Source organism: Galleria mellonella, unplaced genomic scaffold (genome assembly GCF_026898425.1).
Source record: "Galleria mellonella isolate WM207_F2 unplaced genomic scaffold, CSIRO_AGI_GalMel_v1 utg117, whole genome shotgun sequence".
In the NCBI taxonomy this organism is placed as follows: domain Eukaryota; kingdom Metazoa; phylum Arthropoda; class Insecta; order Lepidoptera; family Pyralidae; genus Galleria; species Galleria mellonella.
The window spans coordinates 4,174,688-4,246,776 of NW_026441980.1; positions in this window are offsets into that span (position 1 = coordinate 4,174,688).

Here is a 72,089-nt window from a genome sequence, read left to right on the forward strand (position 1 = left end):
TAGATGAGAATGAAAACAGGTCAGTTAGCCCATTATGATGAATTCATCGGGAATTAACCATGATAGTTTCCAGGGAGAACCGCGAGGAGGTCGACCTGATTTGGGATTCTCATATTGGGCTGATTTAGGTATGAACAAATACACGAAATTGAGTTCGAAATTTCGGAATTTCATTTCATGGTAGACCCCCTGATCTTTAACATAACGGTGACAATAAATTATTTGATAGATTTTAATAAATAGGATGTTTTGAGATACGCCTTAATTTTGTGAATTTTTAATGATTTTATTTTCAGCTTCAATGATTATCACGATGACAACCTGCTGATATTGGTCACTAGTTTTTCTATCGGTTTCTGTTTTTACTTAAGAATTTAAATGGTAGAGATTGGCATACAACATTAAGCTCGCCATTTGTAAAAAAATATTATGCAATAAATAATTAACAGATTAATAATTAGGGTAGGTAATATGTAGCAATATCTATATATTGTAATTATAATATGTATATATTGGTTCAATAACGAAAATATTAAATATCAATAATCCGATAGACATATAATATCGAAATGCAGTACTCGTTTGAAATGGCAACATTTTTAAGTCAACTTTTGTGATTTGATTGATGTGCCAGTGTGAAATGCTATGAGTAATCCTACACAGTTATCTTCTACGAGATGAGTGGGCATACACTCTCATGACGTGGGTGAACTTCATAATGCGAATTATTTGGGTACTGTGTGACGCATCCCGCATCATTCCTCAATATAGAGCTCTGAAAACCTCTATTGCATTGAATCTATATATAGATTACTTGCTTACCTTTGTATTCGGCAGGGTTGTCGCATTTCCGCTAGTTCTAAACTTAAATATTTTAGCATACGACCTTCTTAATTCACCCGGTCTGCTAATGTAAATAAGATGTAAATGTCTAAAAAATAAATGTTCTTGTCAGATGTATAGACTTTTGGTATTAATGTCATTTATGACCTTGTGCTTATGTTGTTACATTTCTGTGCCCTATTATTTATATTTTATATGGGTATATATAAGTAAATGCATGAATTTAAATGATTTTTTTTTAATATGCTATCATTATTACTTATAGTATAATTTCCCATCTTTAATCTAGTTTTTGAGAAAATTTTTTAATTATTATTGTGTTTTCTTTTATTAATAGTTTATTTTATAATTATTTAAGTGTTTTTCTTAAGAAAATGCCATCTTTTTTAACCCTTTTTACAATAAATATATTAGTAAAATATATATACATTTAAAAAAGTTATCTATCACTCTTTATTTCCCTTAGTTGGGATTTTAATTAAAAATAAATGATGTACCACATATTTATTGTTTATATTATTTGAGTAATCGTAATCTGAAATAACGTGCATCCATTCCGAAACACATGTATGCCACGGACGCCTGAGCGCCATAAAAATACTTGTTGCCAATTACATACGAAACGAGATCAAGTCCAAATGAGAAGAGCCTTGATTTTATTAATCATCATGGAGTGTTAGTCAGCGTGTATTTATATTATTGATTGATATTTCAATGCTTTAGAACTATGCAATTTGTTTTAGTACAGAGTAGTTTTTATCGAGAAAATTTTAAGAAGTGGGTTAATATTTTGTTGTTGTTGTAAAGTCTACATATATTATACATTGGACACATGAAAAAATATTTAATATATTTTATTATGGCGATCTTATCTCAAAGAGTATTTCCTTAGAAAAAAAATTAGAAAATTCAAGTGAAACACCGCAACGTAAAGTACAGGTTAAAATACATAAAGGTACAAAATGCAGCTTTATCGCTATGGCAATCTTTTACAGCCAAGCAAATTAATAATTTTTATATACATGAAATACAAAAACGTGTATTGCACTAAAATATCAAATTTATATTATTTATTACAACAATTATTTGATTATATGCAAAATTTAAGTAGCTTAATTATTATTTTTTGTTATATATATATATATATATATATATATATATATATATATATATATATATATATATATATATATAACAAAAAATAAGATATATAATGAAAACCGTATCCGATTAGCTGCAGTAGTTTTTGCGTGATGCCAGAACTAATATACAGACAGACAGATTGAGAAAATATCTAAAAAAAACTATTGTTTTAGCTTATATTGGTTTTGTACTCTTGATGTCTAAGAAGAATTGATACAAGAGGTAAGATTTCTTCTAATAATTCGACATCGACTCTTTATATATTAGTAAGACATTAAAGCTGCTAATTAATCAATATAAATATTGACACATACGTATCTAAAACAAAAATGAACATAGTCCACTTTTTGTAGACAAAGTCGCAGGCATATTTAGTTACAGTATAAGTAATTTATCTTGAAATATATTTTAATAAATTTAGTTGCACATTCTGTTAGAGTAAATAATTTTATTTGACATAGCAACTTTTTAATTTTTAAATATTTATTCTAATAACCGTTAAAATTTATAAAGGTATATTTATTAAGTTAAACATTTATAAAATTAAATTGTGTAGCACAATAAAAACCTAATTCATTTGCAGCAAAATCAGTTATTTAAAATTAAAAACTAAATTACTGAACCGATTTTGATAAACTTTCTATGGGATTAACCTGTAAGTGTATTCTTTTAGACAGAAAAAGAATTTTGCATATCGGTGCACAACTAACGGAGTTATGAGATAAAAAAATAAACTGAATTGAGAACCTCGTTCTTTTTGAAGTCGGTTGAAAGGGTTTTATTAAATTAAAATAAATATTAAACTTACATAAGTAGAGAAAAATAAATTAGTTTTAGAAATTTAACAGTGAACTTTTACTAGATGCGCAATAATTCGTATTTCTGTGTGTTAATGTCCGACAGATGAGAAATTTTCTCTTCTAAAATTCATACAATGATTTTAGTATTATATTACATTTGACACTAATTGAACAACGAAGTAATTGCGCGTTAAAATAGTTACATTGTGAATTGTGATTACGTTTTAGTAATTTTAACTGACAGACAGACAACTGAGTTCCTGTTACTATAGGAGAGATTAAACTGAAACGGCGTACAGAGTAAACAAAAATAACTACGTGTTACGTGACATACGGATTTTTAAAATTTTTTAACGTCTCGACATTTGAAATGAATTGAAACCAACAATAAGTTATAATGTACTGCCTACTTCACCTTAGATTCTATTTTAGCTTCTTTACTATCTCTATTTTTCATTTATTATAACAAACATATATATTTCAGAGACCTGTCTTAATAAAAAAGAAAAAAATAATGCTTGTTTGTCGTTTTAAGTAGCATAAATAGATTTATTAAATATTTTCTTTGTGAATATTCTTGTAAAAACATGGTGTATTTTTAATAAACAAGTTGTACTTGCTTTTAGATATACAATATACGCATGAGGTATCGCGGTATCACGGACATTAGAGTATATCTATAAGGTCAATGTTTTTCGTGTCTATATATCTCATTCCTTTTTCAGCCATAAAAAACCTAGCCTGGTTTTTTATATGGGTAAAAAAGAAATGAGAACCTGCCTGCGCTGTGTACACGGATATCAATGAGAGATGATAGATGAAGATGAAACAGGTCAATTGGTCCATAGCGACAAATACCTAAAGAATTATACAAGATTATGCGGTTCCTCCAGAAAAGTATCAAGTCGATTTGACAGAGTGCATTACAAACAATGGGGTGGTTGGATCACAATTACTAATAATCCCTTCTCTTCCAAAAGGTGACAGTTACTACTTTCCATTAGGTGGACTGTTAGTTTGTTAGCCGTTCTAGATATCGTAAGAAAATTCTTTGTTTCAGTTTGAAGGGTGGGATATGGCAGTGTTATGTTAAGGTAGGTAGGCACCATACCACAATAGTCGAGTGTGGTAACGTGTGAGGGGTACCATGAATATCACAGAATATTTTATGATTATCCATGGTGCTGTTCACCTCTATAAGAGACGATTATCTCCATTAAGTGAGCCGGAAGCTTTGTGTAACTTAGAAGGGCAGTTCTAAGTTATTTAAAAATATCATTAGCTCCGCAATTAAAAGTTGCCTGGAAAAGATTGCTTTAGCGATAAGACCATCTTTTGTATTTCTGACACGTATGTAATATATATATTACATACATAAATAAGAGTACATAAATAAATACATTTTCAGCAATTGTCAAATGTATTTAAAAGTAGTTTAAATAATCTATATGCCTATATATATCTATTATGTACTATGTAAATATATTTGACATAATATGTAATAGATTTCAAAACGTATAAAGAGAAAGACGTCAGAAATATACATATGTTTAATAGAAAAAACAAACAGGTAGATTACGAATTTCCGTTTACTTAATTTATTGTTTAAAACGCCAGTATCACTAGCAATAGCAACACCTGCATTACACTTTCATTTCACGCTATTTTTGGATTGTTTTCATCGGAACGGTCGTTTCAAGGGCATCCGAAAAAGCAATCAGAATAGCCGGGGCTAAATAGAAATATAAAAATAAATTTATTTTTCACACTCACCTAAATTGTTTACAAAATGTCAAAAATTTATGTTTCTCTTCGAGCCAAAGTGGTAACAAGCATCGTAATTTTTATTGGCTGTGAAGAAATTATATTAAAACAGTACTGAAAGGAATTTGTTTTTATATTGATAAATGAAAACAGCGATGCATGAAGACTTTGCTTGAGTATATTAAGTATTAAGTATCTACAATTTAAGTATAATTTTAGAGTAGGTCTGTCAAATGATTTATATGAATAGATACTTTTATTGATTTAATAATTGTTTGAGTGTATATCATAATCATATCAGCTGTCCATTGCTGAACATAAGCCTTTCCCATAAGTGGTGTTTCGCCAGTAGTTGCTAGGCGGACTGGCAACCGCAGTTAGGCGTTGGTGATGTTTTAAGAGGGACGCTGCTCCTTCCTCGACCATTAAGTTCTCTTAGTCATCTCCTACGACACTTATGGGAAGGGGTGGCCCTTTATAAGCCGAGACCACACGGTGAGTGATTTAAGTACTATCATATAGATAGTAGTTATTAGCCAATATTTTTTTTTTCTATTTATTTGCATGTTACATTTCCATTGACAAATGTGGAGGAATCGAAAGCAGTTTGTTTGAATCGAATTGGAAATAAAACAGTAATAAACCACAATATACACTTGTTTGAAATAATATACACAAAAGTCATACATACGTACGCAAACGCACACACGCAACCACGCACGCACGCACGCACACCCACACGTACACACACATGCATTTACTCATATATAGTTATATTTTTTCATGTGATTGCCTGTTTTTCTGCGAAATGTGTGGAAAAAATAAAATCTTATCTTAAATTCATTCATTAAAAGAAATTTCCAATAATTAATGTAATCCAAAACAACTGAGCAGATGAGATGGAATTTTTAGAGATATACCATAAAAAAGATAAGAATGATAATACTGATGGAATTCAAAGTTCCAAAATAAAATATCAATATGCTTTTAGAATATAGCAAAACGTGTGAAGACCCGCGAGTTATTTTCATATTCAATCTGTGACAAAAATGTGAAGTGTCACATTTAAATCGCTTATTAAATAATAAAAAAAAAAAAAAACTGTTATTCTCGCTAGTGTTGGGGACAGCGCATCGGTGAAGAATTTGGCAAGCCGGCAAGGACGTGTGGACACGAACAAAGTCGGCAAATGAGATGTTTTCAAATTCTAAAGCAAACCAAAAATAGGTGTTATTGCGTTGAACGTTTTAATTTAGAGTTTTCACAGCTAATTCTGGAAGTATGCAGTTTTATGAGCAACAACACTCGACGATTTTCGCTCTACTGGCGAACAAAAGAGGGGTTATTTTAGAGTAAACAGTTTGTCTCCTACATTTGAATAAAGGCATCACGTTAGATGTGTTTCAATTGTTGTTGGAATGCTATAAAAATAGTGATGAATTTTATTAACATAATAAAATAGTGATTAAACGATGTTTGTTCTGGCATTATGCAAAAACTAAATTTAATGCGACTTTCACAGTTTTTTTTTGATGAGTGAAAATGATATGGCAACCCCGCCTGCGCTAACGGGATACGCTGGCGGAGCACCAGTGAAGGGTGATAGATGAGAATGAAAACAGGCCAGTTAGCCCATCATGATGAATTCATCAGGAATTAACCATGATAGTTTCCAGGGAGAACCGCGATGAGGTCGACCTGGTTGGGTATATTGCTAGCAATGGGATTCTCAGTCTCCATTACTAACAATCCCTTCCCCCCGACTTTCACAGTTGTATTCCTAAAGGTCTAAATCTGGTGTATGTTGTTCACTGGAGACTCGCTCTAGTTTCGGTGTATATAAAAGGTGTATGACCATGATTTTTATAATCAGAACCAGTTATGAGACCCAAAGTTATCCTATCTTTCAATCTGGAATCACTCCCAGACATACACAAAATTTTCGGACGGTTTCAGAGATTAACTTGCATGTATGAACAAAGTAACACTTAATTTTTATAAGCTTGGATACCCTGCGTTATGAGATATCAATCAAAAAAATATTTGGAGACAACCGAAGATACTCCGAATCGAGCCAATTTAGAAAAGTTCATTTCTTAAATTGGTTCAACCGATCATAGAACCCGGTACCTCATAACTTAAAGCAATGTCGCTACCGCTGCGCTATGGAGATCGTCCAATCGTTGATCGTCGAAATGTATTAATTTTAAAGGTGAAATCGTGGGGACAGCTAGTATAGAAAATTGCTATTATATAGAAATTAATACATGTATTTTTACAATGACTATATTTCTGTTAATATCTAAGTTTTTATTTTTCAGCAGTTTAAGAATTAATATTATTAATAATAGTACATTTCATCATCATCATTATTTCAGCCATTGAAATAATCATCATTTGTTCAGCTAAACATAGGCCTTCCCTATGAAAGAAATTTTGCCAATAGTTGTCACGCTTGGCAAGCGGGTTGACAACCGAAGCTAGGCTGTTGGTGATATTTTAATAAGGACGCTACAGCCCGTCCCTCGACCATAAAGTTTCCTTAGTCGGTATTCACGGGAAAGGAAGGGGTGGTCTATTCTATAGCGGGACCACATGGCAACAATAGTACATTTAATATATATACATATATAGATAGATAGATAATCTTTATTACCAGTAATATATATATATATAAGTAGGAACCGCCTCAGCTGTTGCTATATATGTTGTACAGCTCCAGCGAGACGAACATATATAGTGCTGATTTTCAGGCGGCCCCTTAACTCCTTTACCTTTAGCATACGTGCAGGTCGCCAATGCCTATTTCTCGGATGGGAGACTCAACACGCTTAACAACAAATACATAAAACATTGTAACCAAAATTAAAAAAAAAAAAACAAACTCTAAATAAATTATTATATATATATTAATAAAATCGTTTTATTTATTTATTTGTTTGTCCTGTCTATCAATGAAGTCATGAATATTAATTCTAGAGAGCTGAAATTTGGAATTTCGTAACGGATTTATTATGAAAGTATTATTTTTTATTTAAAGGATAAACACGACACCACGCGTTTTAAGCCGCGGGTAACAAGATAGATCGATAATTTATTTGCATTACTTACAACACACAAGTTACAACATACATATACAAAAAAAAAGCGAGATAACATAAATGATAAATAAAAATACATAAAGCTAAATACAATTTTCGTTTGTGTGTGCCATAGCAATACAAAATGGCCACAACTCAGTTTATTGCTTCGCCCTCAAAAGAGCAAAGCACTGATATTCTGTTGCGGCCAAAGGGAATAGGGTAACAATAAACAAGTAGTTGTTAATATGTTGAGCAAAATATATGTTTTTCATTTATAAGAAATTAGGCGTTTATAGTATTTTTACCGTCATGTTTCCTCTCATAATTAAATTAATGATTTAAAATGAAATCTTGTGCTCATTCTACAATAAACATAAATAAACTCACTGTTACTCTATCTTGTTCAACGATATAAATCTACAGTCGGTCTAAAAGTGTCGTTTAATTTAGTTTTTGGGGACAAAATGCAGATATTAATGGCTTGATATCAATTTGTGTTCGTAACTACGTAACACTACGCAGAGTTATGCACAGCTAAAACTGTTTTTATTGCCGTCCTAGCACCTATGTAATCCGCAAAAACGCGTTACGTGAATTGGCACAAGTTTTTGGACCATAAACTTGTATTTCTGCTATTTTAATAGCATTTCACATTCTGCCAAAATGTAACGCGTATTAGTTATACACTCGTAGTATTGATTGTTGTAACGTTTTTGTTTTCTATTAGGTCGATTTTTTAAGATAAGTAAGAAATTTAAGTTGAGTATCATCATTATCTCAGCTCTTAGTTCTCCACTGCTGAACATAGGCTTCCACCATAGACTGTCATAAGGAATGATCCTGAGCCACCTGCATCCACTGACTGTCACTCCATCTAGTGAGGGTCGTCCTACACTGCGTTAAATATGATCATCATCATATCAGCCATTAACCGTCCATTACTGAACGTAAACTTCCCCCTTGGGGGGTTTTCACAGTAGCTGCTCCGCTTGGCAGACGGATTGGCAACCGCAGTGAGGCTTTGGACATGTTTTACCTCTTAAAACATGTCCACTGCTGCCCGAGGGATGGGCTGTTAGTCGCCTATTACGACACCCACAGGAAAGGCAGGGGTGGCCTATTCTATGCCCGGACTACACGGCAAGTTTTTTAAGAAAAGGCCTTAAGTATTAAGCTTTTCGGTAAAATTTTGCAAGTTTCAATAAAATACAAGTTGACAGTTCACTTGATGGAAAGTGGTTACCGTCATCTATAAGTATCTTCACATATACATACAGCTGAAAATGCTGGAATACAGCCATGCAAGTATAACTGCTGCTCGGCAGAAATGTTAGTGGTAAAGACATACCAATGTAGCCGCTATTGTTGTCAACTTAATTAAACAGATTAAAGTTTACTTTTATAATTTCAAATTCAATCTGATCCACGTTGTAATTCTTATTCGTCATCGACATATTCTAGACTCTTCGTTTGAAAATTGAATGACATATTAAACATCACTTTGACAAATGCTACTGACAACTTACACAGATACTAAAACCCTACATCCAAGCAGGTGGTCTACCATGAAATGAAATTCCGAATTTTCGGGCTCAATTTGGTGTTTTTGCTCGTACCGAAATCGAGTCAGTAAATGGAGCTTAACATTTCGTTCATCATAAATCCTATCCTAATAGTTCAGAGGAACGATATTTTAACATTTTTAATAATTTTAAACGGCATGTATTAAGTAACTTTAACATCAAATTTCTGTTTCGTTCGTCCCTGAAATTTCGGAAATCATTTCATGGTAGCCTACAGGATACTTTTGAATAAAGGTAAAAATAATACTCTTTAAATAGTGATAACACTTCTTTTAAATAGGTGAAAATGAAATGGTAACCCCGTCTGCGCTAACGGTATACACTGACGAAGCACCAGTAAGAGATGATAGGTGAGGATGAAAACAGGTCAGTTAGCTCATTGTAACCAATTCCACAAGAATCAACCATGTAGAACCGTATGTAGGTTGACCTGATAGGGTATATTACTAACAATGGGGCTATTAGTAACTCCATTACTAACAATCTCTTTCCCCCTGCGTTTTCCTCCTTTCTTTTCTCCTTTCATACATTTATATTTGGTCACATTTGTACATATTAACAAAACTTTTGCTTGAATGCGTTTTTTTTTTAGTTTGGGCTATGGCAGTGAAATTACAGTGAATTATAACACCATAGTCCTCAGGAATGACAACGTCGTGTGATGAGTATCAGATGGTTATCAGTTTCTATCAGGGAGGCTGTCGGTTTGTTTGTCATTCTAAGTATTAATATCTCTATAACCAAAAATAGGTCATTGAGCGAACGAATGGTGGCTGGTGTTTCCTAAGTCGGGGAAAGTGGTGATCGACATCAGAATTATACATTTCCTAATCGTTTCCCATTAAATGGAATTGACTGAAATCCAATATAGTTATGGGCTACATTCTAGATTACCATTACACGGCAATGTGCGCGTGATATCCCTGGTGTTACAGGGTTCCATAGGCTTGGGTGACCTTGTTTACTATCAGACGGGTCGTATGCTTGTTTGTCACCATAGTTGTATAAAAATTTCAGATTTTTCTTCACAATCATGAAGTCCACGAAATATATAAAAAAAAAAAAAACTAATGCGTTTTCTTTTTTATATACGTACTTACTTACATTTTACTACTGTAGCCTGTATAAACAAAGTTGTTAGTTCACAGTTTTATATGAGTGACTACAGACGGTTTCATTTGCAAAGAATAAATAAAGAATAATGTGTTACGTTCGCAATTAAACGGCCGTTATCGTCATAGTGTTGTTTCGGCGAGGCAGGATGCGGCCTACGTCGATACGCTAACAGGCCACCCACTGGGTCACATGATTTGAATGATGCTGTTAAGGATTATGTACACTGATCATCATAATCATCACGTCATCTGTTATCAGAGACTTTTTACAAAAGTCGTTTGCTTGGGCACCTTTGCCCCATTCGTGTTTCTACCGTGAAGCAGTTCTGTTTGCATGGCTGTGTTTCGGTTTGAAGGGTGGGATTTGGCAGTGAATTTAAAAGGTACAGAGGAATAAGTCCTCAGTCCTAAGTCCTCATAAATGGCAATGCATGGGAGGGGGGGGGGGTATCATGGGCGAAACAGTATACTCTATTATGTCCATGGTACTGTCTATATGGTAGGTCTTCCACAACCTGAGTGTTCGCGGAAGGCAGCTCCTCTGAAACCGCACTGTGTGCGACTATCTGGTTCTAAGACGTGAGGATGTTTTTTTGCCGATGGTGAGCGGTTGCTTTTATTTATAATGACTGACAATAATCAAAATCATTTAGTTTAGTTTATATGCCTTAATTAAAAAGCAATTGTCTGTCACTGCATATTTTATTTATCAGGTATAATAAAGAGTTAAATAAATAAATTACCGAGTGTACGGTAATAAACATTGCTAGTGTTTTGTTCCTTGAACAATGTTACACGCTGAGCTTCGACCTTTTTGTATTGCTGCAGATCACACATAATAACACAATTTTATAAATCTTATGTTGTTTTATGTATTATCTATTCTTATGAACATGTTGTGTGTGATTAGTAACAAACAAATAAACGATATATCTATCTATCTATCTATCTATCTAGTGTTGTTGGTGAGTTGTGTTCTAAATTTATTATGTTTAATTAATTCTATCTAGGTGTGTATATCTACGTGATCACTATTGGCGTTGTTTATCGAAGAAATATGTTTCTAGCCCATCTAGCGATTAGGAAAGAATAGCGCTACGTAACATCATTATTTTGTTAATTAACAGTTGATTATCAAAAAATCGTGGGATATTTTTTTACTTGCTAATTTGTAGGTAAACAGTCTGCGGACAGTGTGTAAGTTCACTAACCACATGCCACGTACACCGGGGCTCGCCTACTTGCGAAAAACGAAAAGAATTGGCTGTTGTGTTTACGTATTAAAACAAATTATAAATAGCCGCTGTTTGCCGCGAAAACAGGTGTTGTGTGCGCGTTGTGCGTGTATATAAAGCATGCGATTCTTGTCCATTGTGTGACGAGAATTTGCTTTTAAAATATACTAAGTTGTTTAACGAGAAATTCTCGTCATCTTTTGCCGTATGCCATTGTATAATGTTTATGTAAATACTAATTATAATATAGTTATAAGTTTAAAACTAGTGGCCTTTAATAGCCGGATAATGGCTTTTCGTGCAACATGCTAAGATATGTACAAGTATAGAAAAGAAAAATGTACGTCACTCATTTTAAGGGTACTAGTCTAAAATAGCAAGAAAAAATAATTTGGTTTTTTATTAATAATGGCAAATAAGTATATTCTCGTATATTTTATCGATTCAATAATAAAATATAATAAATTACAAGTAAAATTAAAAACTTAGACTATTGAAATGACTATAGGAAGAATATATTTATTTTATTAACAAATTTTTGTCAATTTTATTATTTTGACAGGAATAATTTAATTTATAACACTATTGTCATTAAAAATATACTTAAATTTATTTAAATTAAAAAATAAATTAAAAATTATATTACATTACATTTATTTTTTATATAAATAAAAAAAATAAATGTAATATAATATTTTTTTAGATTTATTTTATATTCACAAATTAAGATTATTAGATTATATATTGCGTATATAATTTATTAATTGTAATGTTATGTACATGTTTATATTGTTTGTTTTAAATTCATTTTGTAATAAATTAAATAACTTATATATTTAATTTTATTGAATAAAACTTAATTTTTATATAAAAAAAAACATATATAATGAAAACTATTGAATATACCGCCAAATTAACTGAATGTGAAAGCTACTTACCATTTATTTAAATGCATAATATACTACATTCACTGCATATAAATATCGTTTAGATTAGATTGAAAATGAATAAAATATCGTGTCGTATGCAACAGTGTAACCGTACGTTCCACACTAAATTCTTCTCCATTGATGTCTGACGTTCGCGTTTTATTCGCGCGCTCGCAAACACGCCGTTTTCCACCCAATAAAACACTGGGATGAATGAAAACAACGTTTACATCACCAGTGACTAACTACTTAGGTCTCTCGCTAATTCTCGCGCAGCGCATTTATGAGAATTATGATTGACGTGAGATATTCACGGAACCGTCCGTCGTTTAATTGGCCGTAATCTCTGATGGTAGCCGTTTGATGTTTCTTAATTATGTAAACTTGCAACGTTATATCATTCATATATATTACTACTGTAATGTGCATATAATGTTGTTTTATAATTGTGACGCCCATTTTTTTTTTATTATCATCATTATTTCAGCCTTTAACTGTTCACTGCTGAACATAAGCCTTCCCCTTGGACAGTTTTGCTAGTAAGTGCCATGCTTGGCAGGCGGATTGGAAACCGCAGTTAGGCTTTGGAGATGTTTTAAGGAGGAGGAGGAGGAGAGGGACGTTGCTGCCTACGTCACTCGTCGTCGCTCCCCTTAGTCACCTCATATGACAACCACGGGAAAGGTATGATCCCAGCCTAAAATAGGCCACCCCTATTTTATGCTGGGACCATACAGTCACTAGTTCTGCTCGTTTTTAATTTAAAATGTGAAAATAATAATTAAGGGAATAAGGTCGTTCTTGTTGATATTATAAATATGAAAGTGAGTTTGTTTGTTACCTAATAGTGTTTTAATAGCTTAACCAATCACTATGATATTTGGTATTTACAAGGTATTTATGGGATGCAGAAGGATATAGGCTATTCTAGTCAGTAAACATACCCCCGTTACACGTAGGGGGAAAGGAATTGTTAGTAATGGGGTCTAATTGATCCATTACTAACAATACACCCTATCAGATCAACCTCCACGCGGTTCCCCCTGGAAACTATCGTGGTTAATTCTAGTGGAGTTCGTCACGATGGGCTAATTGACCTATTTTTGTCGTCACCTATCCCTCACTGGTGCCCCGTCTGTATATCGATAGTGCAGGCGGGGTCACCATTCTATTATCACCCAATAAATAAAAATTCCTCAGTCACGGGGACGAAGACACCGGTAAAAGCAAGTAGAAAAATTAATTGGAGCTTCGGTTCCGTAAATTGGTCAGATTGAGATTCGAAATCGAAACCTCGTCATGATGATTATAAAGTAGGTACAAAAATTCGTCATATTCATTGATATGTATTTATGTTGATGTAGAGAAGACAAAAGTCTGAAATTGAGCATTTGACATTTTAGAGTTTTATTACCCTAATCAGAGATAATATAATATTACTAGCTGACCCCGCAAACGTTGTTTTACCATTTATTGCGAAATATAAAAATCGTGATTAAAAGACAGAGGTTGATCGTAAAACGGTGAAAATTTAAAGTTGTGTGTATTTATTTTTCAATGCTAAATCATAATAAAATAAAAATGGAAAAATTTGTTAAAAAAATTAAAAAAAAATTATTTGGGAGGGCCACCCTTATCATTGAGGGATATGAGAAATAGATATTGGCCTATTCTCAGACCTACCCAATATGCACACAAAATTTCATAAAAATCGGTAAAGCCGTTTCGGAGGAGTTTGGTAACAAACACCGTGACACGAGAATTTTATATATAAGATACCAGTGCCCTAACGAAATAAAACATTTGTGACATATGCATTACTAGTAATCCGGCTGGTAATGCATATATCAGGGGGGAAGGGATTGTTAGTAATGGGGTCTAATGAACCCATTGCTAGTAGTATACCCTATCAGGTCGACCTCCACGCGGTTCCCCCTGGAAACCATCGTGGTTAATTCTGGTGGAATTCGTCACGATGGGTTAAATGATCTGCTTTCATTCTCATCTATCATCACTCACTGGTGTCTCGCCAGTGTATACCGATAGCGCAGGTGGGGTTACCATTCCATTATCACCTATTAAAAAAATGCATATGTCACCTGTTTTCGCACGGATAGATAGAATTTTCGAAAATAATTTAGCTATAGTCTACGTTACTTTCTGATAATGTAACTGTCTACAGATAGCGAAATAATTTTTTAAATCGGTTGAGTAACGGTAAAATTATCATTAAATACATTTCAAAAGTGTAATAAATATTAGACAGAGCAAAAATTCCGAAAATATTCTTTAAATACTATATACTAGCGACATCTATGAGAAACATTGACAACGATGGTGCCACCGGGTTCTGATTTAAAAAAAAGTCTGTGAGTTCTCAATAGAGAATTCTAGACTAAATTAATAGATGGCGACTCTAACCTATAATTTCGTTGAGGCATTCATGAATGAAACCATGTACATATTCACGTAAGTGTATTTTCAACAAATCACAAAATTAACAAATTCCCTAAATAAAAAAAGTTCTTTGTGCTTCTACGTAAGGATAGAAGGACGAGGCTTCTATCAATTACACAATGTATTATAGAAGGATTTCCTTATACATTTTCATAAAATTTTCACTTTTATATGTTACAATATGGACAAATAAATATATAATATTTCAATGTAAATCAGTGTACCTACCAACAATGCAGTGCTCATATGAGATATCTCATATTACAGATAGTTTTAATTTATCTTACAGAGAAAGAGAACTTTGAAATCATAAAAATAAGGTCTTAATTAATCTTTACAAGTAATAATACCATTTACGAGCTCTTTTTTGACACACTTAGATTTAAACTTCGATTGATTAAATACGTGACTAATTGAAATTCGAAGATAGTTCCAAACCATACTGTAAAATATTTGAATTTCGAATAATTGAAAATAAAATATTTTTAGTAGCCAGAAATATTGATTACTTTATCTATGGCAATGAGTGGGAATCTTTAAGCCCTATTTAATTTATATAGATAGAGTGTCCCTGTATAATACATGAATAGGTTTACCATTATGTATATTTATTACTCAGTATATTGGGGAAATTATATTGAAACGTTAAGTTGAAAAATAAAAACAATATAAAATTCTTACGAATATACTTGAAAGAACAAAATAAACAGAGTATAATGATTTGTACTTATGCTTGTTTTTACTGATTACTTTATTTCCAAGTACAACCTTATTTTCAAATTATCGAAAATAGCTACTATTTTATATATGTGTTAAAGAAAATGGCGACTATTTTTGTAACCAAAGTATCTTAGATAATATAGTGTCTTCGTACAAATGCTTCAAAAAAAGCGGGTCAACTTTTTCATACAACTGTGTACGTGACAGAGGTTACCAGAAAATTATTATAAAAAATATTATTATTTTAATTAAGTTATTATTTAAATAATTAAATACATATACGTCAAGGTACCTTATGTACGTAAGTATATAGAACAGTAATAAAAAAACAAGTCGGCTAATTTGACAATTAGCTCATAAAAAGTTGACCCGTTTTTAAGACTCGAGGCTCTATCTTTATAATTTACTTACCTACAGTCCTCGTAATGTAGATGTATGATTACGTATTAGATATATTACGAGATATATACACAATGAATATAAAAATATACACTTAATACTTCAAATATTATTTCGATGTATGAAACTCATAAAATATTTAAGTAGTATTCAAAAGTCCCAGTTGAACTTTGTAACGAGTTTATTTCATATACAAACGGTTTAAAAACTGTAAATTTAACATTAAATTCTTCTTTGGCCCTCATTTAACGTCATTCCTCAGAGTTTCATTATTGGATTACAAGAGCGGCATTATTCTGGACCAGGATAAATAATGAAAAATAATAAAAAGTAAAATAACAAATATTACTATATTTAATAAGAAAATTGTAAATAAAAATAGATTTTTAAGTATCCTTCACAGTGCAAGCAATTACTGCATTATTTAAGAGTCGACATTACGCTTATATTAAGAAAACTGTAAAATGAATCTATGCAACCACTTTTGTACCTTCTAACACGATAATAATTTTTTTTTATTGAGGATAGTACCTGATAAAAATATTTGTCAGATTCGTCAGTATTCTACGACTATGACGATATAATTATTCATATGCGGTGATCAAGTGCGGAGCGGGTGACAACCATTCGCGGTCCTTGCAACACTAGAGTCATAAGCAATCGCTATATTTAATTGTAATTAAATTGAATATTAAAGAATAACTATCAAAAATTAGTCTTTCAATCATGACAAGACAATTATTAATAATTTATTATTTTATGTAACATTAATAAAAACGAAAAAAAAAATCGCCGCGTTAAAATCGTTTTTACCGCTTCAATGGAACTTTAGAATTTTAATCCGAAGCCTTCCACTTCCCGTAATACGGACGCGATTTTGTACAACGGGAGAGGAAAAATCTGCATAATCGCGCATCCCCGGAGAATTCATTATGTTGTCTGCATAAATAAATATATATTTGGATAACCGGGAACACCTAACAATGGACAATTTATTATTTAGATTCCGCCTTTGGTGCTTTGGATTTTTTATGCAAATCCGTGTGGTTCCATTTTGCGGCCGTGGTGATTAATCGGATTGTTAGTAATTTTTGGTGTTTATCCGATATGAGAACTTCGTGTTAGAATTCTGTAGAAATATTATAATATAATAAGGTAAAATGGACTGTCCCATCCTAAAATATTGGGTGGGACAGATTATAAATGTCTCTTTTTATTTATAAATGTTTTGAGTAATCATTTACAAACATAGATTAAGTAAATTATAACTAACAAAATGAACCTTATGTTGGCTGAATATTTTTTTTTACAACACAGGGGCAAACGAGCATGCGGCTAACCTGATGGTAAGTGACTACCGCCGCCCGTGGTCACCCACAACACCTACGACATTGCAGGTGTGCTGCCGGCCTTTTAAAAAGGAATATGCTCTTTTCTTGAAGGTTATGTTGTCGTATCGGTTCGGAAATAAAATAAATTAATATTATTATTATATGCTATATTATTTATTTTCTATAATTGATAAACATTTATTATTTATTTATTACATAACTTGTCTATATAAAGTATCCTATGTTTTAAGTTATATCATACTTGTAACAAAATCCATTCAATAGTTTTTACGTAAAAGAGTAATATACAAACTTTTCCTTTTATAATAAGTAGTAAAATTATCATATCATCATCATATCAGACGTAAACGGTCCTTGTTCCAACAACGGTTCCTGCTGAACATTGACTCCCCTCCCCCCACAGGCTGTCATAAGGAACGATCCTTAGCCACCTGCATACACTTAATTGCTGCAATGTATCTGAAATTATCACTCACTTTAACCAGAGGGAGACTTTGTACAAAAGTCGATTGCTTGGGTACCTCTGTCCCATTCGTGTTTCTACCGTGAAGCAGTTGTGTTTGCATGGCTGTGTTTCGGTTTGAAGGGTGGGATATAACGTGAATTTACTGGGTACAGAGGAATAACACCTGAGTCCTTAGGATTGGCAATGCATGGGGGGTATCATGGGCGAAAAGTATACTCTGTCATGTCCATGGTACTGCTCATGTCTATAGGCGACGGTTACCACGGGAGGAAAGGTATTGTTAGTAATGAGGTCTAACAGCTCCATTGCTAGCAACATACCCTCATCAGGTCGACCTCCACGCGGTTTTCCCTTGAAACTATCGTGGTTAATTCACTTAGAATTCGTCACGATGGGCTAACTGACTTGCTTTCATCCTCAGCTACCACCCCTCACTGGTGCCCCGCTAGCGTATACCGATAGTTAGCATTACATTATTACCCATTAAAAAAATCTCCATCATTCATAGTGGGGGAGTCTCTTACACAGCGTTTGCCTGTTCGGGGTTGCCATTCAAGAACCTTTCTACCCCATTGGCTGTCGGTTCTTCGAGCTATATGACCAGCCCATTGTCACTTCAGCTTGCTTATCCTTTGGGCTATATCGGTCACTTTGGTTCTTTAGAGGACATCCTCATTTCGCGTTTTATTATGCTTAGAAACTCCGACTACAGCCCTCTATAGCTGGGGAGAAAGGGATTGTTAGTAATGGAGACTGAGAATCCTATTGCTAGCAATATACCCAACCAGGTCGACCTCCTCGCGGTTCTCCCTAGAAACTATCATGATTAATTCCTGATGAATTGATCATGATGGATTTATTGGCCTGTTTTCATTCTCATCTATCACCCTTCACTGGTGCTTCACCAGCGTATCCCGTTAGCGCAGGCGGGGTTACCATACCATTTTCACCCATCAAAAAAAAATGCCCTCTATAGCTCGTTGAGCAACTTGAAGCATCTGCATACGACCAAATGTATAGTAAGATTAAATACTTCGTTTTTTGCTAATTGCAAATTGTTACAGCAATTTACATATGAAAATTGATTGATTGAACATTTCGAAGCAGGTTTTATGATGGATCAACTAAATGTAGGTATTTAGTTTAATAAAAAGGGATAATCATCATTATTCTTCCAGCCGTTAACTGTCCACTGCTGAACATAAGCTTCCCCATAAGGAGAGTTCTGCCAGTAGTTGCCACGCTTGGCAGGCGTGTTGACGATTGGATTTGTGTTGGTGTTTTATGTTTTAAGAGGGACGCTGCTGCCCATCCCTCTACCATTAGATTCTCTTAGTTGTTTTTTCTAATACCTACGAGAAAGGAAGGGAAGAATATGCCATATTCTATCCTGGGACCACATGGCCATATGAAGGGATAATACACCGTATAGTTACATTATATTACAAAAATATTTGTCGGAAAATTAGTTAAAAATTTCCGAAAATACCGTGTAATGTATTTATTATTATTATTATCAAAATGTGTTCGTATCAAAATTAAAACAAAATTTTTCATTGACAATATTTTTTACGTTGTAATATAAAATATTGTATTGTATTTATTAAAATAATATAGTAACATTTAATAATTGAATTATAACAACGTCAACAACAATCAATTGACTATCTATTTATAGTGTTTAGTTAATAACAATATGTATTTGAATAAAATATAATCATATAGTCTAACAATAAGTACAAAATTTTTCATTGATTTTTACATTAGGCTAAACTTGTCAAGTAAGAAACAGGTTTCGTATTACCATATACATGCTTACAGAAGTTAACGTAGGCTTTTTAGAAGTACAGTTAATTGTTTATCTACTAGTTTATATAATAATAATATAGCCTTTATTTAGATCAACTTAGTACTGACATTAAAATAAATCTAAAATTAAAAAAAAAATTAAAACAAAATAACTTATTCTAATAATTGTTTCTTGCTTATTTTTTGAAGATCTGTTTGCCATTTGGCAAAGGCCTCCTCCAACCGTTTCCACTCTCGCCTATCCTGAACCACTCTGTCTCACATTTTTCCAGCCACTTCCCTGATGTCATCATCCCATCTTATGCAGGATCTGCCTCTTTTCCGTTTGGCTTCCCTGGGATACCATATTATATAAAGCAGTAATTTTTATTTAGATTTCATAATAAATGAATTCATAAAGATCTGTGCATGCTGTAGGATGTGTATGGGTAACTATTATGTATATACAAGTATTGACGAATTAAGAATTTTCTGTTGAAAGTCGCAGGAAAAATATTGCGATTTCAAAATAACAGGAAGATGATTTACTAAAGGATCTTTATCTGACATAAGAGACCTTATTTCACTGAAAAGGCAATATGCGCGGAAAGTTATATGTATCGTAAATATTCTGTTATGTCTGTGGATATTATATGGATGGTCTATAAAATGTCCATTGGTCATATTACCGTTCTCAAAATATAACAAACCAGTGATCCGACATAGCTTTGCACAGATAGAATTTTAGAAAATAATATATAATCTATGTTACTAGCTGATAATGTAGGTTTCTATAGGTGAAAGAATATTTAAAGTCGGTTGAGTAATATTCGAGTTTGTCCTTAATGGACAAACTCGAATATTACTCGAATAATAGTGGGTTGAGTAAAATTTGAGTGTGTCCGAGTGTCCGAGTGTCCAGTGTAGACATTACAGTTTGCTTCTCTAGACAGACACTAGAGTGTCTAGTGTCAAGTGCTTGAGTGTCTAAGTATCCAATGAGACAGATCATTCAGATCTTGAAAATTGGACACTGAATCCTGGAAACTCGACACTCGATACTCGACACTCGGATACTCGACCGCTGGATACTCGGACACAGGACGCTCAAAGCTCGGACAATGGATCCTGAATGAAAACTGGACACAATTAGTGAATATATTATACTATCGTTTCTATACAAATGCGTAAATGCTCTCCCACTGTATCGTGACAGTAAAATTGTACGATATCGTGAAGTTTTACGGAAAAGTTTATAAACGCCCATTAAATGTAGATAGTTTTTTTTTAAAGATATTCTAACATTCTATAAAAAATGTAATATACTGGAATCTAAGTTAAGTAGATACTAATTTACTTTTACGCTGGACAATGAATTAGCCAACTAAAAACATAGTGCCGGCCGTAAAAACTTTTTCTAGAACATTCCCCTTCACTGTACAAGGAACAGGATAGCGTCGAGAAGGAAAATATTTAATTAAACGGGCCCTGGCGGTAGTTAAAGCGTTTTTATTGGATCCAAACAAGCTTTCATCTGGGATTTGCCTATCACTGTCTCGGTTTTTTGCTTTCTTTGCTAATGTCGTTTACAAGGGAAGACTTTTACTGTAATCACCGCGACATTTTGGAGCAACATTTTATTGAAAGTAATGTGGTAATAGTGTTTTTCGTAAATATCTATATATTGTTATGTTTATTAATATTATAAACTAACTACTCGCCCAGGTTTTTCTCGGGTGTACCAACAAAGGAAATGAGGCCAAATCCTTCTTTTACAATACAGTAGAAACTTTTTAACCCACATTTTTCACTTTTCTATACGATTTTTTAATTTTTTTTTTATACAAATTTTGTCCTTTTAATTTCAAATAAAAAAAAATTTGCAAAATAAATGCATCATTCTGAAGTGATGCGTTTACGTAAATTGATGTTATGTAATTACATAATTTACGTAATTGGTTTCCATTTATATAGAAGTGAATGACAGATGTTTGTTACATCTTACGGCTTTAATGGCACATCATAAAATTTTGTATATATGTAGTATTGAGTTTGTTAGTTTGTTTATTAGTATTGTAGTTGGTTGCTAGGTATGACAAAATGTCTTCGTTGATGTAACTAGCTACCATACGTTTTAAATGTCTGCTTTGGAATCCTGCAATGAGGAGGAGGGCGTTGATATTCGCGGCACAGTTCTATACTTCTGCGGATATTATCGTTTTTCAATAATATTGTAACCAATGTTTTTGTTCCAAATAAAGAATTATTATTGTTTTTTGTTACCTTGTAGCTTTAACAGCTTAACCAATTATTATGATATTTGGTATATGGGATGGAGAAGGATATAAGCTATTATTTATCTCAGTCAGAACATATTTTGTTGACATTGAATTAAATAATCCTGCTGTTTTTTTTTATTGCAGGTGTATTTAATTCAATGTAATAAAAATTGAAAAAGTCAGACGAAGCTGGAAAATAAGTTACTTTCCAAAGATTGATTTTAATAATAAAGCTACCTTTTACACTCATATCATACATAGAAATATATATGTACACACACATACATTACATAATATATTATGTAATATATGTGTATATACATAACATAACATACATATACACATATATATGTATATTACGTATATACACACATTTATTATAGTTTGTATGTGTAAGTTGTAATTTTTTTCTAAATGTGCGAGTGCTGTACACTAATTATATTCTCTCTTCATTAATATTTACCTTATTCTATTATATAAGTAATAATTACACTCGGCTGCGGCCTTTCCCTTTGAACTTGGCTCGATACGCTGCCGCGTGTCTAGATAGATATTAATATAAACATATTTTCCTTTTTGTTTATGAATTAACAGGGAATTTTTAAATAGCGAAATAAGAAGGTCGCCGATTTCTTTCAGCCGATTGCTGTAGAAAATTTTCCTGTTATGCAAATCGTTTTCCATTTTGATTGGTATTTGTTTTAATTATGTCCGGCTTTCCTTTTATTGGATTTTCCGTCAGCTTTGGATTAATTTTAAATAAATTGATTAAAATATTATAATAACATCTGTCTTAATTAAACATCTATATAGGTATTAAAACATATACAGTACTATTTGATAAAAGCCTTAGATAATTATTTAAGGCTTTTGTCAAATGTATATAATGTAAATGTCCATTATATACTTTATTTTAACAGAAGGAGACTTTGTACAAAAGTCGATTGCTTGGGCACCTCTGTCCCATTCGTGTTTCTACCGTGAAGCAGTTGTGTTTGCATGACCGTGTTTCGGTTTGAAGGGTGGGATATGGCGTGAATTTACAGGGTACAGAGGAATAACATCTGAGTCCTCAGGAATGGCAACGCATGGGGGGTAGGTATCATGGGCAAAACAGTATACTCTGTTTTGTCCATGGTACTGCTCATGTCTATAGGTGACGGTTACCACTTTCCATCAGGTGGGCCGTCAGCTTGTTTGCCATTCCAAATTGCATAAAAAAATATCCACTTTTTTGCTTCATTAGCTAGAAAACTAGCTGTGACCTATGGCTACGCTCGTGTGATTCTGTACATAAAGTGCTAATATATGCTAAGTTAGGATTTAACCTACTCGTGTACCAAATTTCATTCAAATCCATTCAGTAGTGCCAATGTTGCAGTAATTATCAATGGTATTGTTTGTAATAGTATTGTTCACTACTATAACACATAAGTTTTCCCCATAACGGGGGGGGGGGGAGTTTGGCAGTAGTTGCCACGCTTGGCAGTTGAATTGGTAACCGCAGGTAAGTTTTAGTGATGTTTTAAGAGGGACGCTGCTTCCCACCTCTCAAACATTATATTACCTTAGTCGCTTCTTACGATACCCAGGGGAAAGGAAGAGGTGGCCTATTCTATGCCGGGACCACACGGCCAGTTGTATGTATGTTTACTTCATTTATATTATGCATTTGTGCGAAACTTTATTGGCTCATAAATGATTATTTAATTATGTAATTGCCATATGTGTTATTATATTACATTTGTCAGTTTGCGTTAAATAAATAAATAAGTAAGTAGTTTTTGTGTGAAATAGTAATAAACGTCTGTCTATATATACATAATTAGAAATTTTCGCTTTTATTTATTTATTTATTATTTTTAATGGGATTAATATAGTATTATATACAGAATAATACAATTCAAGACTTTATCTTCAAGTTCAGTTGAAAATAAAAATACGAGCTACTTTCGGAAATTCAATTTGTGGAAACTGAAAGTAACGGAATGTGTTCGTGTACAGTGAAATACAGTTCACATTATCCGGCCCACCTGTGTGCCTTGGTCTGTTCCCAAGTAACTCGTTAACTGAAGGGTCCTCGGGGTAAACAGCTTAGAGTTAAGTATCTACTAGATTCTCTTTTGTGGCTTTTCAATTTTGCGGTGCAAATAATGACCACATTAATAAAAAAAAAATAGACTAAACCTAGTCGACTCAAAAAAGATTCATTACAATTCGTAGAAAGAGAATGCCATAGAAATGCTATGTGTATATACATTATAAAATAGCAATAGAGTGACCTCATTGAGTTAATGAACAAATAAATTTCAATGGTGACAAAACCAGTTATTTTTATTTAAAAACTAAATTACTGAACCGATTTTGATAAAGTTTTAATAAGACCAAACTGCAACTATATCCGGTAAGTTAATTTTTAATTTTTTTTTAAATAAAAGGGCGTTGTTGTTAAAGTGTCATCACAGTAATGTGCACATGTCTCCCCTGGAGTTGTTTATCATTAAATCCCCTAGTGTGAGTTGTCCAAAGATTTACGTTCCAACTGTGATCACGTTTACGTCAATAGTCGTATCGAAATTTTAACAGCGCCTCTAGCGGATGATTAGAGAAACTTAGATTAACCCTACAAAGTTGTCGAGATAAAATAGTACTTTTTTTGAATTTTTTTATTATTCAACTGCTCAATTTAAAAAACAAATTAGGCCCAAAAGAAGCTGCAATAAACTCAGCTAGCTGTTATTTTTTATATTATTTATAGAATAAAACCTGAATTTTGTATATTTATAATTTCTACAAACATAATTAAGATGTTAAGAGTTAAGATGCATATAAACAGTTTCATATTCATAATATTTATCATCATCATCTTTCTACTCTTATCACAATTATAATTTGGGTATGTTTTCCGCATTCACTCCCATTTTAGCCATATCATCATTCACACGGTCTATCCATGTCTTTTTAGGTCTTTCTCTGCCTTTATACCCATCCATATACATACTTAATACCTTTCTTAAATAATATTATTAAGATTATAATAAACTCTTTTGGTATTCGCGTGATTCATGTCTCCCTTTGTCCATCGACTACCGGAAATTTCGTCCCAGGATGAGTAGGTAGTGCCCGGTTGACTGTATTATGCATTTATGATTTAATGCCCGGAAATAACCTCACTGTGCTGAGGTTGAGAGGCGATTGTCTTTGTAATTAAGTACTTCATAACATATTTATTATTTGTGGGTATGTCGAGTGCTGTTTACAACGGTGTTGACGTTTCTATTTCATTAAATAATCATAAACATGAGTATATCGTCATAGTCGTAGAATACTGACGGATCTGACAAATATGACATATATACATAGATCCGTCAGTATTCTACGACCATGACGATATATATATTCTCTATTGCACTTAAACAATATATGCGACGATTAGTTCAACAACTTGTTAGCATAGGAGGACATATCTCTGAAAGAGATTTTAAAGTAGTAAATATATATTGTTTTGTATAAAACTTAGTAGACATAATTGTGACTACAAAGAGGAAAAGGTTCTAAATTCGTCAGTAATTTTTCTTTTATTATTTTTAAAGTTTTCTTCTCTTCTTGCAATTTTTGATAAACGATCGCCAATTGACTTTCATGTTACTTTTATTTCAATTTATACACCATTGAACTCGTTATTTTTCAACTGATTTAAAAAAGAAAAAAGTTCTCAATTCGGATGTTTTTTTTAATGTTTGTTACCTCATAACTCCATCAATTCTAAACCGATTTGGAAAAATATTTTAAAATTACTTTTTCTGAATATATATCTGACTTACAGTTTGGGCTCATAGAGATTTTGTCAAATCTTAGTAGTTTAGTTTTAAGATTAAAATGACTGGTTTTGTCACAATTGTAGTTTGTTTTTTTGTTGGACAAAATATTTATGTGTTCTTTTTTTTTTTAAATTATATAACCTAATTATGAGAACCGCAGGTACAAGTTAATCTATATAATAAAACTATTTTTCCCAGATTGAATTAGACATTTTTGTGTTAAAAGAAAATAATTATTGAACCATAGATGTTTATTATAAATTGTTAAAACTTTTATAGATTTAATTTAATTTAATATAAAATTTATTTGCATCACTTACATCACTTTAACTAGACAAAATAACAAAAGAATATTGAGGAACTATAGACTATGCATTGTGTCAAAGATACGGTTGTACTTATATTCATACACATCTACAATCTTACTGGTACATACATAGATATACTTTGGAAGAACATTATTCGAATAAAAAATATCAACTTAAATATTGTGGAAATTCTAGTACTTTCCAAGAGGTTACGCCTCACTATTTCGTAGCGTGTTATTTGTTTTACGTAGATTAGTATGAGTGTTCTTGTATGGTACACCTGTGGCCCAACCCTGTGTCAGCTCTCCTGAGATACGCAATGGAGCCACGCCGGTCGATTTGATGGGAACTGACGGGAGACGGGTTAAGTAGCTGTCTACATGTCTACTCTTTTTTATATATTCTTTTATTATTAGTAAGGTTTCTTGTATCTGCTTACTTTAAAATTATTATTTAAATAACTTAATGGTTACTGATGCGTAATAAAAATAAGTCTATATTCTTCATCATGCTATATACCAAATGTGTTTGCCAAATTTCATAGTGGATGGTTAAGCCGTTAAGGCTATAAGGTAACAAACAAACTCATCTTCACATTTATAGTATTAGTAAAAATAGTAAGAATTTTGCGTTCTAAGTTCATGTTTGTAATGTACTTTTGGCTCATAGCTTCTAGCCAAAGCCTAATATAAAAAAAAAGTTTACAAGCTGAATTATCTATAAACTAAACAAATATGAATGATAAATATAAATGGGTATGGGTATTCAAGATAGACACTGGATTTAAAACATTTGAATTTAAAACGCTAATTCGTATGAGTATATAATTTTTATTAACATGCTATGCTATAATTAAACTCATGTTTTAAAGAAAGTGTTAAGTATGAAAGTGTATGGATATAAAGGAAGGGACGACCGAAGAAAAGGTGGATGGACTGTGTGAAAGACGATATGCATAAAAGAGGAGTGAGCCCGGATATGACATTTGACAGGGATTTGTGGAAGAAGATATATTGCGACGAGCCCAAATAAATGGGAAATGCAAGGCCATGATGATGATTAGTATTAAAAAAATCGCTTTCATATTTTTTATTAAAAATATTAGTTATAATGTTTTTTTTTATACCACTGAGGTGGCAAACAAGCATACGGCCCACCTGATGGTAAGCGGTTACCGTAGCCTATGAACGCCTGCAATACCAGAGGTATTACGCGCGCGTTGCCGACCCTGAAGAAACCTCTTTACCCCCTTTTGAAGAACCCCATGTTGTAGTCTCTTGGGAAAACCTCGGCAGGGAGCTCATTCCATAACCTGAGTGTTCGTGGGAGAAAGCATCTCTCAAACCGCGTTGTACGCGACCATTTAGCCTGTAAGGTATGTAGTGATTATTTGCTCTGTGCTATTAGTAAGGATTTGTATAATATGTACACTGTATATGTATGTTGTAAACAGACTAAGCACGAAACTAAACAATAACTATACGGATCTAATAACGATCGCAAACAATAGTAACAGGCATATCGTGATACTGTCGCGACCAAAATGAATGGAATACTTCTCGTGAGCATATATCACAGAAATTCTATATTTCAATCGGGAACATTCCCATTAGCCGAGTTTCAACCGTCAGCGTTTCAAATGAAAACTTGAACGGTGTTCAGATTTATTGCTCGGAGTTACGTTCGCGCCTTGTTCAATGTAACGAGATACTAAAGATGCGTTTCCTTTGGACATGGTATACTAAAAATTCATGGTATACTAAGAATTCCTAATTCAATTGTATGTTTTATGTTAGATACCTCATAACTCCGTCAGTTTTAAACTGATTTGGAAAATTCTTTTTTATCTGAAATAATATACCTATATTTAAAAGAAATTATGAAATTAGATTCAGTAGTTTATAAATTAAAATGAAGTCGGTTTTTTTTGTAGCACAAAGTATTTATTTCTATACAACTTGATACAGAAAACAAGCTGATTGTCCAGTAAACTGATGGAAAGTGGTAATTATGACCTTTGAATGTGAAAAGTTCCATGAACATCCCAATCGCCATTCCTGAGGATTATTTTTTTATGGATGAAAATGGAATGGTAATCCAGCCTGCGCTATCAGTACACATTAGCGGGACATCAGTGAGAAATAATAGATGAGGATGAAAGCAGGTCAGTTAGCCTATCGTAACGAATTCAACAATACCTGGCCACGATGGTTTCTAGGGGGAACTGCGTGGAGGCAGACCTAGGAGAGTTATTTCTAACCCTATTGATAGCAGTAATATTTCCAAAAGAACAAAGTTCTCAATATGTTTAATCTTCTGTTACTGAAAATTATTTTGCCACTCTTTTCTTTTCTTTTATTCTTTCGCCCGTTTTAGATCTATTTTATGAATACTGAAATTGCTGTTTTTCTTTGCGAAACAAACAAGCATTTAAGCTTGTAGAGATACTACTATAATATTTAAGATAATACTTTTATATATTATATACTTTAAATTCAAATATTATCAATCCAATGTGTCTACAAAACATATTGTCATTCATCGACGTGTTCATGTTAATCATTGAAATTATCGCTTTCTAATCGTTTCTTAGCTCCTTCTTTTCTGAACTATTGAAATTGTCGCTTTCTAATCGTTTATTAGCTCCTCCTTTTCTGAACTATTGAAATTGTCGCTTTCTAATCGTTTCTTAGCTCCTCCTTTTCTGAACTATTGAAATTGTCGCTTTCTAATCGTTTCTTAGCTCCTCTTTTTCTGAACTATTGAAATTGTCGCTTTCTAATCGTTTCTTAGCTCCTCCTTTTCTAAACTATTGAAGTTGTCGCTTTCTAATCGTTTCTTAGCTCCTCCTTTTCTGAACTATTGAAATTTTCGCTTGCTAATCGTTTCTTAGCTCCTCCTTTTCTGAACTATTGAAATTGTCACTTTCCAATCGTTTCTTAGCTCCTCCTTTTCTAAACTATTGAAGTTATCGCTTTCTAATCGTTTCTTAGCTCCTCATTTTCAAAAGTTGTTAACCGGAAGAGCTTCTCAATCCAGTTGTATTTACAGTTATTTTTACAGTTTTGAATTGCGTCATTTATAAAGCGATTGAAATCATTACTTTTTACCAGAAAGAATACACTTTCAGGATGATAGAAATTTCTTCGAAAGTAGTTTGGTAGTTTGATTGACAAAGAAACTAATATTTTCATTATATAAGTCGGTATTCTTTTGGGAACAAAATATACTTATTAGGTAATATAAAACATCTCAAAAATAACAGTTATATAAATATAACAGCTATTATCGAAAAATTTTTGGTTATTGCAAACTAGTATTTAAGGCTATTAATGTAGCTTGACTGTTATCATATTTTTTTTTCATAAAACTTAGAATGGTAAACAAGTTGACGGTCCACCTGATGGAAAGTGGTAATCGTCGCTTATAGACATGAGCAGTATTATGGACATAACAGAGTATACTGTTTCGCCCATGATACCCCCCATGCGCTGCCATTCCTGAGGACTCAGGTGTTATTCCTCCGTACCCTGTAAATTCACGTCATATCCCACCCTTCAAACCGAAACACAGCCATGCAAACACAACTGCTTCACGGTAGAAACACGAATGGGACAGAGGTACCCAAGCAATCGACTTTTGTATAAAGTCTCTCTCTCATATATTTTCAGTGAAATATGATTGCCGTATCCATTGAAATCTTTTGCATTATTATTCATTGTAAAGGACACGCTAGCCGTTTATGTAACTTGCTAATTACTTGATCAACATTCCAATCCTCAAAGACATAGCTTCCCAGCCCTTTGTAGTGCTTCCTCCCAAGTACAAGTTACAGCCTTTGTGTGCGCTGATTATTATGTAAACTACTGCTGTGACATCGATATATTTTCAAATCCCTTATTCTAATAAAAAAAGTAAAAAATCTCATAAACCTATTTCAGCTGTTGTCTCCTTCTTTTTTTGTGATAGGTTTTCGGCTTTAGATATATCCTTTTAGACCATTTTTTTTTTTTTTTTTAAATTTTATTTTATACAAAAATCCACAGCTCTTAAAAAATAACTTACATGCCAAGTCTCTTATGAATACAGCCAATAACGGATTTTACTTATACAAACAAAAATTTTGATTCCATAGCGAGGTAGGCAAGTTAGAGTGGGTGTATGCAAGTAATATAAGCACATGTATGAAAGGAACCCATATATAATAATTTATTTAATTTCTATTATTTCAATTGCAGCGAATATTGTTCTTGAAAAATGTACATAATTGAATCCATCTTGATGTAATTACAGTGTTTTAATAGTGTGGGGGATAAATTCATAAATAATTGGATATGTATCAGTGTTTTGAAGCATAGATGGCAGGAGGTGATTCTCAATTTGAAAGTGACGAAACAGTGTAATAGTTAAAAAAGGTTTGTAGAGGAATTTAGTTTTTATAAATAAGGGGGTTAATTTATAGTTACAGGTTTTGTATAAATGAACATTTACCATGAGGTTACCATTTTCGTCAGGTCCACCGTCAGCTTATTAGCTATTTTAAGTACCATAAAAAATATTTTTGTAAATTTGATAATTAATAAGTAGTTAGTCTGTTTGTTATCTTATAACGCCTTAACGGCTTAATCAATTACTATGAAATTTGGTTTATATCTACTATAAACCTAGAATGGAGAAGGAGACTACCAGAGACTTCAAAAAAAGAGCAGGTTCTCAACAAAATTGAGTACCTGCTCTTTTTTGAAGTCGGTTGAAAAATGACCTCAATTGTGAACACGATTTCAGTTCAATCGATGCGTGATGAACGACGAGATAATTCGTAAACATATTGTATTGAAAATATTTGAAGTTTTAACGCGGACCAACTCCCTGTTTACAAGTAGATTTTGCTCCACAAAGAAAAATGATAAATTTATATGAGACCGATATGAGAGTAAACCTTATACTTTCATAGGGATATCATAAGAGGCGACTAAGGGAGCTTATGGTCGAGGGATGGGTAGCAGCGGCCCTCTTAAAACATCACCAAAGACTAACTGCTGTTGCCAATCCGCCTGCCTATCTTGACGACTATTAGTAAAATTTTCCTTATGGGGAAAGCCTATGTTCAGCAGTGGACTGTTCACGGCTGATATAATAAATATATCATAAATGTATAGTACTTTATTCACTCTCACAAACCTTATTACTCTGCTTTAATTTTAGGAAGTACTGAAAGAGTTTATTTCAAATATTTTCGAGGGTAAGTTTTTTCTGCTTTATTAATCTAATTACCATTCGATGCTACGAAGATTAACAGATATCTTGCAAAATTCAATATAATTTTTTCCTTATAACAAAATCAGAGGTCTTTATAAATCCTTTTATCCCAAGAGACAGTATGTAAAGGCAATTCAACCCGCAGCCAGCGTATACATACGCAACAAAGGATTACGCAATATTCCGTGCATAGACTGTGGTACCTGCCCGCGACACTAGCGCCATAAATCGGAGCCACTCGCAACTGTCGTCGATCCTCCAATATACGAGAGTTATAGGCCAGGAAATTAATTCTGTCGGCACAAGTAGGGTTACGCGGGGAGTCGCTACTGCGTGCAACACTACGAAATATATTGAGATATTTTCCTGTTTGGTACACGTCACAAATTCTCATTACGTAACTGTCAATTTTATAGGCTTTATTAAATGTCTTAATTGTGTCAGTCTCGCTTGAAGATTGACAAAACCAAGATACACGAGGCTACTTTTTTAAATGTTTGAAAATAGAATATTCTATTCGTTTGCGTTAGTAGATTGTAATGTGATACAAGTGTTAGATAATAGGTGAGGATGAAGTCAGGACCATAGTGATGAATTCAGCAGGAATTATGGATCGACTGTTGGTAACTGGACTACTAGTCCTTTTTACTAATAATTCCCTACCTCTGAGGTTCCACATGAGCCTAGTGTTTCAAGCTATTTTATTACGTATCCTATTGTGACTTATTGTTTTTGTTTGAACAAACTAGATCCATTTACATATTACTAGGATGTTTACATGATGCTTTCCAGCCCCACAAGTTAGTAAATAAACCAGAATAGCAAACTCAGTGGTAGAGGGCGCTGCTAGCTCGAAAAAATTAATGCACAGTTTATTCAAAGCATAATTTTGGCTGTTAACAAAATTTACATTATTTGCACAGGCCTTAGTAACATTAGACCAAAAAATACAAAATGATGACATTCTTGCAGCTCGTTTTTATTTTTATTTATTTCATCACTTTTTCGGTATTGGACAACCAGACGGAGCAAGAATCTTCACTCTTATATCATAGACATACCTACCATTTATATACACAAAGTTCTTTGCGTCTTCCTTCATCATACGCACGGTTAAGAATTTAAGCCAAATAAGAATAGGCTATTCCTGGGCCCGAGAGCTACATCTTACACCATATGATCAGCTTCAATCAGGTGAAATCGTGATCAATCGCGGGACCCTTCAACAATAAATGAATAAATAGAGATGGCAATTCATGAGAGGTAACATGAGTGACACAATATACTTTGTTATGTCCATGATACTGTTCATGTCTATAGGTAACATCTTTTACATCAGGCGAGTTGTTAATTTGTTTGCTAGTCTAAGTATTATAAAAAAAGAGATTTTTTAACCCTTTAAACCCTACCAGCTTGTTTTCCATTTTAAGTTGCATGAAAAAAATAATTAAAGAAAAAACGTATAGTAATAAAAACTTGGATAGGTATTTGTTTCATATATATAATAAATTAGAGTCATCCTACTGGTAGCGACGAAACGAAATTGATTTTTCCTAAGCTGCTTTGATAGCAGGACGTTCCGAAATAATAGCTGTGCCATAGGTGCTTTAATACTTTTCTGTTGTACAAAATCTACTAGTCCAGAATTATCGAATTACTTAAATTCGGTTTTGTAGACAATAATAAGAATTGAACAAGATTTCCATTAAATAATAAACTAAATAAAATTTTATTTTCGTTTCATTTTTACGCAACTTAGAATGGCAAATAATTGGACAGCTCACCTAATGGAAAGTGGTAACCGTCGCCTATAGATATGAGCAGTACCATGGACATAACAGAGTATACTGTTTCGCCCATGATACCCCTCATGCGTTGCCATTCTTGAGGACTCAGGTATTATTCCTCTGTACCCTGTAAATTTTCTGCTATATCCCACCTTTCAAACTGAAACACAGCCATGTAAACGCAACTGTTCATTCAACTACCATTCTGGGCACTTCTGTCCCATTCATGTTTCTACCTTCACGGTAGAAACATGAATGGGACAGAAGTGCCCAAGCAAACGACTCTTGTACAAAGTCTCCCTTTGGTAAAGGAATTAAAAAAGTTTCGGTTTATATAAAAACTGTTCAAGTCGAACACAACAATCAAGTCGAACTTCGCTGTTGATACTACTCGTATGCAAATATTTATTAAAATATTTTTTTAATTACTGGATAACTATATTAATAATTTATTTGCCGGAAACATAGTCACATAATAAGATGTTTCGCCATATTCAATAGCATGCAAATCTTTCTAGGAAATATTCATCACACATAATTAAACTATTACCTTATATACATTACTTTCTAGTTCAAAACTAAATAGAGCATGCACATTTACTTGATGGAAATACTTTAATATTTTTTGTGATAATTACAAACAATAATATAGAAAAAAGAAGAAGAGATTATACAGCAATAATATAACATCAAAGCCTCACTGTGGTTGATATGGCATGGCAACTACTAACAAAACCTACAGGGTTAATGGAGGAGCTTACCTTCAGCAGTGGGCAGTCAAAGTCTAATATGATGATGATGAAGATGATATAGAAGAAACCATAAAAATACAAATGGGTTTAAAAATTCAAGAGTTTGTTTCGTGTAAAAACTGAACCTCCAACCATCAGAAAGTGAAGCAATATAGTAAACTGTTACAATTTTTTTATTATTAAATATAGTTTATACGTAAAAAAGAATGAGAGGCTTTATAAACAAGTAGAAATTACTTGTATTTTTTTTAATTTATTTGCTTTAAATAAAGTGGTCTTACGTTAAATAAATTTTCTTAAACCTATTTAGCTAATTTCACATTTTGATAGGAACTGATCATTTCAGGTATCGACATCACCAATTGTACTAGATATGTCCTTCTTAAAAAAATCATGTAATATATTGAATAAAACCTTTTTTCAATTTATGATATTTAAGTTTTAATTCATGGAAGTTTTTTAAGATTCACGGGAATATTGATAAAAAATTTTAAACACATTATATAGGATTTTTTTTAATAAACTGCTTTTTTTAGGAATAATACTAGTAACTAGTTTTTGAGGGTATCTTACGATTTATATACCTATTAGATATGTGTCTAAATTTCTGTCTGTTTAAAAGGAAGCCTCCTATTCTTTTTCGAGTCAGACAAGTGCACTTTTGACGTTCGCTGAGAGGTGGGCTATTTGCTTTTTTGTGGCAAGTCGTGTGTAAGTACAGGATAAAAATGAGCGAACTCTGAAAGCGAGGCTTGTCTTGGTCGTTAGGTGGAGTACCCGCTGCTGATACTGAGTGGTCTTGCACTGAAACGTTTATAAAGAACTGAATAAACACAGTAAATTTAAAAGTATCCGAATGTACTTAGTATGTGTAAAAAGGTATTCAGCCGCTTAAGATAAGTGGCATACTGATCTGGTTTATTTAATTGAATATCTAATATAAAATTGATCGTCGTATAGTCCCGGTATAGAATGAGTAAATTTATTCATTCCCTGGATGTCGTGAGAGGTGACTAAGGAAATTTAATAATCAAGGGATCAGCAGCAGCGTCCCTCTTAAAACATTATCAAAGCCTATCTGCAGTTGCCAAACGACATGGCAATTACTGCCCCCCCACCCTAATAGGGAGAGGCCGGGGGGAAAGGCATTGTTAGTAATGGAGACTGAGAATCCTATTGCTAGCAATATACCCAACCAGGTCGACCTCATCGCGGTTCCCCCTGGAAACTATCATGGTTAATTCCTGATGAATTCATCATGATGGGCTAACTGGCCTGTTTTCATTCTCATTTATCACCCTTCACTGGTGCTCCGCCAGCGTATCCCGTTAGCGCAGGCGGGGTTACCATACCATTTTCACCCAATAAAAAAAAATAGGGAGAGGCCTATGTTTAGCAGTGAACAATTAACGGCTGATATGATGGTTTTGATAATGAGTTAAAATTAAAGATGAATTAATATTTTTTATTGTTAAAAATTTTGTAAGTACACAATATATTTTAATTTAATAATTACTGCTTTATCTTACGTGTAATTAGATCGAAAATGTTTAACTAGTTTCGGAATCAATTCGTGATCTTTAGTCATGAGTGACTATGATGCGAGCACGAGCCTGACTTTGTGCCTTTTTTTATACAACTTAGAATGGCAAACAAGCTGACGGCCTACCTAATGGAAAATGGTAACCGTCGCTTATAGACATGAGCAGTATCATGGACATAACAGAGTATACTGTTTCACCCATGATAGCCCCCATGCGTTGCCATTCCTGAGGACTTAGGTGTTATTCCTCTGTACCCTGTAAATTCACGCCATATCTCACTCTTCAAACTGAAACACAGCCATGCAAACACAACACGGTTGAAACACGAATGGGACAGAGGTACCCAAGCAGACAACTTTTGTACAAACTTTCCCTCTGGCCTCTGCCCGATGATTAATTTTTTTGTTTAATTTCGCTACTTGACTGCCATAACTAGAGACTTTGTGACTATTTTGTCAGTAGACAATGTTTTATCTATGGTTTGTATGACATAGAACGAGACTGCAAGGTTTGGGTCTTGTTCTTTATCATGCGTGCTTTAGTGATAACCACTAATAGATTAATTGCCACACTACTAAAGTTATTCTATGTCTTATACATATTTCATCTATTTTCAAGTACTTGATATTTTTGTAAAGAAATCTTCGTGTCACGATGTTCGTTCACGATAATCTCCGAAACCGCTCGATTGATTTTAATGGAATTTTTAATCGACTTCAGAAAGAAGGACGTACTTTATTTGGTTAAATTTTTTTTATTCCTTACCTCATAACTCCGTCAGTTATAAACCGATTTGAAAAATTCTTTTTTTATCTGAAAGCATACAGTTACAGATGTAGATACTTCCGTAGAAATTTTATCAGTAACGGTTCAGTAGGTTTGTTTTTAAATGAAAATAATTCGTTTTGCTGCAACTGAAGTCGGCTTTTTTGTGGAAAACAATCTTAAATTATAGTGTAAATGTGTATAGTTTGCTCCAATTTAATAAGATAGTTTTTGTATTATTAAGAAAATATGGTTTTGGAATAGATACTAGATCTAATGAGATATAAAACATTGAAATTTATATCTAAAATTTCACTACCAACTAAAACTGATCATTGCAGATAATTTAATACGTGAATCTGATTTCACACGGAATTTTTAACAAATTTTACTTGGTAATTCTAAAAGATAGTGAGAGTGTATGTCGCCAGTGACCGTTTTCAACCGACCACTAGCCAAGTTCCGTACATCTAGTTCATGTACTACAACGTTCATGTTTCCGATCCGTGTTCTGATAAGGTTGCAGTGACTTACGTTGGTATTTTAAATGAAATTTATTCAAAGAAAACGCATAGCGAATTGAAATATATTAGGTTTTATTTGAAACTAGCAAACTTGACAGACATCGTGTTGTCTTGCTTCCAGTTTATTTTTCTATTTGAACCTTAATCGCTCACCAAATACCAAGCCATCTGGGCTACGTTCTAGTTTTGTAATCTTAGAAGATTGAATTCCAGTCTAAACATATTTAATTAAGATTGTGTTTTACAAAAAAGAAGACTAACATAAATTGTGGCAAAAGCAATTATTTTGATTTAAAAACTAAATTACTAAACTGATTTTGATAAAATTTACAATGAGACCAATCTGTAAGTATATTCTTACAGATAAAAAAGAATTTTTCAAATCAGTTTACAACTGACATAGGTGTGAGATCACAAACATAAAAAAATATAACCGATTTAACAACTCCCTTCTTCCTGGAGTTCGTTGAAAAAATATCACTTGCTTCGTACTTCATAGCGCATGTAAAAGCTTTAATGTCAAACTGAAACATTAGTTTTGAACGTTCTATTCCTTAGAAAGTAACGTTTCAGAATGGACTTATTCTTCTAAGAACAAGGAGTTCCGAAATCTTTTTATTCTCATTTATTTTAATTTAATAATATAGCAACAATATCATGCTATAGACCATAGAGAATTAAATATAGAGAAGTTCTGGTGCAATTCTTTTAGAATTTTGATTAGTATTAATTATTTTACACTAGACTAGCTTTAAGCCTCGACTTCGTCCGTGTGACCGGACCGACACATGTTTACCGACCGGGATAAAGAGTAGACTACGTCCTTTTCCATCCCATATAGTACCTGTACACTAACTTCATAGATATTGGTAAAACCAATAAAGCACTAAGAAGTGACAAATTAACTTATTTTCACATTTATAATATTAGTAAAAATTCTTTGCTTTGCGTAACTTCGTCTAAACCCAGTCCTCTGTCCTGAATCCATAAAATTAACCTTAATGTTATCTATTCACCATTATCCGGGCTAATACGTGAATATCTAAACCATTCTTACTTAGCGACGTCCTCTCTTCCGGACTTTGCCCTCGTAAGTCAATCAGGCCTGATTGATAGGCCGAATCGTTATATCAAATTTATTCTGTCCCGTCCTGTAACCCAAGTAATGATCTAGCGTGCTTAGATAGGACACAATTTGATATACTATAGATATGTATACATAACATTTTATAGAGCGAAGTCAAAATTCTTGGGAGAGAGGATTGTTAGTAATACGTACCAGAGGTTTTATTGCAGGCAATATTTTCTGTCAGGTTGATCCTCACCGAAAAGCCCATTGGTTTCTCTTGCAACCATCACTGTAAATTTATAATTCTTTTTTAATAGGTGATAATGGAACGGTAATCCTGCCTGTGTTATCGGTATACTATGGCGGAGCATCAGTGATGGTAAATGAGCATGAAGGCATGCCAGTTAGCCATGACGAATTAATCAGGTTTTCATCGGAGACTTGATAAAGTATGAACATCACATACCTGTGGACAAAGGACTATATTCCTTTTTAAAAGGCCAGCAGCACACCTGCAATGACTCTGGTGTTGCGGGTGCTCATAGGCAGCGGTAGTCATTTACCATCAGGTGAACCGCATGCTCATTTGCCCCCTGTGTTACAAAAATTAAACAATAAGAAACAATCATTGGATGAAATAACTACTTAGTTTCTAGATAGTTTATAATCAACATTATGAATTTCACTCGAGCGGTATCATCACTTAAGTAGTTAATATGTAATAACTGTCTATTAAATATTAACGGTGACTAATGGGGCTGTTTTGAACTTAGATTATTTAATTATATTTCCTAAGTATTTTGAATTATTTGAGGTATCTACACGTAGTGTATATTGCTTATCTGAATGCCGCTGTGCCTGTGTATATATATAAATACGCAAATACATACACGCACGTACGCATGCACACACGCACTCACGCACGCACGCACGCACACACACATATATATACAATATTTGGTTAAGGTTTTAAATATTTTACTTTTTGACAATGGTGGAAAGGATTAAGTAACTAAATAAAATTAAAATAAAATTCATAATATTACTAGTACTGTATTATCATATGTTTATATTAATATAATATTATGTATACAGGTTATCTATTTAAGATTAAGTTTCACAAAAAATCTAATCGTGATAAAATCAATTATTTCTTGAGTATTATGTATTGAGAACCCCAGTTACTTTGTTTTTAAAATCAAACTACTAAACAGAATTTGACTTTCTATGGGACCAATTTAATAGTATATATCCTTTTAGAAAAAATACAAATCGGTTTATAACTGACGAAGTAATGAGGTAGCAAACATAAAAAAATACCCAGTGGTATTTTTTTATGTTTGCTACATAGTCTAGTAGTCTAGAGAGTACAGTATTAGTCTAGTCAGTACTAGAGAACCTCCTTAATTTAGAAGTCGGTTGTAAAGAAGTTTCCTAGTCGTAGTAATCGTTTAGTTTACACATTACAAGCGTCGTTTAGTTTGAGATTAGATTACGTTGCGTGATAGTACTCGTACCATAGTTATTATTTACTAGGTTTTACCCGCGACTTCGTCCGCATGACCGCGATATACCGGTATAAAAAGTATCCTATATCCGTCTTCATCTCATACAGAATGTGTTCAAAAATTTAATAATGAGAGGTTAATAGGCTTCCTCCATAACTGCTATAATATAATATGAGCCACCTACATCCACTGATTCCCTGCAATGTATTTGAGGCCGTCACTCTAATTAATGGGGGGTCGTCTTACATTGTGTTTGCTCTTACGGGATTGTCACCCAAGAACTTTTTCCAATTTTAAAATTACATAATATTCTTTAAATAATAATATTTAAAGAATGTATTATCTTGTTTTTCCAATTGCCTTACAGAAAGACGTAGGAATGTTATTTGGATGGATATTTGGAAATTTTATTGATATTATCAATAAGATTTCCAAATAATCTTAAAATGTAGTTGGCAGAATTATTAAATTTAATTTTAGTATTACCTTCAGAACTGTCATTTTACCGATAATAGCTTTTAGATTTATAGCTTGGCTTATTGAATAACGTAGTTACATCTACTATTAACATGCCTAATGGCACAAACTTTGCAAACACCAAATTGAGGGTACCTCTCAATGGGCGCAAATATCAATCGCCCCAAATTGCGCGCCCAAAGGGAGAACCTTGAATGCCAAACACACAACTTACCTAATGATGCATTACTCTGATTCACCGCTTTTCTATATATCAGCGAAACGCTTCATGGCACTTCACGCTCAATCGATATAGAACGTTCGATCTTAGATAGAAAATTCAATTTGCCGTGACACGGTATTATTTTATTGTCGATGGCAGGTGGGTATCATCAAATGTCAGACGCAATGCTTGGTAAAGATTTGCTGGAGTGACATTTTGTTGCTGAAATGGTGTTTCGTTGGTGAAATAACGTATCGTATGTAACAAGAGAGGGTATAGCGTAGGGATGCCGTCAAATACATTGTATATCAGAACTAAATAAGTACCAATATATCAGTGGAATTGATTCTGAAGTTTTCTCTCTTACACTCATTGCATTTTCATTGCCATGGGTCCTGGTAGTGAATAGGATACCCCTTCCTATCCTGTGGGTGTCGTAAGAAGCAACTAAGAGAATTTAACAGTCAAGGAATGGACAGCAGCGTCTCTCTTAAAGCATCACCAAAGGCTAACTGCTGTTGCTAACCCGCCTGCTAATCGTGGCAACTACTAGCAAAATGCTCATAAAAGAGGAGTAGTTGATTAGATTAGATTTTTATCCTCTTATATATATACAGCAGCGGACAGTTAAAGAATGATGTGATGATGATATTATAAATTTAATTTAAATTTAAAATTTGATATTATTATTCTAATACTTACAGAATTTTTTATATATTTTATTTAAGATTTTTTTTATAATTTTTTTAATTAATAAAAGAATTATTAATATAAGTTATAATAATTATTCTTCTATTCTTAATTCAACAATATAACATTAAAACGTTACTTTATGATAGTTTTTTTAAACTTCCCTTTTATCGTAACTATTGTAAAGGAATCTTAGAGGTACATTCCGATACGCAAGGGCTGCAAACGTCATCAAAGGGTTGTATCTAACAATTTGTCGTCCCTTGATTGGACGCACGCTACGAACGCACCTGTGTTACCCTTAGCTAAGTGCGGACCCTAAACAAAAGATGTAGGTGGTGCAAGTGATGAGAAAGCTACTAGAATATATAATAACTTTAAACAAAACTATCACTGAGCTGTAACCATTTGGTGACCCAAATGACGAAAAGATATTTTTGTATTTTATCTTTTGTTTTATATTTAAAAAAAATGTAATGCATTTGATCGTATGAATTTAGTTGTTAATTTACGTGTGTTAATTTATTTATAATTTAAATTAATATTCGGTAATATTAACAGGCAATAATTAGTTATACTATTGTCTATATATTTATATAGACTATAATATTGTCTGCATGTATAACTAGTGTATTTTCAGCAAAATTAGAGAAAGTAAAGGTTCAACTATACATTATATAATAGTTTTTTAATATACTCATACAAGTAATAATAATATGTTGCCTTGATTGGACACAATTTTATTTATTCCTCTCCATTATAAAGCTGTTCGAAAAAGATCACTTATTAGCGAATTTATTAACTTTTATAATCTCTATTATTATTTGAATTAAACAATAAAGAGTTTTCATTCATTCATATAAATAAAATAACGTATTAATACAATAAAACATTTATTTATTGACTCTTTTTTGCATCACTAAAATAATAATACAAATATATATATAATTATATATATGTCTTTTGAAGATATCTACGTTGATTTCGGAACTGGTTTTTTATATTATGTGAATAAAAAATGTTTTCTCGCTATCGCTTATGCACAGGGCCACGTCTAAAATCGTCAGGTGCGTACTATTGTCGCCAGTGGCACTTGAATGCTTGATGTGAGGGATTGAGTTTTGAGCTTTTAGCGAAGAGAACCTCTCCAACACCCTAATCAAAAGACTGTAAAGTTTCATGCTTTATTCAACGGTGGTAAATATATTATACTAAAATATATTTTAATAGATATATTATTAACATATAAATGCAATTATTGTGAAGTGATTCATAAATATTTTTCATAATTTTATATATTTGCAATTAGTAAATTGTCAAATGTCCAATGAAATACATTAAAAAAAAAAAAACAGCTATAAATTGAGTCAGGGGGATGTTAGAAGTGAAATAGAATACATTCAGATTTTTTAATTGTTCTGTTTGTCTGTTTGTACGGGCTAATTTACGAAAGTGTTGGACCTATTTAAATGAAATTTTGCATGGTGGTACTTTACATCCCTGGTCAATATTTTAGATACTTTTAATCACGTAAAATTAAAGAGTTCTCGTGAGACAGTTAAAAACCTGTGCTAACTTATACAGCTTAACACACAACCTACTTAAGTAAAGTCATTTTGACATAAGGTAAAGAGTGAGAACGACACGTCTTCACTACAGTAAAGAGGTAAAAATGTTAACCGAAGGAATAACAAATACCATGCGGACAAAGTCGCGGGCATCAGCCAGTCAATAATAATTACTTAAAATAACTTATATTGTCTTCGGAAAATAATTCAAATGTTTGGAATTTAAACAATTTAAAATCTATCTTTTCTAGTAATATCCGTATACTTACCTATTGTGTCTACTTTCACATTTATTTCTTCGGTATAAAAATCTTTCTGTCACACAAAACGTTTCATATAATATTTTGTTATCATCCATCAGTTTTCCTGCTATTTGTTATGCAGGTAATTCTCAGTGTTATTTGTGCTATGAATTGAGATTATAAATCACCAATATTAAGGCCCATTTTGCGGGGTTCGTGGTTTGCTCTCATGAAATAGAAAAATTCATATAGAGAGGAATGTAGGGACGAATTTCTACCACTAATCATGTTTATTAGCGCTTGGGAATTTGTTCCTATTTTTATATTTACCTTGTATACTCAACAAAATTATTTTAAAGGTACAGAAAATATAATTGACATTTGGAAAATAATTATACACACCTATGTTATAAGATTTCCAAATATAGAATGACACATTATAAAGTTACGTTCAAATAACTGTAAATGTAACTTTATTTAGTAGGTACTATTAATAGATTTGTCTAACAAAATCTAATCTCTTTTAATTCTAATTTAAAGAGTAAATTGACTAATTCATATCAAATTTTCATAACGTATAATAACTTGTAGGAATAGGAGGAATCAATTGTATTAAATAGTAATTAAAAGTTTCAAATACATTATTGGTAATGGCATACTTAGATTTGTGGTGTGTGGTGTCGCGAAGCGTGAGTTAATGTATCTATGCAACAATTTTTTTGGTTTACAAGAAAACTATTTGCTAGAGGTCACTGTTTAGGTAAACAGTGACCTCTAGCAAATAGTTTTCTTGTCAACATTATTTAATAAATTAAATATAAGGTCAATATTATTTTCATAGTTTGCAGCTTACCTGCAGACACAATAACCTAGAATACAATAACATTTTCAGTTCGAAGTAAACAAAATGCAATCCGTATAAAGTTTATTGTAAAATAATCTCATTAGATATATGTATTTATATATCTATGTTATCTCATACAAACTTAATTAAACTCAGGCTCTTAATCCTATCAAGATAATTTTCCCCTTCGATGGCAAAGAAAATCTTCTTTCCAGGTTATATCGTCTTGTCACTTGTTACCTTATATTATTTTTAATGTATTGTTATACACAACAAAGGCCTTACCATGAAATGATTTCCGAAATTTCGGGTCCGAATGAAACACAAATTTGATGTTTTAATTATATAATACAATACTGTTTAAAAATATTAAAATATCGTTCCTTTGGACTTTTGTAGGAGGATTTATGATGAACGAAAAGGTAAGCTCCACTTCCTGGGCCGAATGAAAACACATAATTGAGTTGGAAAATTCGGAATTAAATTCATGATGGACTCCCAGGCAGACAATCGATTAATGTTATGAAACATTTATTGAAAAACAATTACGTGAACTAGATTGAGACCCAAACGAGTGTACGCATAGCACGGTTAAAGTAGTTGACAAACTCTGTTAAATTATTAATTATATATTTATTACCAGAGGGAGACTTTGTACAAAAGTCGTTTGCCAAATATCTTAATAGAACCACATCAATAATTTAGAATTTTTAGGAACTTTCGCTGAACAGTTTAAATTATAACATCAAGACAAGTATTATCACGTTTTAGGACTACCACGGACGTAAAATATATCTGAGCATGCTTTTAAGGTACTTTTACCAGTTTTTAACTAAGTGTACAATACACTTTTATGTATAGGAATTTAGAAAAAACAACACTTAAGTTATCATTAGTGTTATTATGATATTTATAACTGACTATATATGAGGAGCATTTCAATAAAATTGTTTTATTTTTATTTTTCACTGGCAGCATCCCGCAGTTTAATCTGCGAAAATCAGTACAAAAAGTATTTTATGTGCTAGATTAGGATATAGCATAGCACACAGGTATGTGTACCAAATTTTATTGAAATTTGTTTAGTAGTTTTTGAGTAAAAGAGTAATAAACATCCATCCATCATTACAAACTTTAGTATTTATAATACTAAAAGGATAAGTCGTCAATTTGTCTCTCAATTTGTCTGTAGTTTTATTAGTCTAAGATATAAATAGAAACTTAGATGTAAAAAATTACTATAGTGGACTGTAACTTAATATATATGTACGATGGCTGAGGTCGATGCGAAGAATAAAAAATACGGAGACGCAAACACTTTGTTATTGATGTTTATAAGAGAGAGTACAAAAAATGTTGCTGTTATAAAAATGCGTTTTCAGTGTTGCCAGTCAATATTAGGTTGCAGCTAACTGACAGCAGACAATCTGAATACATTTTGTTATAGTTTAGTTTCATCTTTCATTAAAACCGAGTTCCATAAAAAATATTGTTTCTGTAGAAGTCAGCGGCGGGATCTTAGATTCAATGACTATAATACGCGATTACGTTGCCAATGTTTAACTGTTTTTGGTAATGATTTTTGTAGTCGATAGTGTTTACTTTTATGTGGGTTCCATATTAATTTGGATTGGGATGAAACTTGCCCGTTTTTTTTTTTTGCAGAGCACAAGTTTTATTGCAGAATAAATTAATTTTGAATATAAACCATTTGTATTTTTTTTTTAAATAAAACCAATAATGGAAAACAAGTGACGGTCCATGTAATAGAAAATGATAATACTGTGATGTTAAAGGTGTCCCCTCATGTACATGATGTTGGTATTATATCTTTGAACTCTGTAATGTTTAATAATTTATTTTTATGCGACATTTGACCTCACCGTCCTGAGAGATTATTGAGAATTTTTGCTAATATATTAAGTTATTTATTTTACATTTTATTGCATTATTTATAAATTAACAAATACAGTTAATTTTAATGAGAAGTGGCATATATATAATAAAAATTAATATATAGAATAATTTTCCAAATAAGTAATAAATGCACTTAATTGGAAAATGCTATGTAAGTAAAGTACATATGTATAGAAATGTTGATATCGAATAAACTGATAGTGGAAGGAGTTTGCCAAAACACAGTGTATAAATTCATGGCTGTTGCAGAGACGTGAATGGCAGACGCATAAATCAGTGAGCGTCGAACATTAAATCTGCTCTCCGTTGGCAACCGGTGCCAACAGCCACCACCATTGCCTCTGTACGAAAACATTGGAAGTCACTTGCTGCGTGCGTGTACCCATTGTATCACGATTCACTTTATGAACGTAAAAAAAACCTTTTTTACTGACTTTTAAAGACAGAAAACAAGATTCTTTTTTTAATTTACTCCGTATTAATTAATCTGTTGTCTTACGATTTACTTTTACAACTATTTTCGAAATAAAGGAAGTTCTCTACCGAGTTTTAAAAGCACAGATTTTTTTCTAAATTCTATAGTACTTTTGCTGTTAAGAAACCGATTTTGTTTTAATTTAAAGATGAATATTTAAGGGTAAATAATAATAGTTTTGCCGTTTTTAAATGTGTTAATACATATATTTTATTAAAATGCAAGAAGACGGTTAATCTTTTTTAGTAAAGAAGCACGAGTTTTTATCTCCTATTTTGCTTTGCTCCCTTAGTATATTACTACATATTATATTTCTTAAGATATCTCGAGGAGAAAAATAACTCTTTTTTTGCACCAAAAATTTGCACTAAATCAGAGAAGAGGCCTGTGGGTCTTTGCATTCTCTTTCATTTTGTATTTACGGAATACATTATGTGAATTATTAAATGGTAAAATTGGATTTTTTATGTGCATTATGTAATAAATTGTGCTATAATGTCCTTCTAAGAGATACTACAAAGGACTTAATTTAGATATGCCTATTTTTTTTAATATTATGGAAACAGTACCACTTCAATGTGCTAATACTTTCAGCAAATACTCTGACGTCTATGAGACAAACCTCATACAAACTTGAGGGGTGGATTAGACAAGGGTGAGTTAAGACTTGTTGCGGTCCCCTCATGTAGAAAGAGCAAGATTATTTTACACTTATGTTACTCTAATGTGAACTCTATAGCTGTATTGATAAGGTATAGGTTGTAAGTTATCAACTGCATGTGTATTGTTGTATTTTCGTGAAATATGATAATCGTCTCGTCTGATGATGGTATTCATAGTGCACAGGGTAAGAAAAGAAGGAAACCTTAGGAATTCTGAGGGGAATATTAGTTTCTGTTTCATAATATTGCACGTTACATAGATACGAAGTGAAATTAAAGTCGTTAGCTGTCTTTACGTAAAGGTAAGAATGGGATAGAAATTTAATTTCAAAATACAATAAATAATAAATTATTATATTCATATATATTATTAATATCATATATAATATCCATGTAATAGTGTAGATTTAATCCCGTTTTTTCGAGTGCTATAGTAGATAGAGTATATAGTATAGTGAGTGGGCACCATTTCGGGTGCTACCAGAGAATTATTAATGTATAAACTTGACATTAATATATATATATATATATATATATATATATATATATATATATATATATATATATATATATATATATATATATATATATATATATATATATATAAATATGTTTTGTAACTGAATAAATGATTTTATATAAATGATTTTGAATAAAATCTTGTAATAAATAATAATGATATTTATAAATAAATAAATAAGCTATTAATAGCTTAAGCTTAATTTTTTATCTGTAGTTTATGCTACTGTGTATTAATTGAATTTTGTAATTGTCATTGTATATGTTTATGTTTCTGGTGCAATGAAGAGTTAAATAAATAGTTGGACGCATCGTTTTAAAATGGGAGGCTAAACATTTTTTGTCATATAACCAATCATGTGCCATTGGGAAATTCATTTATTAATTATTGTAATTTTATCCTGTAATTTTCTTATTATATTAACAAAATATACAGGATTTAATATTTTACATAGAATAAAAAATCTACAATTGTTTATTTATAATCAAGTTTTTCCCTCGATTTTGTCCTTGTAACTGCGGTATGTCTACTTATCAGAATAAAGCATAGCCCACCTTCTTCATCCCATATAATACGTGTATACTAAATTTAATAGTGATCGGTTAAACCATTATGGCGTTATAACGTAACAAACTAACAAACAAATTTGTTTTCATATTTATCATACTAGTAAGGGTATATATCTTAATTTCTATTTCAAAACAGTTCTAAAAAAATTTAAGATACATTGTTAATATAACTATATTGTACAATATATAAAACAAACTGTCGTTTTACCCTAAAATCTACAACGTAATCCATCACCGTTAATCGGATTACACGGCACTTGTCGCAATAATAGCTTTTACAAAATTTTTCCTAACATATCACTATGGTTTGCTATTTATTAATTCAGTCCCGTTTATTTTAGATATTATTTATTTATTTACTCTTTCTTGCATTAATTCCACTATATGAAGTATAAAAGGCAATCTTATCGCTGAAGCAATCTCTTCCAGACCACCTTTGGGTAAAGGAGCAAGGAAAAATAAGTGTATCTAGTAAAAAACGGTCACGTTAATAAAACTGTCATAGTCGTAGAATACTGACGGATATATATATTTAATATTTATCAGATTCGTCAGTTTTTTACGACGATGATGAAACATGCGAATAATCTTATGCATACTTTACATACATGTTTATAATAGTCCATAATACATAAGTATATAAAGTACATAAGAGACATTTTAATTCTATTCATATAACAATGCATGGGGGGTATCATGGGCGGAACAGTATACTCCACACACAGTTATGTCCATGGTACTGCTCATGTCTATAGGCGATGGTTACCACTTTCCATCAGGTGGGCTGTCAGCTTGTTTGCCATTCTAAGTTGTATATATATATATATATATATAATCATAAATACATTTCACATACGATAACGAGACAAGTAGGTATTAGTGGTTACATTCATAATTTATTATTTATAGATATTTTTAGATCAACAATATCTAGAGAGACTATTTGTCTAAAAATATTTCGACATAAAAACCGAACTTTTTTAAATAGTGGTAAAATAAATAAATTTTATCACACAAACCGTAATTTTAATTGATTAAATTTACTACTAGGTTTTACCCGTGACTTCGTTCGCATGACCAGGATGTATTCACTGATCGGAATAAAAAGTAAAATAACCTACGTCCTTCTTTATCCCTTATAGTACCTGCGTACCAAATTTCATATTGATTGGTTAAGGCGCTAAGAGGTAACAAACAAACAAGTTCAGTTTTATATTTATTATATTAGCAAGGATAATTAACGTCAGGAAGGCGGCCGGTCGTAAAACTAAATGCCAAAACCTTAGGCAATATGGATAAAAACATATGGGATACTCATAAGGATAATATAATGTCAATATTGCTCACAACTTGGGTTACATGTTAGTTTTTATTATTTACTTCATTTTCTCGCATTGTACAACTATGTTAAAGTGAATGCTGTGAATACCTATAATAGGCATGTGCATTAATATTGTACTATATTTAATGTTCGTTATACCTATATGTTATAATGCAATATGCTGTTGGTGTTCCTTAAATAAATAAATAAAATAAAATAAATATTATACTTTAAATCGATAGTTTTAAAGTACATCTTCACAATATTAAAGATTTTAATATTCAATATGAAAAAACGTCGGATTGACTGTTTCTGGGTAGTTTATTGACTCTCGCGCTCCATCTACGTGTATTATGATCTATTAAATTGTATATGTTCTCCTATGTGAATCCATAGGAATATTTCCTGAACGGCTGATCAGAGCAGAGCGGCTTATGCGTGGTATAGAAAAATTGCCAATATTGCTAAGGAAAGAAATGCCAGAACAAAAATATCAGTGGAGATGCTTTACTCGTCCAATTAAAATGTACTTCTTGGAAAATGATTACATACATTAATAATTTACCTGAACGATTTCAAAAAGAGGTATTTTGTCTTTTCGCGTGTATTTGCTGTATAATGTATTTCTGTCTTTGTTCCTTTTGATATTTTTTTGCAATAAATAGGGTTCACTTTCGTGTAACACAAGAGTTTTGAGTCCCTATTTTTTTTTTGCAAATTTGTCATTAATTATTGAAAATTTATTTCATATTTTAAATTATAAATTGGAAAATTATTTTGGATGTTTGTAAGGCAAACTTCTGAATGGATTTAAATTAAATTTGATACACTGATGGACCAAGTTTTTATTGTAATTCACATAAACAAATCCACAGGTTATAGTTAGTGTTCAGGTTGTAGTCTGTGTCTGCGTACCTGAGTGTATATATATATATTTTAGTAACAAATGTACTACCTAAATATATAAGTAAATGTACATATCGCCATATGTACATTTACTTATATAATTGTGCATTTAAGTAAATAAATATGAAAAAAGAAACATATAGTTATAATATAAAATTTCATGTGGTGATAATTTAGAACACAACAAAGTATCATGTTGAACATACAATACTCTGTTGTAATAAAAAATATAAAGTAGCCACGCGAATGACGTCGCGTGCACTGCTTGTATTTAAATTATAATTTAACATAATTCTGTTAAATACCTTGTTATAATTAATAGCTATTCCAAACTAGAAATACGTGTTAGCGACTTTGTATATCTCTATTCCCTGTTCTGGTAAGCTTGGTAATTGAATTAAAAACTCCTCCGTCCAACGGTTAGCGGCAAGAAAATAATACAAATACAGAGCTAAAAGGCTTCATAACTTATTGAGAACTTGATTGAGAGCTCTGAAGAATTGTTCGGATTGATACCTGCTGCTGATTTTCACCATCGTACAACCCGCCATAAACTAAAATTTCATCTCAACCATCTGGACGAGTGGCGGTCCTCCACCGTGCGTTTTTGAAGGCACTTTCTCGCATGCACAACCACTCTTTGGAATCAACTTCCAGCAGCAGTATTTCTGAACCGATACGACAACATAACCTTCAAGAAAAGAATATATTCCTTTTTAAAATGCCAGCAGCACACCTGCAATGCCGTTGGTGTTGTGGGTGACCATGGGCGGCGGTAGTCACTTACCATCAGGTGAGCCAAATGCTCGTTTGCCCCCTGTGTTGTAAAAAAAAAACTTGAGATGTACGGTTGCATGCAACATGAATAGGCAGACTTGTAGCAGTAGTTTAACTTGACTGATTTAAAAAAAACAGGTCGTTAGGATATTATAAAAGTATTCTGCTGGTGAAACCAAATATTTTGAAAATATAATAACAACTAATATAATGAAAGTCAACGCTGCAACACCACGCTGCAGCTTATGCTGAGTGGGGACCATTTTAGCTGTTAGCACATAATTATTATTTTAATATTTAAATTTGTTTTGTAGCTGAATAAATGATTCTATTATTATTTTTACGAATCTAATAAACATGAGGTCTAAAATTATCAAACATTTAGAGGATGCCATAATGAAGTGGAAGGTGGATAGCGTCAAATTATTATCGAAGGAAAGAAGGAATTGTTAGAAAATAGGATTAGTAATTCCGTTTCTAGGAATATACCCTGTCTGGTCGACCTCCACACGGTTCCTCCTAGATACAATCGTGATTGATTTATTGTACCATTTGTCACAATTGGCCAACTGCTCTGCTTCATCCTCACCTATCATCCTCTACTGATTCCTCGCCAGTATATTCTGATAGCGAAGGCGGGTTATCATTCCATTATAATCGATTAAAATAGCGTCGTAAAACATGTAACGTTAACAAATGTTGAATTTGTTAAGGTCACATGTTTCTTTGGAAAAATATGTTCAGGCCGTCTTTAGAAATGTAAAGTTTAATTTAAGATTGTTTGTTTATGACACTTAGAATGGAAAAGAAATCGACGGTCTACCTAATGGACTGACTGTAGGAAGTACCACAGATGTCGCAGAATGTACTATAAACCCCATAGCATCCCTCATGTGTCGTCATTCCTGAGGACATAAAAAATTATTCGAGTAAAACTTATAGGTGTACCAGAGGGAGACTTTGTACAAAAGTCGATTGCTTGAGTACCTCTGTCCCATTCGTGTTTCAACCGTGAAGCAGTTGTGTTTGCATGGCTGTGTTTTGGTTTGAAAGGTGGGATACAGCGTGAATTTACTGGGTACAGAGGAATAACACCTGAGTTCTCAGGAATGGCAACGCATGGGGAGTATCATAGGCGAAACAATATGAACACTCTGTTATGTCCATGGTACTGCTCATGTCTATAGGCGACGGTTACCACTTTCCATCAGGTGGGCCGTCAGCTTGTTTGCCATTCTAAGTTGTATAAAAAAAAAACTTAGAATGGAAAAGAAATCGACGGTCTACCTAAGGGATTGACTGTAAAAAGTACCACAGACATCGCAGAATGCCAAATAAAGTAAATAATAATAAATAATAATACAAAGCCCATAGCATCCCTCATGTGTCGTCATTCCTGAGGACATAAAACATTTTGTCATTCCTGATTGGGATAAAAAATTATTCGAGTAAAACTTATAGGTGTAAAGGCGGCCTTATGTGTTATAAAACACAAGAATTTTGCCCGATTGTTCATAATTATTTCGCTAAACCCGCATTCACGAACAAAGTAAAAACACTTATGTGAGCGTCTTAATAATTTATTTATTAATTCAAATTGAGTCTTTCAATCGTAAATAAACACGGTCGCCATTATAAAGCCCGACTAACAAAGCAACCTGTTGTTTGGGATCGCGTGATCGCAAATAGAGTCGTTCTACTTCGGGTGTGTTGATTTGTTCTTTTCCTCAACGAATTCTTGTATATATATATATATATTTGTTTTAACCGACTTCAAAAATTGTAAATTAGAATGCAATTTTTTTGCAACCAATAAGGTTTATGTACTTTCGATGTTGATGACATATTATTTTTCTATATATATATTTGTCTATCTAAATATATATATATATATATATATATATATATATATATATATATATATATATATATATATATCTGTCTTATATTGTCCTATATTGTCTTATAATGGCTGAATATTAATAAAATTAAAGTTTTAATAAATAATTATTGTTTTTATTACGATTGACGTCTCCTTATTTCTTGAGCAAAATTATACTTTTACAAAGCAAAGTCTTGTAAACACACGATTTCTTCTAAATTTACATATTTGCAACATAATGTATGTATTTGAAATATTAGTGAGATTTATTGTTTAATTTCTTGTTGTATATTACTATATATTACTATTTACTTGAAATTTATTTAACAAAAAGTGTATATATAATATATATAGATAAATAATTTATTTGTATTACTTACAGCACACAAACAGCACAAGACACAAATGCAAAGTGAAAGAAGATAAAAAAAAGATACATGTACAAAAAATTAAAAAAACAAAATCAGAATGCATAAAATTAGTAACAATTTTTTTTTCTTCATGAGTGTGCCACAGTAATACAAAATGGCCACAACTCACCTTTTTGCTTTGCCCTAAAAAGAGCAAAACACTGATATTCTGTTGTGGCCAAAAGTGAGCCGCCAAATACCACTGTAAAAAAAATAATAAAAAAAAAAAGAAAAAAAATATTTATCAAATACATTGTGTGCGTTTGTTATATTCGCTATTTAGAAGAAGGGTAGACAGAAGTTAATTTCTATCAGTTTCAAGTACTCAAAACATAATGAATACCTAAATTATACAAATACATATAAAATATAATTTTCTCACTGGGATATTTTCTTGTAAATGCTTGTATCTAAAATTAGTTTACTGTTGTAATTTTTTGAAGGAAAAAATAGCTAATACCTATCTATTTATAAACAAAATCAATTATATACGAAGGTTAGCACACAGTCAGAATGATTACATAGTTTGTAAACCGAGCAAGATTGTGATTGTCACGCGAACTCACATATTCCATGCCGTGCCCGGATTAATAATTTTATAGCTTTATTGGGTTGTTTGGCTCACTGTTTCGGGTAATTGGTTTTTATGATGTCAACTCCGTTTTGATATTGTATTGTTCCATCAGATTTTACGACATAATACTCGGCTTATTTGGACGTCTATGTATATCTAGACTTACCCATGTTTTTTTTTTGATGGGTGAAAATGGTATGGCAACACCGCCTGCGCTAACGGGATACGCTGGCGGAGCACCAGTGAAGGGTGATAGATGAGAATGAAAACAGGCCAGTTAGCCCATCATGATGAATTCATCAGGAATTATCATGTCAGTCTCATGACAGATGGATGGACGGACAACGGAGTGATCCTATAAGGGTTCCGTTTCCGTTGGAAGTACGGAACGTTAAAAATATGTATTAAAATAACATTTATTATTATTTTTATAACACAGGATGTGATCACTCCATCCTGAGCGATCACAGAGACGACATGGTCCATGAATACGACAAACCGAAAAGAGAACATTCCACTTTGAACGGCTGCACTATGCCTACCAACTAAATGCTTTTTCACGGTACGTCTCAAAAATTCGAGTCTATTGAGTCACTCAAGCAAATTTGCGGATATTTACCAAATATTTTGGGCAAAATGCCATATTTGGAATATAAAATGTTTATCAGTATAAATAAATGAACAGTATTTTTATAAGATCTTATAAATTATGCAAGCGGAAATAAAAGGCAACGGACTTATAAAAGATGAATACGACAGAGGAATTTCACAAAATTCATCGCATTTAAATGGCAAAAAGAAATATAAATACTATTCAGAAATTACATTAAAATTAATTCCGAATGAAAGTATTGGGCCTCAGATGTTTAAAATTCTATCAAACGTTTTTTTTTTCCTATTCACTCCCAATGTACTTTAGCACGGTCCGTGAAGAGGGGCTCTTCAAAGAGCATAATTACGCTGAGCATTTGGAGTCAGGGTAGGCCCGATGACGTCATAATCTCCAGAGTAATTTCACGCTCTCAAGTTCATTATTGAGTTTTATTATCTAATTACTCTGTATTTTTGTGAATACAGTATTGGTGTTCGCGACATTATTTGTATATATCGTAATTTATAGTTGTTAAGTCCCTAGTTAATCGTTTCTGTATTCTGTTATTTTATATAGATTTACATAGATTTAAGATAGTGTAATTAAATAAAGTATTCCTTTGCGTGTTGTCGATTACCTACGAATAGAAATTGTAACAATAAATAGAATTAAGAAATTGTAAATTGAAATAAAATAAATAAATAGACCTATAGAGTACCGATCTGAAGAGAACGCGTCTCGTTCATTTGCCCCGGCTCGCACAGATCGCTATCGCGAGTTGGAAACGTTATCATGCGAGCGGGCGGGTATAAAATAAAGATTGTTAGCGGCGCAAATCGAGAAGAAATAGGACAAAAAATATTTCTCTTCAGACGGTACCGTACTCAGAATATATCCCTGTTTTTATGAACCAACGCCCCTACAGTCCACGCTCACCGAACGGCAGTCCACAACATCGTGGTTTCGAGAAGCCGGATTGCTGGAGGAACACCGTTTACATTACGGATTTTTCTGAAGCCGGATCGCTGAAATGCCGACTACGAGAAACATGAAGTCGTATACAAAAAATCGCCGTCACCGAAGCCACAACGTCCGCCGCCACCACGTCGACTACGGCCGCCGGAATTCCGTCGTCCGTTGCTGCCACCACGTCGTCTGCGGCTGTCAGAATGTCATCTGTCGCTGCCATTTTTTTTTTACCGCCGCCACCACATCGACTACGAACACGTCCGGCGATACGACGACCACAGGAGCCACGGAGACTACCGAAGCCACAGGAACGACAGAGGAGACAGCAAGGAAGAAGGAACCGAAGCACGGCACGGCACGCACGGTTCGCACCACGGCCTCACAGAAGAAGAAGAGCTCTGGCCAAGGCATGGAGGGTACAAATTCAACAATGGAATTGGCTCACGCACGTGTCGCCGCCCTGGAAGCCGAATCAGAGGACGACGAGGAAGTAGAAGACGACGACGCTACCGTCAGAAGAGAACGAACGTCGGATTGGGTTCATCGAAGCACGCTGGCACTCACGATGGAGCCGCATGTACCAGAGATAGAAGAAGTCACCGGCAATGGGGTTCGTTCGAGACCCGTTCATTATTTCAATCCGCCGCCACCCGAGCAGCGACGCACTTCACCGGGACCATTACGCCACGTTGACCCACTGCCGCCATGCCTACGATAGCAGCAGCGATTCGATGAAGATAAAAAAGTGCTTGGGCATCGAGAAATGAGTTTGCGATCGCCAAAATGGCCGCTGCACAACATGTCCACAGCGTATCACCGAGTTGCCAGTCTTCAATGGATCGTCGAAGTGGTTACCATGGAAGATGGATAAGAGAGTTTCAAGTAATCACAGAACAAGAGAACCTAGCAAGACTGCGCAGAAGCTTGCATAATTGTTGTCGGCTACGATGAAGATGTTACCATTTTTATGGACTCTGACAAAAATTTTATATATATATATATATATATATATATATATATATATATATATATATATATATATATAAGATGCCGTCGGTACTACGCTTCAAGTACTACGATTTCGCCAACGACCAATGAGGGAAGACCTCATAACACTCTCTGTGCAAAGGAAATTGGAAACTTCGCCCCCGCCGAGGTGTATAAATTAGGAAGACGGCGAAAATGGTAATACGTACACCATGTGCATGTGTGATTCCACGCTTTTGTAGTTTTTCATTGATTTTGAAGCTCATTTATTTTTATATGATTTCGCCACGCCTGCAAGAGAAAAGATGTAATTAAGACATATACTATATAAAAACGGAAATAAAACAACACACGTTATCGAGGACAAATATACTTATAGAGAGAGTTATGTTCCTGAAGATCCTGCCGATAGCATGGCAACGTGACGACACCTACGCGCTACTGGACGACGGGTCGACTTGCACCATCATCGAGACGACGGTGGCGGAGAATGTGCTACACATTCTAATGGAAGGTGTGGCCGGGGCGCGGATAATAATAATAATAATGATATTATGTTATCACGGACGAAAGTTTATATTTTTATAAGCGTCATAGGGCTGTCCACATCTACTAATAGAGAATTGTCTATTTATATATTTATATATGCTGGCCCACGAAGTAAAATTGCATATCACCGACCTGGGATGGGTACTGCACGGTACGAGTCGCGGCAGGACAAGACAGCAGGTGCACAGAATCAGCCACATAGTGACGACACATGAAGAGGAACAATCGATGGAAAAAATATAAATTTGTCCAAACTGGAATGTCTCATATTAAGATATAATATTATGGTCACGACCCTAGTGCCGCCGGACAACTACGACTCGACGATGCGACGTTCCGACCGGTTAAGGAATTTGACAAAAATAAATAAATGCGTGAAGATATACGAGCGACGATAGTCAAGCGGAAACTTTTGAAGTGTACACAAGTACAGAACGCGACGCAGTTGTCTATTGATTACCCGAAAAGTTTTTCTAATTTTTGAAACTTGCTTTTCGCAGTTCAGCACGAGTGTTGCAGTTCATCGATTCCTGCGACCGACCAGTCAACGCTGTACCGCTATCCGAAAGAGAAACAAGAAGAAAGAGAGCGCCGACCCCATTTGGACCCGCACACAATATAGAAATACAAGATGAAAATAAGAACACTAATGGTCCATCTGTGTGTTTCATCCCCATAGAAGCATTGTATGAGTATTAATGAATGCAATTTTAAAATGGGTTTTGATATTTACCATGTATTAAATACAATTATTGTTATATAATTTAATATATTCGAGATATAATTAAATTATGATTACGCCGTTAGTAAAAATAAATAGGTGTATTATTCAACGGGCAACCATCCACATAGCAGGCTGGCGCATCATCAACGACCGTTCACGTTCACCGGCCTAGAATGGGCCTATGACCGTGACAGTGGGCCCATCGCCAGAAACGAAGTGCTCTTGTCCTAACACGCGCGTGAGTTGATGTGGCATTAAAATGGCCCTGCGGGTGAACAATGATCATGGTACACCAATCTCTGAAGAAAGCAGCCGAGGAAGCCATTCTCTTTTCATTTAAAAGATTCCCCGAGGCACCCTTCATGGGAGGTGCAATTAATTGCGTAGCGTGCATTTTATTGAACGAGCGGGCGCCCAAGGAAGGTCCTCCATATCTTTAACCACCCTCAAAGACTTTAAAAGACATGGATAGACTATGTAAAATCATGATATTGGGCGGTCCATCGCGCGTCCCAAAGCTTCACAGAGAGCGACGCGGCGGGAATGCAAAAATGACTGTGAATAGAAGAAGAATGGAAGAGACAAAACATATGGACGACCTGGTCCTGATAATAATAATTTAGATGTGGGACCTAGGAAGATGATGATAGTCGATGCGGACGAACAAGGGCTCCTTATACGACACGACATCGAACGCGAACACGTGTTTCTTATCTTCTTGACATTATTTGTATATATCGTAATTTATAGTTGTTAAGTTAGTTAATCGTTTCTGTATTCTGTTATTTTATATAAATAGCATAGATTTAAAAAATAAATATATGTTTTGCGTGTTGTCTATTACCTACAAAGTATGTAACAATAAATCAATTAAGAAATTGTTTTATAAAATAAATAAATAGATACAAAATTATATAGATACGCGTTGTCGACGTCTCGCACAATGCTAAGTGGAAACGTTATCGTGCGAGCGGGCTTATACATATTTTTATACGAAACTTGTTTTGATGACACATACTCGAGAAGAAATAGGACAAAAAAAAAATATCAGACGGTATAGAATCCCTGTGTTTACAATAAATCACCGAAAGTCCACACGTTCAATTGGAATTTGACAATCGTAAATTTTGTAATGTACGATGCTATATATATATATATATATATATATATATATATACAGAATAAAAAATATATATAATATATATACATATATATATAATAAAGATATAACAATTTTATATTTTTATATATATATATATATATATATATATATATATATATATATATATATATATATATATATATATATATACTTTTCAGGCTATATTTCAATATGTCCCGGTCACACGTATGAAGTCACTGATATTTTTTTTTATAGGTGAAAATGGATTTGTAACCCAGTCTGAGCTAACGGTATACACTGGTGGGGCACCGGTAAGGGATGATAGTTGAGGATGAAAACATGTCGGGTACAAATTCAACAATAATTGATCACGACGGTTTCCAGGGGGAACCGCGTGAAGGTCGATCTGATAGGGTATATTGCTAGCAATGGGGCTGTTATACTTCATTATTAACAATCCTTTTCCCCCATAGTCGCTGATATTAGCTAGTACTAGCATAAAAGCGCATTTAATCAGATAAAAAAGTTTTTCCGAGAAATAAGACGATACAAAACTGGCCTGCACAACATGTAAATATCGACTATCTAATCAGAAACTTCGGAATCTAATTTTGGTGGATAATCGTTTCTAATTGCAGTAGACTGAAGGGCGAAGTTTGCATAATTGTTGTCGGCTACGATAGTGTTACCATTTTTATGGTGAAAAATATATATATATATATATATATATATATATATATATATATATATATAAACATCGTATTGCTGGCCCCCAAATGAGAAGCTCTTTGTAAAATTACTCAGGTGTATAAATTAAATGGTAATACGTAATATGTGCATGATTCCACTTTTTGTAGTTTTTCATTGTTTTGTAGCTTTTATTTTTATATGTGGGAAAGAAAAAATGTAATTAAGACATATACTATATAAAATACAAATAAAATATACTTATAGAGTAAAATATACTTATAGAGAGAGTTATGTTATTACGTCTGCCAAGCATGGCAACTATTGACAAACTACCCCAATAGGGGGAGGCCTATGTTTAGTAGTGGACACATAATGGTGGATATAATAATAATAATAATGATATTATGTTATCTCAAAGTTTTATTTTTATAAATAGACCTCTTACTAATAATAATTGTATTTATATATTTATATATGTACATAAAATTGTATACCGATGGAGTGAGGTCAGCTTGCATTGTCTAATATGTAAAGAACCCGACATAAAAATATAAATTTGTCCAAACTGGAATGTCTCATATTAAGTATAATATTGTGGTCACCCTAGTCCCCTGGGGAACGTTTTATGGAGTCTGCATAAATAAATGCGAATCGAGAGGCTCCTTTTGAAGTGTATCACTATTGAGTTTACGAGTTGCGTTGATGCAGGAAAAGTTTCTAATTTTCTGGGAAAATTTGCTTTTCCATAATAGATATAGGTATATTCTTGCATTTATTGTTTCACACAATATACAAATACAATACAAAATAAGAACACTAATGGAATTTGTATGAGAAAAATTGTACGAGTATTAATGAATATAATATATATATATATATATATATATATATATATATATATATATATATATATATATATATGATTAATATTATAAAAATAAATATATATATATATATATATATATATATATATATATATATATATATATATATATATATATATATATATATATATATATATATATATTCATGTATTTTATTCCAGCCAGCTCTATTCCAGGCCATATGATAGACCATGTGAAAGACCATGTGAAAGATGATATATGAATGCGAAAATGACTGTGAATAGAGAAGAATGGAAGAGAAAAACATATTGCGCTGATCCCAAATAATAATTTGGATGAGGGTAGGAAGATGATGATAGTCATTGAACCTCCTTATACGACATGATAACTAGTGTTTCTTATCTTCTTGTTATTTGTCCCATGTAGTTATTTCTCGGTCTTATCATACAAATAGCTACTAAAAAAATAATACATGTTTTCACAGATGTCTACTTACAAAGTATGTATAGTAAATCAATGGCTTCTGTTTTATGTTATACCTATACATACAAAATTATATAATATTGTCGACGTCTCGAATGCAAGTCGTCAAGAGTGGCTTATACATATTTTTATACAAAACTTGTTTTTATGTAATATTCAAGTTTAAAAAAAAATGTAATATGCTATACAATAAAAAAATATATATATATATTTACATGACTTTGCACTTTTACTTTTAATATAGATATTAGATTATAACAAAACTATACACAGGCGGACTTATCTCTTAAAAGGATTTCTTCCAGTCAACTTTGAGGACCCGAAAGTAAAACGTATCCATAACTATTATCCATATAAGTAACTGTACTGTCAATTTTATTGTAAAATCCTTTTGTTTGAGCTTTGAAGGTATGAACAGTTTGCGCCAATTTCTAATATTATTACATAATATATATTATTACTATAAAAAAATAAAATAACGTTGTTAGAAATTTCTCGAATTGAAGACAATAAAAATAAGTACACATATAAATATACTATAAAAGTATCATGTTTTTTTGTTTCAACAAACAAATATTCACAGCCTCGTCCCCCCAAACATCGATCTGTGAACGCGACGGAAAAGCGAGACCATACTATTAACACCCATTGTGCGAAGTATTAAGATGTACGCAATAAGTAAAAAGTAAAAAGGCTGTATTGCAAATGGTGGGGCTTGAACAAAGAGCACCCTCTTATTTGCGGTGTGCGCTATCGTTCCTATCAAACTGGTAGTGTACTCTCATTATGGTTAAAAGTTTGGATGCTTATTAAAATAAATGTTAGACGTTATTAAGGAAATATTATTTATATTATAATTAAGTTTTAACTTGAAAAAGCACTGGCGTCTGACATATAGCTAACGGCAGTTTGGGAGTCAGAACTATATGTAATTTCATGTTCAATAAAATGATTATATGATTATATATATATATATATATATATATATATATATATATATATATATATATATATATATATATGAGTTATATATATATCTTATATATATATATATATATATATATATATATATATATATATATATATATATATATATATATATATATATATATATATATATATATATATATATATAATCCAGTTTATTATTATCGATAGAGATATGTATTGTACTCGTATGTATGCATGTATTGATATGTATTTTTTTTTCATTTTTCATGTAAATGTCGTATGGTTTCGGCATAGAATGGGTCACCAATGGGTCGAGAGATGGGCAGCAGCGTTTTTGTTAAAATATCACCAAAGTCCTACTGCTATTGCCAACGCACCTATATCAGAAGGTCACGCTTCTCCATAACATAGAAATATAAATTTTTAATTTAAATTTGAAAATGAATTTTATTTTATGTATTCTATTTTATTCATAAACTGTAGTGCAAATAATATATTAGTAGTAATTCAAAATTTTACGCGATCGAGGTATTAACAAGAGGTGAAACGTATTGATTTTAAAAAGTATTATTTAAATATGTTCAGAATCGGAAATGACATCGCCTACTCGTAATATAAACACAAAAAATAGCTTAAAGCGTAATAATAATATACATAATTAAAATCAAAACCATCGCCTTTACAGGGAGTACGACAAATTGTGGATTGTTTGACGTCGGCATTAAAACGGCGAAATGTCAATATTTGCCAGCAGTGCCGACTGGCGAGGGCTGAGGGCTGTAATCCCTCCTTGGTTAGCAAATACTAGGAGATTTGCTGATGTCTCCACTCCTACATTCTTCACCGTAGCCTTTTGTTCGGTGTTATCATTAATAAATATTATGCAAATTACGAGTTCGAGATAAAATAATCTTGTCACAACCCTATTAAAATGTTCTTGTATAGGAGGAAATCTTAGATTAAGGAGGTAGTACTTGAGAAAATGATGTAAAAATAACTATTTATGATGTGATTTGTCTGAGAAAACTTACTTCTGTTATTTAGTTTTTCGAATTTAGAACTTGTCGAAGACATAATTAACAGCAAAAATGTTGGATTATGTTATTATAATTCTTATAGTAATAGACAAAATAAATTGATAATAATTAAACCTAATAGATCAAGTGCCTTCTCAGAGTTTTTATTTAATCAAAATATTATAATATAAAAAGTGACCTATACTATTTTAGAATACTTAAATTAGGTATATATATAATATTTTTTTTAAAACAGAATGACACTATATTTAAAGACATTTCTAAATATAAAAAGAAACCTGATATCGGTTTACAATCAACAAATCACCTAATATAAAAATAATTATAATATAGAGTAAAATTTACTAGAAATATATTTATTCTAACATTTATATAGTTTAATGTAAACTTGAATTTGAAGACTGAATTTGAAATCCATTTCTTTTTTAAAATACCACCAATATTTTCATAACCACGCATACTAAAATCATAGCGGTTTTCATTTAAATATGAGCGACCATTTCTGAACAAAAGGGCACCTTGTAAACATAAAAAAAAAAAATGCAAAATGGTCGCGGACAGCTATCAATTTCGGCGAACACAGGGTCGCATTATTTATGTCCAGCGGTGGGGCTATTACTCACACTTCAGCATCAGTCCGCTCCTTTGTTCGCTTGTTTACCATGAAGATGAATTGCTGCGACGTCGAAGGTGCGATGCGTTAAATCATAACTTTTTCTTCCATATTACTATATGTATGGGGCATTTCCACTACTACATAACTTAGTAATATGAGATAAGTACACATTTTCTTTAAATGGCCACTCAGTTATGTAATTTCAGCTGTATATTTGAATCCGATGTAATTTATAATTTCATTATAATATATAAACATGTAAATGTTATTATTATTTATTTTAAAATTTTGAATATTTCGGCTTAAAACCGATTTAACATGTATACACGGGTCTAAGCTAAGTGCATAGCTATATGTTAGTCTTTTTCTTGTATAAACTTAATCTGATTGTGTAGGGGGAAAAGGGATTGTTAGTAATGGGGTCAAATAGCCCCATTGCTAGCAATATACTCCATCAGGTCGACCACCTGGAAACTCGTGGTTCCTCCTGGAAACAATTGTGTTTAATTCTAGCTGAGTTCATCTGTCACTCATCTGTCATCTCTCACTGGTGCCCCGCCAGTGTACACCGATAGCGCAGGCGGGGTTACCATACCATTTTTTTTTTGCCCATTTAATAAATAATATCTGATTTTGTAATCTGTTTGTAATGGTATGTTATCTAAGTATTAACCTATAGATGTACCGAGAATTTCTAGTTCAGTTTGCAGAAACTTTCTGACAATTCGGCATTTATTTAGATTATTAATATTACAATTGTGAGGGGGAAAAGGGATTGTTAGTAATGGAGACTGAGAATCCCATTGCTAGCAATATACCCAACCAGGTCGACCTCGCGGTTCCCCCTGGAAACTATCATGGTTAATTCCTGATGAATTCATCATGATAGGCTAACTGACCTGTTTTCATTCTCATCTATCACCCTTCACTGGTGCTCCGCCAGCGTATCCCATTAGCGCAGGCGGGGTTCCGATACCATTTTCACTCATCAAAAAAAAATTACTATTGTAGTATCAGCGCCATCTATTCGTAAGAAGTTTAGTGAGTTTGAATTATGATCAGGTATTAGACACAATAAATAAAAAAAAAAATACAAATTTTTGTATAGCATATATGTAACACTTTATAGATAGAAAACAGCCAAACTAATACAAATAAATATACTTCCAGGTAATATAATAGGTTGTCCATTGTTTTCTCATTGTGATTATTGTAATTGTTTATATTTATAATAAGTTTACTATTGTAATCTTTTGGAGGAAACTATAAAGAGTATCTATCTATCTATCTACTCATGAAAACAATAGTGTCGTGCGTGGACCGACTATATAGCCATTATCAGTATTTTGGAAAAATTAAAATTTCAATATGTTCACGATTGTTAATCTCTAATCGGCTTTTTTAATTGATGAAAATGAAAAAGTGACCTCGCCTGAACTATCGAGACACTAAGGAAGGCTGGTAGTGAGGATGAAGCAATTCAGTTGGCTCATCGAGGAAGCAAATGGATTGTTGGCCCATTCGTGTTTCAATGAACGAGTTGTGTTTGCATGGTTGTGTTTCAACAATTATTAAACTGAGTCCTTAGGAATGGCAACGATGGTTTCGAAACAGTATACTCTGATGGGACCATGTCTATAGGCGACGGTTACTACTTTCCATCTGATGGGCCGTGCTTGTTTGTCATTCCAGAATTCAACAATTATTCGATGGAGGTGGGACCCCATTACTGATTACAATAGAGCCCATTTCACTTCTCCCTAATAGGGTTGTCTCTAATGACTATTATAATAATTCGTAATCTATCAGACTAGTAAATTACCAACTAACGCATAGTTTATCTCGTTAAATGTCGCATGCAGTCATATTTTACATTCCTTCCACTCGACTGAGCATGGGGCGCCGGCCTGTCTGCATTCTCGGCCGTCCTACATACATGACAAATCTGAGACTGGAATATATCCTTGATACTTATATGTGTATTAAATATATAGTAATATATCGTGGTATAGTGCAATTTCCATGAAACGTATCAGGTACATGGAATGTATCTGATATGTTTAATAATAAGTTATAATATTAATCATATTTTTTTTTATTTCAACTATATACCCATAGTTTATATTCATCAGTGTAATTTAATTTTAATTAAATATATTTTCTACATTATACAAACATTAATTAACAGAATACCAATTAAAATAATTTTATTATACATTCCTTGGTCATCACGTATGCAGTGTAAAATATTGTCTCGACAATAGGATTACATTATTACTATCAGTATTACTTATTTTCATGAAATTTTGTTTTACATTTACGTAATATAGCAAAGAGATCATACTACATCGCCATGACAAGTATTGTTCGGAATGGAATAAATAAATAAATAACTTACTGTGTAATTTCATATCTGTCTTTCATTTCTATTAGTACGTAAGAGTTAATACAATAGGATATTGTAATTAATTAAGATTGGAATATACCAGATATGGAGATATGGTATATATATATATATATATATATATATATATATATATATATATATATATATATATATATATATATATATATATATATATATATATATATATATATATATATATATATATGTAACTTAAATCCTCCTTCTGATACAGTACGTGTATATCAAATTTCATAGTGATTGGTTAGGCTGTTAAGGAGTTATATAATAATAACAAAGAAACTCACTTTCATATATTTTACCGGCATTTTTCTGTCACTGGTGCTACAATTAGACAATAAGCACCCAAAACATATCTTGAATTTATTAATTTGTATTAATTAATTGTTTTTTTAGTTAATCTAGTGTAATTGTCTAAATTAATATTATAATAAACAGGAATGATTGAATTTGAATAAAATTATAAAATAATTAGACGATTTAAAAAAAAATATCCTATAAAAAGTTTTAATTGTCTTTTATTAAAAATGAAGAAATTACAGATTCTCACAATAAGTGCAACAATTTACGCGTACGAAGTCGGTGTGTATTGCTAGTTTATTTAATCGTTTACTGATAAAATGGCTTGAAAGTATTTTTATTAAAAACTAAGAAAACGAACATGCTGACAATATACCTTTTGGACAGTGGTAACCGTCGCCTATAGACATGAACAGTACCAATAATAGAGTATACTGTGACGTCCGTGATACGTCTCACGTGTTGTCATTTAAGATTATGATTAGATCCTTTGAGCATTATTATGATTAGCCTTAGTGTCTTGTAATTTTATCGTGATGAAATATTTAGAAAAGAAAATCAACATGTTTAAATCATTTCACAGCTCCACGTAGCCGTAAATGCTACGTACATTTATGGTAGCACTGTCTACGAAATTATGAGACGTCTACGTATACGAGTATTCTACGAAATTACCGATTCGGTATGCGTTTAGATGTAGTTCAGACAATTTATTGCAGAACTAATAAATAATATGTTTATTAACTTGGACGATGACTTGCTTTGTTATGTTACAACAGCCGTTTGCATGGGTACTTTTGTCCCACACGTATTCACTGCCGTGAAGCAGCTGCGTTTACTTTGTTGTGTTTCGGTTTGAATGGTGGATGGCAGTGAAATTACAGGTTATAGAGGCAAAATATTTTAGTTCTCAGGCATGACAATGCATAAGGGGTACCATAGTGTATAATATCTTTAACCATGTAGTTATGGCATAGAGTGGGCCACACCTTTCTTTCCCATGGGTGTCGTAAGAGGCGACTAAGAAAACATAATGGTCGAGAAATGGGCAGCAATATCCCTCTTTAAACATCACCAAAGTCTAACTGCTGTTGCCAACCTGCCTGTCAAACGTGACAATTACTGGCAAAACCCCCAATAAGGGAGACCTATGTTTAGCAGTGGACAGTTAACGGCCGATATGATGGTACTTTGCAAATGCTGTTGTATGAAGGGTACCACGGGCGTCACAGTGTATTCTGTGATATCGGTAGTATCTGTGATTCTCGTGATATTCATGTCTATAGACGACGGTTATCACTATCTATTAGGTGGACTCTCAGTTTGTTTGTTTTTCTTGGCGTCATAAAAAAAAAAAAACTTGTAAAAAATTGAGACTGTCTAATAACCACTTACACTTAAAAGTTACTTTATCTTGATAGTTTAACTGTTTACAGCATCAACTTACAAAATTTTTTTTTTTTGATAGGTGAAAATGGTATGATAACCCCGGCTGCGCTAATGGGATACGCTGGCGGTTCACCAGTAAGGGTGATAGATGAGAATGAAAACAGGCCAGTTAGCCTATCATGATTAATTCATCAGGAATTAACCATAATAGTTTCCAGGGAGAACCGCGAGGAGGTCGACCTGGTTGGGTATATTGCTTGCAATGGGATTCTCAGTCTCCATTACTAACAATCCCTTTCTCTTCACTTACAATATATTTAATATTACTACAATCATTACCATCATCATTATATCAGCCGTCGTTTATTCGCTGATGAATATAGGCCTCCTCCATAGTGTCATAAGAAACGAAGCCGTTCCCTATCTTAGTTTACCATTGGGACTTTACCAGTAGTTGCCACGCTTGGTATGCGGACAACAACTTTTCAATTTCTTTTCTGGAACAACTTTTTCTCTCTTCTTAAAAACTACATTGAACTATTATTAAACGGATTCAAAGTTGTATAAAATAAAAGAAATAGCTATTTGTAAATATTCGTAACATTTAAAAATAGCAAAATCATCTCACACTTTCTCAAGTGTTTGTATACAAATGAACAATATTACATTTTTATTTATATTCTATATATTTTATTTACCAGAGGGAGACTTTGTACAAAAGTCGATTGCTTGGGTACCTCTGTCCCATTCGTGTTTCAACCGTGAAGTAGTTGTGTTTGCATGGCTGTGTTTCGGTTTAAAGGGTGGGATATGGCGTGAATTTACTGGGTACAGACGAATAACACCTGAGTCCTCAGGAATGGCAACGCATGGGGGTATCATGGGCGAAACAGTATACTCTGTTACATCCATGGTACTGCTCATGTCTATAGGCAACGGTTACCACTTTCCATCAGGTGGGCCGTCAACTTGTTTGCCATTCTAAGTTGTACAAAAAAAAAAAGATTATTCACCATTACTGTCATAGATATATTGTGTGGTAGATGGCAGACACTAGTTGTTACAAAATTCAACAGACTGTAGATGGCGCCACCGTTCAGAATTCTTTATAGACTACATTCAGTATGCAGGGGACGTGTAATTGAATATATTTCTGCAAATAACCGACATGAAAGAGGACGGACAAATCAATGGTGTTATTAGCGTCACTTGACTCTCATTAAATGTAATAAATACGTTTGTAATAACCGTTTACAGTATGGATCCTCACACGTTCAAAATGGTAAACGTTTTTCCTTGTTTTATTTTATTTAAAATTCTAGAACTGTTTGCTAACAATAGTAAATTTGCTGTGTGTTCCCGTCGTAGAATGAGTCACCCTTCTATTTCCCATGGACTTATTAAGAGGTGGCTTATATGGCTATATATATATATATATATATATATATATATATATATATATATATATATATATATATATATATATATATATATATATATATATATATATATATATATATATATATATATATATGGTAGTAACAATTTCCAAATATCACATTAAAAATTGAAAATTGTGACGAGAAATGTTAGTTAAAACAGATGCTTAATTACTTATTTTTCTAATAATAATTATAAATTAGATATTAATAACTCTGTCACGTTTCAATAGTTTCAAAAACAACAAGTGAGACAAAGGTGTTCATACCACAATTTTTTTTACAATTTTTTTTTCATTTTTAATTTTAAAACACGCAAGCAAAGTCGCAGGATATGGCTAGTGTGATTTACGTTTTCTGTCATATAATAACATTTTCAAAACATATATCTAACAAATAACACTAATATTACTTTTGATATGTCTCTGAAGCCGGTAATTTAGTGGGAGGCGTTCTGTAATAATAGACATGTTACTCGCTAGAATACTGATGGCATTTCATGATATTTTACCACGATAATTATGTCATAAAGAATACCTAAGTGATATACATTTTAATTATTGTACAATTCAATCTATTGTCGACATGTGTCGTGTATCGCTGGTCAAATGTTATCTAACTTTATACAAAACTCGTCTGCTTGGGTACCTCCGTCTCATTCGGATGCCTCATTGCTGTGAAGCAGTAGTGTTTGCATGGGTATTTTTCAGTTTAAATGGTGGGAGATGGCAATGTAATTGTAGGGTACAAAGGCATCTTAGTCCTCAGGAATAGTATCGCAATCTGTTATGTACATGGTTCTGCTCATGTCAAATTCAAATCATATTTATTCAATCCAAATAGCATTCAGAAGCATTTTTCAATCAAAGCAATAGTATTTTTTTATAAACATAGGGTTCAGAAAGTTTTTATTTGCTGAGAAGAAGTCGCTTTCATATTTATACTTGTAATATTAGTAAGAATTACTATTTATTTATGCGTTATAAATTACAATAAGGGTTTTCAAACAGAAATAAGTATGCCATAAAACAGAAGACAATACAAAAAAATCCATACACAGTTTACTAACCTTAACATTGTAAATGTCATTAACAATAAGTCAAAAGTAAACATTATAATATTTTTAGATATACAGATCACAACTTATAGTATTTCAAAATTACATAGTATTTTTTTTTAACTATTGGTACGTCGATGAAACATATCGAATCTTTCGCTTATTTTATTGAACGATTGACAGATCCGATTAATGGAATTATTTTGTGACATTATTATTGAAAGATGGAATACTGAATAGTCGAGGATGTCAAAAAAGAGTGTTTACATGCAATGAAGTTAAGAGACACTGTTAATGATTCATTCAATAACCCAACATTCACAATCTTAGTAAGTAATCACAGATCGCTAATTCTTCGTTTCGATTCTAAGGTACACAGTTAAGGCTTATAGTTGTATATACTCAAAGCTGAATACCTGAGTTGGAATCTGAAGAGAAAAATATATTTGAATATGGAATTGACTATTAAATTACAAGTCAGTACAATAAACATAGATTAAGGTAAACGTATTCTCTTTCTACAGCATAAAACATTATGCATAGCTGAAAATGTCATATATTGTGTTAAAATATAATAAGGAGGCGTGTGAGTAAACGTAGCTACATATCTGAGCAGGCCATTATTAAAAAACTTAAAAGCAAAGTGTCCCAGCGCCGGTTGTGAGGGTTCCCTCATTATTTATTTAAAGCCCGATCCGATTGTCGTATGTACGCTCTTTGTTTGTGGAATAAGTGAGAAGCGTTAGCGTGTAATTAGAAAGGTAGTTTTTACTACTATATTATAATTTTAACTGTAATAAATAATAGTAGTTTATGAGGAATAGTAGAAAATATGATAACAGATTATTTTGAAATATTGTATTTTAGCTGTTTTCACGAAAATGTTCACGTAATTGGGTTAAAAGTTATTTCTATATTTTTTCCTTTCCAATACTGTATACATACTAAATTTTATAACATTGGTTGTACTGATCCTTATCATGGCTCTTTAGCCATGAGGTGATAAACAATCAAATAAAGCAGCAAATAAATGCACTTTTATATTTGTAAGATTAGAAGTGATTAAAGTATTAAAATACTTAATATATATTCCATATCCTACTACAAACACATTTAAAAAAAATTAATTAATACAAGGCTAGGGCTACTTTCTTTTATTTACTGTTACATTTTATGAACGATATAAAATTATTTCGCTTGACTCTTTTTACTTGAATCACTCTCCATTTACAACGAAGAGCTTTTAAAACTTAACCCTTATTTTCTCACTTTGAGCACTTTAAGGGATTACAAGAGCAGACGTAGTCCCACTGCTGGCGCTGACGCAGCAATGCGAATAATTCCTGCGCAGACGCTTTTACGCCTCTCGCTTTGTTTTTAGAATTTATAAACAAAGTACGCCTAATAAGTAGAAAGATAAATAAATATCATGTTTAATCCAAACTGTTTCATTATAAATCAATATTTCAAATATATTTGTATAAGTTCACCAGAAATATGTATATACTCGTATATTATAAATAAATAAACAAATTCAATTAGATTGTCTGGTTAGGATGTTTATTACATTAAACATTCATTTAGTATAAAAATATATAAACAAAACATATTAATCTACATTGACACACATGGCAGTGTTTCTCATCAAAATTTCTTTCGATATGTCTTTATAATAGGCATTAAAATGTTTCATTAAAAAAAAATTTCATGTTTCTGTACAAATAAAATGTAATGTCAAAAGAAAAAAAAATACAATCATCATCATATCAGTCGTTAAGTGTCCACTACTGAACTTATGCCTCCCCCATAAGGGAGGTTTTGGAGTGCTTTGGTGATGTTCTAAGAGGAAAGCTACTGCCCATCCCATGACCATTATGTTCCCTTAGTCACTTCTTACGACACCTACGGAAATGGAATATATGGCCTATTCTATACTGGGCCCACACGGCATTTTTACAATAGACTTAATTAATTTTAAAGGAAACCTAAAATTAAAAAAATTAAAAAGTTACCTATGTAACAGTCTGCAAAGATTAGAATAAATAGTAAACTAAAAGAGTGTATCAAATTATCAATAGATCTTCAGAAACATTCACAAACTATTAAGTATAATCCACGGCTCTAAATTAGGAACTAAAAATATGTATTAACCCAAAATATAATCTATCTCTGTACTCAAAATCCGGGCAGCCTAAACGTGACTAAGTAATGTACATCCAATAATTGCTATTAAACATTGAAGCTGTCCATAAAGAAAAATATTTTAGTAACTACGTAATTTTTTGAAAGGAATAAAGAGTTTTCATTCATTTTTAAACGTTCACAATTATTATATTAGCAGCATTTACCGTGCCTTCATTTCAAACAGTTTAACAGTTCCCGCACCGCGAGTGGCTGCGTGGGCTTCCCACACCTGCGGTCGGTACATTATCTCAAAAAGCATTCCACATAAGCCACAAAGGGAAAGTTGCTCGTTTTGTGCGCATTGTTTATGTGGACAACGAACGGATGGACGGCGCGAATTTTTGCTGGAAATGACTCTTTAATAATTGTTTATTATAGTATTTTCAACAATGTGTTTGTT